The sequence below is a fragment of the Equus asinus genome, chromosome 19, assembly GCF_041296235.1.
Source record: "Equus asinus isolate D_3611 breed Donkey chromosome 19, EquAss-T2T_v2, whole genome shotgun sequence".
NCBI lineage: Eukaryota > Metazoa > Chordata > Mammalia > Perissodactyla > Equidae > Equus > Equus asinus.
The window spans coordinates 11,503,640-11,575,728 of record NC_091808.1 but is presented as its reverse complement, the minus strand read 5'-3'; the positions used below and the strand labels follow the sequence as shown (position 1 = coordinate 11,575,728).

At 38.3% G+C, this 72,089-nt stretch overlaps 1 long non-coding RNA gene across 1 annotated transcript; it reads left to right on the top strand.

The window, feature by feature from the left end:
* The first annotated feature begins 37,290 nt into the window (after positions 1-37,290).
* LOC106827897 (uncharacterized) lies at positions 37,291-49,799 on the top strand. The gene is made up of 4 exons (XR_006515887.2): positions 37,291-37,408; positions 48,021-48,124; positions 48,381-48,497; positions 48,589-49,799. It is a non-coding gene; the product is annotated as an uncharacterized lncRNA (long non-coding RNA).
* Positions 49,800-72,089: the final 22,290 nt, after the last annotated feature.

The window sequence follows — 72,089 nt, the reverse complement described above, 5'->3', positions numbered from 1 at the left end:
GAAGAAACACACTCATTTCCTCATAATGTTTGCACACAATACTTTCCACTTCTTACAGCCATCAAATAAAGGGCCCACTTTCAGAACTGAAATTGGCCACTACAAACATAGCTTCTAACTAGAGTCTGTGTTAGTGGACAGAGCTGGCCAGGTGATAATTGGGCATTATCTTTGAAGGTGGCTATTAATTTGAGATGATGAACATTGTACATCTCATTGTGTGAAGCGAATAAAATGATAAAATCCTCAGACCCTCTTAGCTGTAATACAGGTATAAAAGTATAACAACTCTGTCTCCTAAAAATTGATTTTATCATGGTTGACCAATAGGAATCTTTTTTTTCTTTATTAAATTTTTCTGTTTTTGGTGAGGAAGATTGGCCCTTAGCTAACATCTGTACCAATCTCCCTCTGTTTTATGAGGGATGCCACCACAGCATGGCTTGATTAGTGGTGCTAGGTCTGCACCTGGGATCCGAACCTGCGAACCCCAGGCCCCAGAAGCAGAGCATGCGACCTTAACCACTATACCACTGGACTGGCCTCAGTAGGAATCTTTTTATTGCTATTTATTTATTATGTAATTCTGTTAGAGAACGTGGGGAAGCAGGTTGTTGAAGAAGGAGGGGTGGATTCCATGTCAGACAAAAGGAAACGGTTTCTCTTTATTGAGGTTTAATTTAAAAACCTCAACACAAAAGAAAATGACTTTCTCTTAAGTGTTGAGTTAGATGGAGTTTTGACCATTAAATAAAAATATGTAACCACCAGCCAAAACAAGATAATGGACTTTCCATCAACCCAGAAAGTTCCCTTCTGCTCCCTCGCCGTTAATCCTTGGCTGGCCACAGGCTGTCACTGTACTGTTTTCTAGCACCAGACACCAGTTTGGTCTGTTTTTGGACTTCAAAAAATGGGCTCATGCACTGTTTACTCTTTCGTGCCTGGCTTCTTTGGCTTACCATGATGGTTTGTCATTCATCCCTGTTGCATATGTTGGTAATTCATTCCTTTTTATTACTGAATAGTATTCCATTCTATGAAAAGGCCACCATTTGTTTATCTAGTCTCTTTCTGGACCTTTGCATTGTTTCCAGTTTGAGGCTATTATTTTTTTTAAAAGACTGCTATGAACACTCTTGTACAATTTTTGTGTGTGTGTGGCTATGTATTTTCATACATAGAAATGGAATTTCTGAGTCATGTGGTAAGGACATGTTTAAATTTATAAGAAAATGCTATAAAGCTTGCCACGAGGATTCCAAGCCCAGATGAATTTTATCAATCATGTAGTAGGAGTTCTTTGCACATTCAGGATGCCAGTTCTTTCTCAGATATATGTATGACTAAGGATGTTCTGCAGGAAGTGTCTTGCCTATTCATTTTATTTGTGTCCTTTGATGAGTAAACATTTAAATTTTGCTGTAGTCAAATATATTTTTTTCTTTTATGGTTGATGTAAGATTGTTATTATTTCATACTGACATATTTGATAAAATTCATCGGTGAAGCTATCTGGGCTTGGAGACTTGGGGAGGAAGGTTTTTAATTATGGATCTAATTTCTTTAATAGATATTGGATTATTCAGATTTCCTATTTCCTCTTCTATCAGTTTTGGTAATTTTGTGTTTTTTTAAGGAATTTGGCCACTTCATCAAAGTTGTTGAGTTTATTGGCATCAAGTTTTAAGTAATTTTTTGTATCTTTTAAAGGCTTATAGGTTGTAATAATGCCTTCCATGTTATTGTTGATACTATAATTTCTGTTTCATATTTCTTAATCTAGCTAGTTAGGTATTGATCAGTTTTATTAATTTTTTTCGAAAAACAAATTTTTTTTTATTTTGTTGATTTTTTCCATTATTTTCTACTTCACTAAATCCCTCTCTCATTTGTATGTTTGCACTCTTCTCCTTACATTGAGTTTAATCTGCTCTTTTTTTCTAGCTTCTCAAGGGAAAAGCTTAGATCATTTATTTTAAGTGCTTATTTGTTTCTAATACAAACATATGACTAGAATTTTCCCTCTGATCACTTTGCCAGCGTATCCCACACAATTTTTGAGACATTGCATTTTTACTTTAACTCCTATCTTAATATTTTATTTTAATTTCTTTCTTTTCTTTGATCCTCAGGTTATTTAGAAATGTGTTATTTAATTTTCAAATATTTTAGAATTGTCACATGTGTTTCTGTTAAACTGCTACGTAACTTATTTGCTACCAAGAACATACTCTATTTGATTTTGATCCCTTGATATTTAATAAGGACTGTTCTAGGACCCAGCCTATAGAATATATTTGTGAAGTTTTACGTGCACTTCAAAAGAATTCTGCAATTGTGGGTATGGTGTTACATACTTGTCAATTAGATAAAGTTGTTCAGTAGTGTTCAAATATTTTATATCTCTACTAATTTCTTATAAATTTATTCTATTCAGTATTGATAAGGGGTAGTAAAATCTTCAACTAAATTTGTGGACTTGTACATTTATCTATTTATTTTTATCTATTTTTGCTTTATATATTTGGAAAGTTATGTTAGTAGTTGCATACACGATCATTGTCATTATGCCTTGCTGTTGAATTGACACTTCTATCACTATGAAATCCCCTCTTTTTCTCTAGTAATACTTCCTCTAGATATCCACTTTACTCATTCTAATATAGGCACACCAGCTTCACTATGCTGAGTGTTTCCACGGTATCTCTTTTAACTTTTTGCTTTTAGCCTGTTTGTGTTTTCGCATGTAAATGTGATTTTCTTGTAAAAACCTCACACTTGGAATCTTTTTCAATCTTGAAAAATCTTTTGTATTTGCCTGTGTTGTTTAGGCCATTTATGGTTGTATTTAAGTTATCTGTTTTTCATTTTCCTGTCCCAACTTTTATGCCTTCTGTTAGGTGTTTAGGGTAATTATTTTAGTCTTCTCTTTTATGTTTGCTACTCATGGTTTAGCTATATCTATTCATGTGATTTTCATGGTATTTTAGGGGTTGCAATATGTGTAAAATATGTAATTCATGAGTGAGGCAAACACCTGACAATAGCGTAATTCCATGTAACCATGTCCTTTGCTCTTATTGTCATATCCTTAACCTCTACATTTTCGAAATCCCAGGTTACATAAGTATATTTTGTTTAAAAACTTAAAACTCTATTAAATAAACCAGATAGATTGGATTAGATAGATACAGATGGGATTAATTTAGAATTTTCCTTTCCTGTGCTGCATCTTTGTCATGTTTAGACATCAGTGTTTTATTCTCTGTACAAAAAGTGGATTTTGCCTCTCTTTTCCTAAGCTCTGAAATAGTTTGTTGTACGGGAGTTACCTGCTCTTTGAAGCTTTGATAGAATGCTGCTATGTAACCATCTGGATTTTTAAAGAATAAGGCATCTAGAAGAACTGAGAACGTTCCGCCATGTCCCTCACATGAACTTGGCCTCTACAGCTGCTCCTCCCTATTCTCTCTTGCACTTGAACTGAACCCCTACATTGTTCCTCCCCACCCCCACCCATCTTAGTTCAGGCTGCTATAACAGAATCCTGTAGACTGGGTGACTTATAAACCACAAAAGTTTATTTCTCGCATTCTGGAGGATGTGAAGTCTAGGATCAAGGCACTAGAAGATTTGGTAACCAGGTCCCACTTCCTAGTTCATAAATGGCCATCTACTTACTGTGTGTTCACCGGGCAGAAGGGGCGAGGAAGCTCTCTGGGGTGTCTTTTCTGTGGCACTAATTTCATTCATGAGAGTCCCACCCTCATGATCCACGCACCTTCCAAAGGCCCCACCTCCTGATACCATCCCATTGGAGGTTAGGTTTCAACATATGAATTTAGAGGGGAACAAACATTTCGTCTATAGCACTACCCTTCTTGGTAAAGCCCAAACTATGGCTGCTAATCCATAAGCACAATTTGTCCCTCTTCCAAGATGTTTTGACACTCTTTCTAAAACTAGCAGAACTTTACCTGAATCTAATTCCCACACCTAATTCTGCCCTTCTTCCGCAAGATAGAACACTTCTTCAGACTTCTCTCATGGCTGGTATTCCAAATAAAAGGCTTGTGCCGAACAGTGCACTGGTTCATTTTATTCCACAGATTTGTTGTCCTGAGTGGATTTGGACTGGATCTGCTGTTGCTCAGCTCGGGCCAGGCTGATAAGGATAGAGTACACAAGAAGAAGTCCCTTGATGACCCTCCTCCTTGGAACACCAGCGATACAGAATTTGCTTATATCTTACTCTTGATGGACAAGTGCTCTATTTTCTTTGTGTTGAAATGTCAACTCAGGTTTTATTTTTCTCTCTTAATTGTTCTTGGTGACAAATTTTTATTTTGATTTCTTTCACTACTTAGGGCTCTCACTATTCCTCATAAGCAGGCCCCCCCAGAAAGACAGTAAGAGGCCCAGGACCATGCACTCTAAGGCTTTTCTACCCATATTTCATCCCAATGAACCTTACATGCAACTACACCATGGCACCATGGGTGTACAAGTCCACGCCCATTTGTACCACTCTGAGTCTCACCACTTGCATGTATGCCCCACTACAATCTGTTCTCCACATAGAAATCAGAATTATTATTTTAGAATATAAGATATTTCATTCCTTTGGTCAAACCATCCAAAGGCTGCTTGTCTTAGAGTAAAATTCGAAGACTTTACCATATCAACCAGGTCCTTTGTGATCCAATCCTCAACTCCCACTCCAGCTACATCTCTGGTCTCAACTAGTCACCCTCCACCATGGTCACTCTACTCCAGGCCTCCTAGCAATACATCATATACACAAGGGACACACCTCTCTACATATGCTCTTCCTTTGGATTTCTCTGTGTCTCGCTCCCTCACTTCCTTCTCAGCTCTAAGGTCTCATCCTCTCTGGATGCCTTCTCTGACCCCATTCATAAGATAGTGCTGCTTCTTCCATGACTATTCTCTTGGCCTTTAAACATTTTATAGCACATATTACCAACTTTCATTCATGTTATATATTTACTAATTTATTGTATATCTCCCCTACTATAATATAAGCCCCATGAAAGCAGAGACACTATTTTGCTGAATATTATCAATGTATAATGCGTAGCAGTAGCTCAATCAATAAGAATTATATTAAATGAATGAATGAATGTTCTCTAAAACCACTTTCCTTTAACTAAGGTGTTCTCTTTGCATAGAAAACCAGCACCCCTCCCTTTCCAGTTCTAATTTTCTAGACAAAAACCTGTTAAACAGTTCTGTAAATGGGCCAAATTCAATATATAGTAAATATACTCTGATTTTCTGGGGCAACATTTTTGAAAATACACTGTTCTTTTGTCTCCAGACATAAAATAGTACTTGACAAATTACATGTCCTGATTCTTTGTTTTAAAAAATGCAATGACCATATTTCTAAAGCCTCTTCTAGCCTGTGGTCTTTATTGTGAATATTGAAAATTTCTTCTATTCCTGTGGACGCCCATCCCAGTGTGGGAGGATAAGACCCCCTCCTAAAGGCTCCCATATTGAGTACCCTGTGATTTAAGTATCCTGTGATTCACTCTAGAAGAGAACTTACATTACATTTTAATTATCTGTTTACCTTTCTGACTTCCTCACTAAACTATGAATTTAATGTGGAAAGGTCCATGCTTTATTCATCTTTTCATTTTCAGTGCCTAACCCTATATATGGCACATAACAAAAGCTCAATAGGGTCAGCCCCATGGCCAAGCGGTGAAGCTTGTGCGTTCTACTTCAGAGGACCAGGGTTTCGGTGGTTCGCATTTTGGGAGCAGCCCTAGTACCACTCATCAGGCCATGCTGAGAAAGCATCCCACACAGCACAACTAGAGGGACCTACAACTAGAATACACAACTGTGTACTGGGGGGCTTTGGGAAGAAAGTAAAGAAAAAAGAAGATTGGCAACAGATGTTAGCTCAAGTGACAATCTTTTAAAAACATTTTTTTAATTAAAAAAATAAATTTTTGTTAGTAAGTGAATAAATTTCACTTTAATATAATACTACTCTTTCAGTTTTATCACAACGTCCTTCTTATAAAAATGGAGGTAAATTACCCAAGATTTGAGTTAGGTAATATATGAATGGCATAATCCATGGTAGTTATTTCCCCAACCAGTGATATAGAGTCTGAGCATTTAGGTTTAAGATTAAGTCACACTAACTGAAATAACACATATTTAATGATTTTTGACATTACCAGCTACCTTCTGGACTTTTAACTCTTGCAAAATATCCTTTCTAACCTCAAATTTCTGAGAATTTCCTGTAGTGTGTCACTTGCAAACCAGTCCTCCAAGCCAGTAGGTGGTGACTAGAATGTGCATAAGAGTTCTGGGGGTCTTGTTAAAATGCAGGCTCTGGTTTACTGGCCAGAGGTGGGACCTTACCATCTGCATTTCTAACAAGCTCCCAGTTGATGCTAATGTTATCAAACCTTGGACCACACTTTGAGTAGTAAGGCTGTTAGCCACAACACATAGGTGTCCACTCAAGGTTCTTCATCACTGCTTGAGTTAGAAGAGAGTCAACTTCTTCCATGACAATGAAGAGTGGCACGTTCACCCAGTCCTCCTACCATATAGAAGGTGGTTTCAAAGCTGAAATACGTCGTTACAAGGCCATTTAAAAGAAAATATCCTGTAGCCTTAGCATTGGAATCTGAACTTTTAGTTGGGTAATTGACATTTTGATAGAAGAAAACACTGGATTCTGACATTTTCATCATTTAAAAGAAATATAATTTGTTAAAGTCCAGAATTATGGGATGCATTGGAAAAAACATACCATTTGGATACCAACGTCACAAGATCTCTCAGAATATCTTGATCTTTTATGGCATTTCTTCTACATTCTATAATTTTTTAAAAAAGGAATCAAATATTGCCACTATATTACTTTATAAGGTGGTATAAAAAATGTGTGTCCTGGAAAGATCATAATGTCAGAGCTGCTAATTAGGACAACTGCTTCAATTAGGAAAGCAATTTGAGACATTCTGCTAGCTGGGTGAAAAAGATGAGGCAGGTGATAACACCACAGTGCTGTTTTGACCTCATTGGCCTGTAAGCTAAATTTACAAGTGTGGCAAGTGCTATTTGAAATGCTTGTGAAGACAAAACCAAATCCCAAATGTGTGTTTCAGAAGAAGGATGGGGGAGGGGCTGGCAGAAATTTGGGTGAAAGCAAAAGAGCTGAATGTCTTATCTTTGGTCTTGGTCAATGAACTATCCATAGCTGACTTTCCCAGAGTCCCCAGTCAAGGCACAAACACTGTGACGACCTCGATGGAAAGGACTTTAAGAGGGAGGTCACAGTCTGAGAAAAGCTGAAACCGACGGAAGAAAAAGAGCTTTACTTTAAGAGGGAGGTCACAGTCTGAGAAAAGATGAAACCGACGGAAGAAAAAGAGCTTTCTTGCATAGAGATTAATTTAGGGAAAAATTAGCACAGCAAAAGCGAATCTTTTATGAGATTTTGGCTTTGAGTCCTCATTATCATCTAACTAAAAACATATACTGTGTGGGATTAACATAATTTTGAAAATTATTTGTTTCCCTTAGCTAGCATTTGTGTGACATTACAGTACAGTTTACCAATCAACTCATCAAACGCTTTCATTTTAGGGACGACAAAAACGAAATGTAAGAAGATGATGACTTGACAGACAGGGATGACAACACTACTATTATTTTGATATCTCCAAAATCCACATCTTTTTAATGAATCACTCTGCTTTACATAGATTTCCACATACAGTGTGTTATTTTCTTATGGAAAATTCCAACTTTTGAGATCAGAAGCATGTAACTTATGAGCTTCCTTTTAAAGTATTTAATACATCATCCATAGTAATCACATTAAGAATCCCAGCTCCACAGGGATGAAATATTAAGATTCTTGTTTACACAGCTAGTGGATGGGGATTTGGGCCAGCACACCGTTTATGTATTGGCAAACTAGAGACTTGAATAAATCCTAGTGTCTCTGCCTCCGTGAAGGAGTTCAGCTCCATTTCTAATCTGGCAGCCAGCCTTCCCCAAAGTATTTGAAACTTGCTGCAGCCTCCAAACACCTGCGGAGCTTTTCCACAGGAGCGCATCCAGACACTAGCGGGATGCACGCCTTCCTTTTCCTGTCTCCCTGCATTCCACCAGCAGCTGGACCAACGATGACTCATTTATGCCAACTATCAAAACATGACATTTTGATTATTCAGAAATCATAAGGCTCTTCAAAGATCAGGACATATTTTAAAAGACTATTTTCCAAATAAGAGAGTGCTTATTGCAAGTATTCAGGATGTTTTTTGAAAAGAAACTTTTATATCACCACAAAACATCTTATTCAATTACTGGACCAATTTGTCACATCATTTCCTGTAAAATAACATTTTCCAGGTTAAGAAAAAATGTTTGCGTGCCTACATATCAGAAGAAAGTATAAGCTGGAGAAAAATTTTATCACAACAATTTGTTTCTTCTCCGTTTACAAAACTAACATGGAACCAGAGAGAGAGATGTAGTTTTTTTTCTAGCCACACCTAGAAACGATGGTTGTGATATTTCTTTGAAAGTGTATATATATCTGCAAAAAGTAAGATGAGCATAAGAGAATCAAAAAGATACCATGGATACTTGAAATCCCAAAAAGTTGAAGTTCTGAAGTCTCTAGAACATACTGGCCTAAAATCTTCTACATGGTCATACCTTTATTTACTTTTCTAGATTAAAAATATACAAACATGACATTCAAATTGAGAAGAAATTGGAAATAAATAAGAAAAAATTAAAGCACGAAAATAAGAATAGAAATTAAGAAAAAGAATTGAGATAATCAACATAACATATTTTTCTTTAAAAAGTTAAATTCTCTGACTAGATTAGTCAAGAAGAAACACAAAATTAAGCAACATTAAAAGTAAATATGAGAAAGTTTCTAAGGTACTGTAGAAAATTGAAAAAATATAAGTGAAAAGTGTAAAATATTTACGAATCATTTGCAACATAGATAAAAGTGAAAGTTCTGGAAAAATATAAATTATCAAATTTAATCTCAGAAGAACTAGAAGTCAGATCAGATAATTCACCATTAAATTATTTATAAAATATTCTGTCACTCTCTAAAAGTTGTCAGCCAAGATCATTTTATGGATAAGGTATATCAATTTTTTTTCAAATAAAAGATAAGAAATATTTTATACACACTGTTGAAGATCCATTTCACCTTATTAAATAATCTTAATACAAAAACTGGGAAAATGTATACAAATAAAAGGACATAATAGACCAAAGTTTCTTAAGATAATGCTGGTAACTAACATTTATTTAGAGTTTATTGAGATGTAATTCACCCATTTAAAGTATACAATTCAACTTTTTTTTTAGTTTATTCACAGGGTTGTGCTAACATTACCACAAACTAATTTTACAATATTTCCATCACCCCAGTAAGATCCCCACACTAATTAGCAATCTTATCGATCCATATCCCCCACCCCATCCCTAGGCAACCACTAATTTACATCCTGTCTCTAGAGATTTATTGAATCTGGCCAATTCATACGGAAGGAATCATACAACATCTTACCTGTTGGGACTAGCCTCTTTGACTTAGTGTAATATTATCATAGCTCATCCATGTTGTAGCATGTATTAGAAATTCATTTAACTGCTGAAAATTATTCCATTGTATTAATACAACATATTATATTTATCTATTGAATAAATTGATAGACATTTAAATTTTTCCAAATTTTGGAAATTCTGTAAATTTCTGCTATGAACATGCATGTAGGAGTTTTTGTGTGGACATATTTTCATTTCTTTTGCATATATAGTTAGGACAGAATTGCTGGGTCATATAGAAACTATATGTTTAACTTTTTGAGGAACTGCCAAGTTGTTTGCCAAAGGGGCTGTGCCATTTTACATTCCCATGAGGAAGATATGGACTTTCCATTTCCCCACATCCCTGCCAATGCTTGTATTGTCTGTCATGATTTTGATTACCCTAGAGAGTGTGCAGCCATATCTCACTGTGGTTTTGACTTGCATTTCTCTGATGACAAATGATATTGAGCCACTTTTTATGTGACCTTTGGTCATTTGCGTATCTTCTTTGGAGAAATGTCTATTCCAATAATTGACTTCTTTTTAACTGCTTATTTATCTCTTATTGATTTATAAGGGCTGTTCAGATACTCTGAATGTAAGTCCCTTGTAAGATACATAATTTGCAAATATTTCCTCCTTTTTTATGGGTTGTCTTTTCACTTCACTGATGGTGTTATTTGCAGCACAAAAGTTTTTAATTTTGATGAGGTCCAATTTATCTATTTCTTCTTTTGTTGCTTGTACTTTTAGTGTCTAAGATAGCACTGTCTAACTCAAGGTCACAGTCTATTCCTACGTTTTCTTCTAAGATTTTTGTATTTTTTCTCTCTTATATTTAGGTCTATGGTGCACATTGAGTTAATTTGTATGTATGGTGTGAGGAAGCGATCCAAATACATGTTTTATTATGTGGATATCCAGTTGTTCCAGCACCATTTGTTGAAAAGACTAATTTTTCCCTGTTGAATTGTCTTGGCACTCTTGTCAAAATCAATTGACCATAGATTTAAGGGTTTATTTCTAGTCAATCAACTGTATTCCATTGATTTCTATGTCTATTCTTATGCCAGTATCACATAGTCATGGTTGCCATTGCCCTAGACTGGGAGCTGGGGGTAAAGGAGCCCTGAGTTCTTAGCCACACACTCCCAAAGTAGAGCTTCTGTTACACTTGAGAGTAGGGGCAAGTCATGGCTCAAATGCTGTAGATTCTTGCTATTCTTATCAATATTTAGTAGATTTTCTTGAATGAATGCTTTCCCATTTTCTGTATGCCCTTTGGACAATTTCTAGAGACATTAAATAGGTGGTTTATTTTTTTAATATACTTTTCACCAGTTATGATTATTTCTTTCGAATGAAGGTCCATGGAGCTCCTCACAACACCATTTCAGAAGTTCATTCATTTTTTTTTCAGTTATTTTATGCTCTGCTTTTCAGTTTGAATAATTGCTGTTGCTGTGTGTTAAAGTTCACCGATCTTTTATCCTGTATTGCTTAATTTTCTGTTAAATATCTAGTGAAATTTTCATTTCATATATATTTTTCATCTCTAGAAGTTCTGTTTAGTTCCTTTTGTATCTTCCATGTCTCTCATCACTATATTTATGCTTTCCTTGAATCCTCGTTTATATTTAGTGTATTTATTCTAACTATTTGAAAATCTTTGACTGCTAATGCTATCATCTCTCTCATTTTTGGTCCAGTTTTATTGACTGATTTTTCTCCTGGTTATGATTCACATTTTTCTGTTGTTTGGTATGTCTTGTAATTTTTTATTACAAGTTGGGCATTCCAAATATTATATGTTTGAATATTTGAACTTTTTGTCAAAACAGAACATTAGACTTTTTCCCTGGATGATAATTAAGGAGATTAATAGCTTCAACATTCCTTTGTTTTGTTTTGTTTTGTTTTGTTTAAGGAAGATTCACCCTGAGCTAACATCTGTGCCAATCTTCCTCTATTTTGTATGTGGGTTGCTGCCACAGCATGGCTGCTGACAAGTGGTGTAGGTCTGTGCCCAGGAACAGACCCCAGGCCAGAGCACGTGGAACTCAACCACTAGGCCATGGGACCAGCTGTTAATAGCCTGAAAATTTTGAGGCTGATGTTTAAGCTTGACTAAGTTAGGTCTAGAATAGCTTTTATTTTAAGGATAATTTAGCCCTACTACTAAGATGTGATTTTTCTAGAGTCTCTACTGAATGCCCCAGAGATTAGCAATTTCTGTCCATTTTGGCTAGTCTGATCTGAAATATATGTCTGCCCTATGTGAAATCAGAATTGTTCAAGTTATAACATCCTGGTCCTTCTTTGCCTGGGCTCATGGAGTTTCACCTCATGCATGTGTGGTTCAGTAATCAGCCACAGACTCAAGGGGAACTCTGGACATTTCCGAGACTGTTTTTCTGTCTAGTTCCCTCTTATCCTAAACTCTGGCCCACAATTTCTAGTCACTTCAACTTCACTGAAGTATGAGCTCTACTCAACTCAGCAAGACAGATACTCTGCTTGGAGTCATTCCTGTGCACCACAGCTGTGAGAATGTGTGTATAGGCAGAAAGCCATGACTATGACAAGGCTTGCCTCATTTGTTCTCTTTCCCATGGGGCATAGTTCTATGATGCCTGTTATCCAAAATCTAGAAACAGTTATTGTATATATTTTGTCCTGCTTTCTAGTTGTTTACTGCAGAGCATAAGTCTGGTCTGTTTTACTGCATCATGGCCTGAAATTAAACCATCATGATAAGCTTTTAAGGAGAGGAGTCATATTGTGAAAGAATAGTTTAAGAAAATGAATTTGAAAATGACGGGCAAAATATAAAGAAGTAAAAAATAACCCCAGACCTCAAGGAATGTACAATTTAATATGAACGTTTCAAGAGCGTCTTATTAAAACGTATCAGGAAAATATGATCTCCCATTTTAAAGACGTTCTTGTATATTCCTATGTCCTATCTCAGAGATCCCCATGCCTGGCTATAAAACAGAAACAGTGGAGAACATTAAAAACATTTACAGACAATAAGGCCACACTCCAGACAGCTCTGATTCAGTTAGTCTGGACGGGACCCAGAAATCTGTGTTTTTAAATGGTCTTCTCAGGTAACTTTTCCACAGCTAAACTGGCACATTCTGAATGCAGGTTTAACTGCTTTAGATTGTCTTCTGGGAACCATGAAAATCTCAAAATTGTTCCTGGTTAAGTAGATACCCATCTGGGGTCTTTTGCCTCCCCCTTCTCTCCTGTGGCTATCTTATTACTCAGCTTCTAGAGGAGCTGTAATATTTCTTGGAAAGCCTCGGTGGCCCCCAAGTTTTCCAATCTTTTTAACATAACCCACTGTCCCACATCAAGTCACATAAGGAGATTTGCAGATCTGACTCATTCCACGGCCACTGCTATTTGGAAAAGCATCTAGTGAGTTCCACTCAACACTTCTCCAAAATGTGTGTTTACCCAGATGAGAGCCCTTTGCTTTCACACCTGGCCTTTCTGCCTGAATGGCTCTGATGCTCTGGGGCCCAGACAGAATTCCAGAACACCATTCCATGACTACAAAGATCACCAGGATGCCTGCTCCCTCAGGGACCAGTCTTTTCTTCAATATGTCTTGATTTACCCCTCTTTAAGATCTAATTGTTTAGATTCCTTTTTCTACTTAGCACCGTTTTCTAAGGAAACATCAAATCTGCTTCAGGAAACTTTAATGAGGGAAAACTATTGGCCTTTTTCTAGGTCCTCTGGACGAGCCAGCTGGCCTGCATTCCCTTTTCTCCACAGCTGTGTGTAAGCTCCATCTGCATTTTCACCTTCGCACCACACAGAAAGTCAGTTCTGATCTGTGTGGTCGGCCAGCGTCCCTTGGCAGTGAGTCACGTCATCTCATCCTTCATGTCTGATCTAGGAAATTATTTACGTTTAATTGGGTAACAAGAAAGGCCAAATAGTTTCTAAGGTTGTAGTTACAAACACGTCGCAATGTAGACCTAAGTCTGGGATTTTGGAATGGGGCAATGTCAGACTAGATTTGGCTGATCCATGTCTTCAGAGCTTCCTTTTAGCTCATTCTGAAAAAAACCCCCAAAACCCCACAGATACGGGCAGTGTTGTAAGAGTAAGAGAAGGTCATGTGCTAAATTCCAGAGGGAATTTCTACTAATTGAAATATTGATGGAGTGGGATGAGAAAGATGTTCTGGAACAATGTGCCACCAAACTCTGAAGCAAAGAAGACAATTCCAAAAAAGTAGGTAAAAAGGGTTGCTTCAGTACTGCCCTCCCCATGCCTGTGCTATCTGCAGCATGCCTTGACCATAAGAATGGTAGCTCTCATATAAATGTAGTTAAGTTTATTCTGAAGCCATGCACTTACCTCCATTATCTCCATTCATATCCCTATCAGTTTCTATCCCGATACACCCATTCAGAGGCCAAAGTGACTAACACTAAAATCAATAAACTAACATGCTAAACAATTATAGAAAATAGAAATAGGCATAGTGCAACCAAGGCTTGCTGGTGCAGGGGAGGAAGACATTTCCTCTACCCACTCTAGGTCCTTCTGGCAGGCTATGAATAAAATTGACATGAGACAGAATAACAGGAGAAAATCAAACAAAGCTTTATAACATGTATACATGGGAGACACTCAGGAAAACTTAGTAATTTGCCAAAATGGTGGGAGCTCTTACCCTAGATACCATCTCCAGCTAAAGTTGAAGGAGGATGTTGGGGGTAGGGGAAGTCATTTATGGGAGATTACCACAAAGCATGGTGAACAAGAGTGAGGTTATTATGCCGATTTAAATCCCTGCCTTCCACATTGATAAGATAAGGTCATCCTCCCTTCTTCCCGGTACAGAGAGGGAGATACGTTTACAGATAGAGATTTCTCTTACAAATGGAAATGTCTCTTACAAAGCGTTAAATTCTACTTTCCAGAGCTTCTCCCATGTCTGCAGTTTCTTGAAAGTAACCAGCCAAAATAATCTCATGCAGAAGAGACATATTTTGGGGTAGCCAATTCCAATCCCCCACGTTGGTTACACAAGGAAAAGTTTCTAGAAAAGTTAGAATGGTGGGAGAAATGGGTGCTGGGCATGCATCATTCATTCATCCATGCATTCATTTATTTATTTTGCAAGGCACTGGGTACACAAGAGTAAACAAAAGAGATCCTGCCCTCATAGTAGAGAGACAAAATTTAAAAATAAATAAAAATGATAAACAGAAGTATCTTTTAATATCAAATCTATTCTATTCATGAGTTTTTTAGTGAGAGATATTATTTTACCTGAATATAATTGGTTTCTATCAAAAGGATGGAAGGGATACATCTAAAAATTTATTCAAATCTATTTGGGTCTTGAGTTTGGATATCAAGAATTAGAATAGCAAGAGATCAGGTACTACAGGATACCTGTGCTTGCAAATTGTGATAGCTAACATAAAGGAAAAAAAAACAGGTGTTGCGGTTAATAACAAGATGGAAGGTCTAATTTAGATCGGGTGTTCAGAGGACTCCTCTCTACTAAGGTGATGTTTCAGAGGAAATCTTAAGAATGAGAAGGAATTAGCTGAGTGAGAAGTGGGAAGAATGTTTTCTCTCTGACAGTCTTTGGAGTTCAAGATAATTAAAATGCCATGTGCAAAGGGTATAAGGTAGAAAAGGACTGAGAGAAAACTAGTGTGGTTACAGTCAGGTAGGGGTATGTTTTGAGATGGAGATACAGGGAGACATCTGACCTGGCAGTACCCTGTAGTGTTGGGCCAATGTCTGGATTCATTGTAAGGGAAATAGCTAGCCACCGCAGGGCTCTCCATTACAATGCTCTTGAGAAAGGAACAGCATGGACTCCCTAGGTCCATCAGAGAACCCAAGGTCAGCCCAGGAGAATATCTATGAGGGTACCAGCCTTCCCTAGAGGAAATGAAGTCCTCCTTTACATTCAAATTTGAGCTAAGGGCTGTTATCAATGTGACCCTTCAGATTTAGATCCTAGTAAATGGAACTTCTAGCATGAAAGGGAACTATGGGATTGATAAGAAAACAAAGTGACAAATGCTACTTGGATGTATCTCTCCCATTCTCAGCTGAGTAAGAGGATGGAAAAAATAAACAATAACCACAACCAGAAAAGTGACTAACTCTTATGAAGAGATATTGCAGCATAAGGCAAAGAAAAGCCCAAAGGATGAGCAAAGAAGTCAGTGCAATTACCAGGGATGGAAGTCACAGAGGACTATGGAAGTAAAAGATGTCATTTCAGTTGGAGCCCTCGATGGTCAAAATTTAACAGCTTGCAGAAGCATCTGTGAGAAGGCTGAAAGCAGTTGTGCATAAACCAAACCTCATCCCTGGGCTGTGGATATTTACCTGGATTCAACTTCTCACTAATTTAGAGGCTTTATATCCATTACGACACATTCATTTCTTAGACTTAATGGGGCTTCCCTATTTGGTTAAGACACTCTCACAATGTTGCTGGTAGCAACATCAGAAGGGAGACGAGATACAGCCAAACTAATATTTGGAGAAGATTTTGGACCCGAATAAAAGTCCAAATCTGCGAAAACTAGCCTCTTACACAGGTGTTTCTGCATGGAAGTGAATTTCCTCCTTTCAATACTTATTAGAAGGCATAAGCAATGGATTAGTAATATTAATCTGCATCATCTGGTTCTTTAATTTATGTTGTAAGAAGATGAGTCAACAGAATTGTCAATTTAAAAAGCAAATTTGCCTGTTATTTTATCTCAAAATGAGTTTATTTGGGAATAACCAAAAGAATTGCAATCTGGGATGTGCCTGCTATGGCAAACCTTACACAATTCTAACAAACAAAGAAGGGGAACTGCCTTTATAGAGAAAAAAGGGGAGTAGGAAGGGGCTGTTCTAAAGGAAAGTCCATTGAGGGACAGTAATAGTTCAGGGTGGCAGTGGCTTCTCACTGGCTGAGCCGCGGTGTTTCTCATTGGCTGGGCTATTGCCAGGTGTGGAGAGAAATCTCCCTTCAGTAGTAAAGTAGTTTTACTTCTTGTGGAAGATGCAGGCCTCCATCACTTCCTGGTTGGTGTAATTGAAGATATGTGACAGGCATGAGAGCTCCCCCTACAGGCCTTCTTGACTCCAATTTAGTTGAGGGCTTTTATTAATTTCCACAACATCTACAAAGCAATGGCAGGATCATACTATCTTCTGGCCAAATAGCAGGCAAAGATAGAGCTGACTTTATTTGGGGATAAACACCAACAACAATAAAAGAGAACTTGAAAATATTCTGCAACATAAAAGGAGAGGAACTTAGCATGAGAAAAAACAGAGGAAGACATATGAATTACTACGTGACAGCAAAAACACTTTTAGTTAGCATTTCTTGGCATCTCAAGGAAGTGAAATCAGAGTGGTTTCTATCAATCAAGACATAAAAATGAAATAAGACAGCAAACAGAAGAAAGAGGAATTGAGAAAAGAAAGAAAACAACTTGAGGATACAAATAGTAGCATAGCATCTTTGTAAACAGTATTCGATGCTTGAAAGACAGGGAACAACTGCAGAAAGTCTAAACAAAGAGGTGAAGGCAAGGTCAAAAGGCGTTTGATAAAATGGAGGAAAAAAGAAAAAAAATGAAAACCAAAAAATGAAAAAAAATAGACTATGGTCAGGCAACAGAGATCCAACATACATGAGGCTGGCCTGGTGGCGCAGCGGTTAAGTTTGCACGTTCGGCTTCTCGGCGGTCTGGTGTTCGCCGGTTCAGATCCCGGGTGTGGACATGGCACCGCTTGGCACGCCATGCTGTGGTAGGCATCCCACATATAAAGTAGAGGAAGATGGGAACAGATGTTAGCTCAGGGCCAGGCTTCCTCAGCAAAAAGAGGAGGACTGGCAGTAGTTAGCTCAGGGCTAATCTTCTTCAAAAAAAATAAAGAAATAAAAAGAGATCCAACATACAGATAACTAATATTTCCAAAGAAGGAACAAGAAAAAAAAAAGGACCTCATTAGGCATATCAATCAAATCCACTATCTCCCCTCATTTCTGGCTACATGATAACTAAAGACTGAGTGGGGCTCATTTAACACTCACACTGTGGTTGAGGTTTTGGTCCTTTTTTGTTTGCATTTCTGGCTGCTTTGGCTTTATAGATTTTACTGTCATTATTTTGTGTACTATATTTTATATATAAAGAGCACCTACGAGGCAATAAGAAAGAAGAATATACTCATAGAAAAATGGACAAGGAAAGTCAATGAAAACACACAGTGAATAGATAAAAACAATAAACGTTGCCGGTGATCAAATGTAGGACTGTGAAAATGGTAATGAGAACAATTTTCATCAATTAAGTTGGTAAGGTTTTAAAAATTATAATAACCTGTTGAATCTAACGTGGGGAGAAATGGACACTTATAACCAATGTAACCTTGCCAGAAGGAAATTTGGCAACATATTTATAAGAACCCCAAAATATTCATATTATTTGATGCTCCAATTAAAGGATATTGAAAAACTTGAGGAAAAAGTTCACAGAACACTGTAAAGGATAAATATAGGTTATAAAATGTCATTATGTCTGCCATATATTAACACATGTATATGTATATACTCATGGATATTAGAGGATGAAAGGAGACACACAAACTTCTAAGAGGCTGACTTCTTTTTGTATTACAGGTAATTTATTTATTCTTTTGTTTCTCTGTGTTTTCCAGGTTCCAAAATGAGTATTGATTGCTTTTGTAATATATGAAAGTAAATGAGTAAAAATGGAATAGTGAAGAGAAAATAATTCCCAAGTAACAGTCCTTATAAACTCAAAGATAAACAAGGACCTAGAATATATTGTTGATCAAAGATAAACAAGGGCTTGGAACATATGTACAATATAGACTATAAAGTTGATTCAATAGGAACCAACTTTTGAATTCTGTGGATCGAATAAAAACCTCCCATCAGGCACTATTTTTTAAAAATTTTCAAGGGGTTCATAGATAACATTAGGCAATAAATAAGTCCTCACAAGTTCTAAATTGTAAAATTTTTATACCACATACTTTGACTACAGTGTGATTGAAGTGGAAATTTTTATCATAGTGAATACATACAAAGAAAGAAAACTCTATGAATCATAGATTTTTAAAAAAACTCCAAATATCGACTTGGCTGATTCTCACGTGTATTGCTCACCTAAAAATTCCAAATCTATGGCCAAAGCTGAACTCACAGGTACATCATTGCAATTATGCTGTCTTCTTTTGAAAAAAGCAAAGTATTCATCCTTCAAAACATGAAAATAATCTAAAACACTAATAAAATTAAGATACAAGTTTAAATTGATGAATTAGTAAATACGAAAGAAGTAGTGTTGACAAGTAACATTAAGAGCTGGTTTGGGAGGAAAAACAACAAACCTCTGTTAAATCTAAAGGAAATAAAAGAGAAAATATTAACAAAATTGGATACAAGATACAGAATGAAACAAGATGTGGACAGTTTTTTAGAAGGCACTAATTCTCTGATCTATCCTAATTCGCCTGCCTTCCAGACAAGCTCTTGACATTTTTGACATCTTAAAACAAGGGAGGTAACCAAATTACACCAAGGTCACATGTAGCTTGTTTCGTTTTGTGATTCCCAGTTTTTTTATTGCTGGGATGGACTGAGTGCGTAGTACCTGATTTAAAACACTAGAGGGAAGAAAAACAAAGAAAATGGGAAGGCGTGCAGCGTCCACTAGCAAGCGCTACCGATTCAAGAAACATGGAAGCCAGTTTAGCATTGTGTAGACACGCCTCACGGTTCAGCCCCAAGCACAGCACTAGACGTTTCCAGATAACAGCAAAAATAGTAGTTCTGCCTTATTGGGCAGTCTATTACCAGGAGCCTCCCTTCTCCCCACGTGTCAATTCTGGGTAAAGGCAGGTGTTAGGAATTCACTATAGACATTAACCTGTGACCTGCTGGTTTTGTATGATTTTTGTGGAGTTGACTATTCTGTCACTCCTCCCTTCAGACAGGGCCAAAGCCAGCATTATCTCATGTTCTGTTCTCCTTCTAGCCTCTCTTGCAGGAGTCACTTACCAAAAACAATGCTTTTTCTTCTTTAGAAACCTGCTCGGGGCTTTGTTGGGACACTTGGGGCCATACAATGGGGTGAATGTGATCAATAGAGAAGATGGGTGGTGTGGGATTTGTGTGTCTTTAGGGGTTGAAAGGGTAGCGGCTCCATTGAAATAGCCCAACTGTGTGGATTGGGAGTTTCCGCAGAAACAGAGACTCCAGTCTTGGACCAACTCTGCCCGCTGAAGTGAAAGGACCAGGGAGGGGAAAGTCAGTGTGGCCCAGGCCTGGCAACCAGGTCCAGTGACCTTGGGAGCCAGTGTGAAGGACCTGCCAGGTCCTCTTAGTGCAGGGGCTCCTGGGAAGGTATCCTGACTCCATGGCAGAGCAGTGGTGTCTGGCAGCAGCCTGGTGTGACAGACAGAGCACTCCATCCATTTTCCAAACCTAGTCAGCCCACAGCTTCTTGTCTAGAGAAAATAGGAAAAACTCTGACCTTGCGCTTTGGCTAAACTTGGTGCCTGGATTTCAAAACTGGAGTCTATTTTATTTAAATCTAAGCAGAGGACCAAGAGTAAGAAAGGAAATAGTCAAGAGAAAATTTAGCTTTATCCTAACTTCATAACTTATACCATGGTTTACGAAACCAACTTAAATTTATTATTATTTATTTATTTATTTGTTTGTTTTGGGTGAGGAAGATTGTCACTGAGCTAACATCTGTGCCCAGCTTCCTCTATTTTTTCGTATGTGGGACACGGCCACAGCATGGCTTGATGAGTGGTGTGTAGGTCCTCTGCTTGGGGGAGTGGAACCTGTGAACCCAGGCAGCCAAAGCAGCGTGTGTGAACTTAACCACTATGCCACCAACCAGCCCCTTAATATATTTTTTTAAAAAAATGAAAAATCACTGTGAAATGAACTGAGTGTCCCGAAATAATTCATACCTGATAAACATCTTTATCTCATATAATCCTCGGGACATGAGAGAATGATTCTGATCTTCATTTTTACACATGATAAAAGTGGGGCCTATGGGGTCACACAGTATGTAAGTGAAAAGCCTGCCCTTTTTTCTCTTCTGTCTGTCCATTTGTTAACTCTGCACAGACAAGTTTTCAGATCTTCTCAGGAAACACAAAATCACATGCAGTTACCCACTAGAATTTCCCAGCATACAAACTGAAAGACCTATTTAACGTTTGGCGTTTAACGCCTGTCCTTCATGTAAAGAGCGGTAAGTTTTTTCCCCATCTTGTGAAATAGGAGGATAGGACTCCAAGGAGGGTAGGTCCCCAGAATTATCATTTAAGTCTCCTTTAAGATCAGAGCAAACTCCTAAATTCCTGGGCAATCTCACGTGGTCATATAATTTTTAACAAGGAGATGTATATATGAGCAGAAAGGAAGTACTGGCAGAAAAAATTCAAAACCAGTTTGAGCTTCCCGCGATACCTTTCATGGAGGTGCACACAGAGGACACTCAAATATCTACTGAAAGATGGTCGCTTCAGGACTCCAAGTCAAGTGCCTGTTTCTGCAACTGGCATGATAGAACAGCTGGAGTGCTGTTGAAGAACAGAGTCTCAGGTCCCCTCCCTGCAGATTGGGACTCGGCAGATCTGGGGCAGAGCCTGAGAATCTGTATTTTAAAAATAGGCGAATCTTGTGGTTACATCTGGGAAACACTGAGAGGATTTCCTGGTGAGCATGTTCCATATTTACCTATGAGGGGCAGAGTCAGATATCTGCTTCTCAAGAGAACCAGTCAATTTGAGCAGTGGAAGAGGATTCATTGGTCCCACGGTCCAACCTTCTCTTTTTACAGTTGGGGAAACTGATGCTCAGAAAACTGATTTTAGTAGTGTATTACTAGGAATATATATATTATTATACTATATATATTACAGCAAGAAAATGTATACATGTATATATAACGTATTTGGGGATCTTTGTTTTGTTTTCATTGGTTTATTTGTTTAATTAAGCATCTGAGTTCTAAGTAATGATGAAATATGACCAAAGGTCAAAAATAAAGAAAGATTTAAAAGAAACAGGCAGCAAAGCCAGAGAAATGCTTGACAATTATATACCATCTCAGAAATTTTAAAACTTTTATTTAAAAAAATTTTCCTATGTCCATATAGGTCCTCACTACCACTTTGGGAGGATGGCTCATTCCGGCCATTTTCCAGACAAGGAAAGTGAGGATCCAGAGGTTCGATGAGCTGCTGGAGGGCATCGAGTGGTGAAGGACAGAAGCAGAACACGACCGGCCTGGCAGAGCACCCCATCTTTTCATTACTCTGAGGTGTGGCGGAAGCACCAGTCCAACATCAATATCCAGGATGAACAACGTGGTGGGAAAAAATGATATGAAACATAATGACTGTAATGAAAAAACCTCAAGCCTTCTTGCGGTGACATTTATCAGTCTGTCCAGAAGTGAATGCATGAGCTGGATCTGGAATCTATAACAACCACACTTGCAAAGAGCCCCATTTTCTGTGTGTCTGCAACTCGTTTGGTTGCGGTAAGTTTTTCTGCGGCAGCTCAGACCAGAACCCCTAGATCCACGAGCAGTTCGCAGGTCTTGGATGATCAGGTTTCCAAGGGAGGGAGAAAAAGAAAGCTCAGAAACCAATCCAAACCAATGCGCTCCTCTTGAGGCATCTGCTGGTGGTTACTGGTGGGGATTGGAACAATTTGGGAGTTGAATCAATTGGACTTGTGAGGCTGTGGGTGAGGTGTGGGTAGGGCAAGAATTCCAGGTCCCCAGAGCCAGCTGCACTACTTGAAAATGGCCAGGCATGCAGCCATATTTGAAAGCTTCTGTAAAGACAGAGGAAGGGCCAGCACAGAGGGCTCCTTTAACGCTGCTGCCTAGAAATGCTAACTGGGAACCTTGGGCTGGATTATCTGCCTCATCTTGCGTTAACAAAATGCTCCTTTTAGCTTCAACCAAGTCCGCTTCCAATTTACAGAGCCTCCCCTTGTGCCAGACATGATGCTGGGCACTCGGCATTCAGGGGTGAAGACAGCAGAGTCTCTGCCCTTGAGAACCTGAGGTCTAAACATGTTTCTATGAGGTTAGCTGTTTTCCTGGTCCAGTGTGCTACAGAGTGATGGTGGTTCCTTGCTTCCCGCTTGTGAAGCCACCCACACTCTGAGTCCCCACAGGCAATGCATTCATTGATCCAGAAGGTACTTCCACAAGGATTCAGTGCCCAGAGTCACAGAAATCCAGAGAAATAAATGACCTTATTAGAAACAAGCAAACAAACAAATATCCTCCCCTCGCAAATGCTCTCATGCTCTTGTTATGACCTAACAGTAACCACAAGAATCCCTCTTTGCTGTCAGCTTGGCCTGCCAAGGGATCTGCTGGCATCCTCCCCCTGATTTCATGGGCATCATGGAAATAGCAATGGTGTGGGTGTTAGGAGACCCAAATAAGCTTTTCTGTATCTGAGCGAGCCCTGTACCAGCCACACTGGCCTCTGTGCTGCTCCCTGAACAAGCCAAGTACACTCCCAACTTTGGGCATTTGTCCCTGTCTTTCCTTCCCTCTGGATTGTTCTTCCTCTAAGTATTCTCATGGGAAGCTCTCGAAGAAAAGAAAGAAGAAAGGAAGGAAGGAAGGAGTTTCCCCAAAGACGGGCAATCACAGTTCACTTTCTGTAAAAGCTGTTTTGGTAGAAAGAGCATGGGCTGAGATTCAGACACTCCAGTCATCATCTTGGGCTCTGGGCATTTGTTAAACAAACTGACTTCATCAGTGTCATCTCAAATGCCTCACCATCTCTAGCAAATCTATCCATTTCGTCTGGGGTCTCTCGGATGAAGCTTTTATCTCTGTATCCACTTATACTGCGAACTTCTTCACTGAGCAGCTCCTCCTCATCTTACAGATCTCCCCTCAAATCCTCCTGTCTCCTCCCAGAAGACCTTACTGACCGCCTGCCCCTGATGGGTTCCCTGGGCTCCCCCAGCCTCCTGGGTCTACCTGTCGCAGTTTGAGCACTCCCAGCTGTTGGCATCTGGTATGTGCCTGGTTCCCTTTTTGATTGACTTTAAGAGGAATGTGCTTTGTCCCCAGGACCTTGGGCAAAATCTTGCAAGATGGGCGAGTTATTTAAATGTGCATGAGCTTCAATAACTGCATCCCAGTGTCTTTGGGAACACAGAGGAGGTTTACCTAATTCAACTGGGAGAGGCAAGGTCAGAGATGAGGAGACTCAAACTCAGTCTTAAACCAATGAGTAGATATTGGTCAGAAACCAGGGAGTTGGGAAAGAGAAGGTTGGAGGCTTACCTAGCACTGTGAGTATTCTATGACCATATTCTGATACTATTTTCATGTATTCTAGGGGCTCTCCAGAGACTCTGGCCTGGGGTGGGGCCGGAGAGTGTCTTGGTAGGTGAGCAAGAACAATGGTTCCCTCCCCCGGCACTTCCCCCTTGCTGCCACTAGAGGGAGGCCTGAGCCCATTTATCATGCCCGTCCCTGCCTCCTCCCCACGTCTGCTACTAACAGATCACCATCATCCATGGGGGAAGCTTCTGCTTTATGGCCACATTGTTGTCAAATCACAGAACTGTCCAACAGCCCAGCTTCTCTGAATGAGTGGTTTGCATATATTCATAGCATTAGAATAATATTAACCATATTTTAAATAATTAATTGCCACTTTGCCTAGATCTTAGAATATACTATGGTGGGTATTCTCTTTGCATGATCTCTCGGAAGCTTCACAAAAGCCCCATGACATGGACAGTCTCATTTCCCCTTTTGTCAGATGGAGTGGCCAGCCCGGTAGGGCAGCAGTTAAGTTCACACATTCTGCTTTGGTGGCCTGGGGTTCACCGGTTCCGATCCCAGGTGTGGACATGGCGCTGCTGGTCAAGCCATGCTGTGGCAGGCGTCCCACATATAAAGTAGAGGAAGATGGGCACAGATGTTAGCTCAGGGCCAGCCTTCCTCAGCAAAAAGAAGAGGATTGGGGGCAGATGTTAGCTCAGGGCTAATCTTCTTCTGCTTCAAAAAACAAATTAAGTGTTTCACCCAAGTTCACCCACACTCTTAGCCATGGAACTGACTGGAGATATGAAGTCTGCATCTCTGCCCTCCACTCCCTGCAGTGGGGGACAAGCGGGAGCTGTTGTCTGGGGGGAGTGGGAGAGCAGGACTCCCTTAGAAATGAAAGGAAGGAGGGATGGAGAGTAGAGACCCTGAGATCAAAGAATGAGAGGAGGGAAGAGGCACGGGTGCTCGCTCAAGTATCATACACTTGATTTCACTGAAGCAGAAAATCGAAAAGGCAGTGTTGAGAGCTGAGGCCAGACATATAGCAGAGACCTGATAATGCGGAGCCCACAGGCGAGAATGAAGAGTGCCGTTTTATTTCAAGGGAAAGAGGAGCTCTGGAAGTGTTCAGCCGAGTCATTTGTTTGTCAGCTGTATCCGCCTAAGACATTTTGTGTTCTCGATCTTGAATACTTTGTATAACTGTTGGTTCTACTGCATTCTCTTTAATGAATTTGCATTGTTGCTTCCTATTGTTAATTTCCATCCTTCTCTATTCAAGTACATTTCCAATGCCTACTTTATTTTATCCGCCCCCCCCCCAAAGCCCCAGTACATAGTTGTATATCCTAGTTGTCAGTCCTTCTAGTTCCTCTATGTGGGATGACACCACAGCGTGGCTTGATGGGTGGTGTGTACGTCCACACCCAGGATCTGAGCCTGCAAACCCTGGGCCACTGGAGCGGAGCATGTGAACTTAACCACTACACCACAGGGCCAGCCCAGCCAATGCCTATTTTAAAATCCTGGAATGCGTGTTCTATAATCCCTTGGCAGTGGTACCAGAGTGTCCTGCAGGTGTTGGCATTCCTGCCGTGGTGACTGTACTACTTGGCTCGGGAATTATTTTGCCCTGTGAGCTCAGGTTTCTAGAAGAGGACCAGCTACTCTGGCTGATACAGTGTGGTGGGGACAGAAAGAAACCCAAGCCGTAGTGAGGGGAACTCAGAGCAGGAGTCCACAGCAGGACGGAGTTGCTGTGCCTCGCTCCTGGTTATGGAAGACTGTTTAGGCCCATTCCACTGTGAGGCTTTCCCTCTCAACAGTTAGAAATAGGCAGCACTTGGAGGCAAACAGTCCCCTGGTTGTAATCCATCATTCCAGAGGGTTTGAGGGAAGATGGAGAGGAGTAACTGAGGGAGATGGAACAGACTGCACGAGTGCTCAGTAACTTCTCATCTCATCTCTGCCCTGCCACAGTTTTCTGAGAATGGACTTTGGTTAGGGAGCAAATTCACCATTTTGGCAGGAAACCGAAGTATCTCTGTTCCAAATATTGGCTAAGTTTCTACTAAGCGCCACACATTTTTCTAGGATATAGGGAAAAAAGAAGAAACGCAAAGCAACAATAACAAAATGAAGATCCTACCCCTCCTGAAACTTCCATCACAGCCACTGGGGGAGTGGAGGATGGGGGGTCGAGGGAGGGCAACGCAAATGCCCAATTAAATCTGAATTTCAGATAATCAAGAAATAATGGTTTTAGTATAATTGTCTCATACGGGTCATTCAAAAAATAGTTGTTGCTCAGTATATGTCAAATATTGAATGGAACATACTTATGCTAAACAATTTTCTTAGTATATCTCAAATATTGCATGGAACATACTTGCACTAAAAAGTTATTTATTGGGGCAGCCTGGTGGCACAGCGGTTCGGCAGCCTGAGGTTCGCCAGTTCGGATCCCGGGTGGGGAAAATCCCAGGCTTGGGAAGCCATGCTGTGGTAGGCATCCCACATATAAAGTAGGGGAAGATGGATGTTAGCTCAGGGCCAGTCTTCCTCAGGAAAAAGAGGAGGATTGGTGGTGATGTTAGCTCAGGGCTAATCTTCCTCAAAAAAAAGTTATTTATTAATTATCTTGAATTCAAAGTTAATTGGGGATATGTATTTTATCTGGCAACTTAGCAGGTGAGTGAAGAGAAAGATAATAAAAAAAATTAACTTATAAGACATATAGTAGGTCACATGGTAATACATGCTGTTGAGAAAAATACAGCCCTTCCATTTAGAGAAAGGAAAGGAAGAGACATCCTCACATTGAGGATCTAAATACTAGCCACATGTAGGTCTCTCTTGATCCCCAACCTTGTGTCCTCTCTCCTGATTCCAAGGGCAGATGATTATGTCATGGGAAAGAGGAGGATGTTCTGAAATTAGCAGAAGCTGGGGAAAGATGCCAAGGGGAAAGTGATTTCTCTTCAGCTGGAAAAAATATCAAAAATTATAGTTTTGATCTAGTTGAGAGAGTTTGAAATCCTGGCATCCCACGGATGTGAAGTAAACATAAAGAGGTAAATTAGATCTCCAAGGCGTTCTCCCAGCTTGGATAGTCACGTCTTGTATATTTTCATTTGAGATTAACATCCATAAAGGTCAAGGATTCTGTCAACAGGGCCTGGGTACCACTAAAGTAACTTCTCTGCTCTCTCCTAAAGATGCATCATAAAATTAGAACTGTTCATTAAGGGCTCAGGGTCACTGAGTATTGAGAATAAAGTCTTCTCTGTCGCATCAGAAACTTAGAAGAAGCTTTGACAAAGTAGACTTCCCACGAATTTTCCACTGAATTGAATGTTCACTCAACTGACCATTCATTGTTCCCATCATGTGGGTGTGGTCTGACCACGTGAGACTCCCCACAACATTATTACAACTATTGCAGGGACTGCTTCAAGTTTATTTCTACCAAAAGAACTATCTTCAAACTCGTGTAATAAACAGAAAAGTCTTTCGAAAACTATAAGCACTAAATAGCTATAAGCCATTATTATTACTACTAGATACAGATAGAGATTCAGCATGGATCAATCTGAATGATGTTAAGAGCTGCTCAATATTCATAGGCTTAGGAGAGTTTTTGCTTAAGGAAACTAAACTATCTCTCTAAATAATGATGTGATTTAGATGTTTAGGGTCACCATCAATGGCAACTTGATACAACCCATGACTGGATCCTATATTCTAAAAGGATCTGGTAGAGAAGCTAAATGTATCATTCGGGGTCCAGTCAGAGGGACTTCAGAAACCACACAGGAATTTGAACAAGAAAATGTTACTGTGAAGCATTAGTAAGTATAACAGGGGAGTGGAGTAATGAAGGATTGGCTTACTGGAAGAAGTCAAGAGAACTCTGAAGAATGCAGAAGCAGCAGGTGGTAGGAGCCGCTACTGCCCCCTAGGTCTGAGACAGAGCACCCAGCAGAGAGCTACCCACCCCTTCCCCTCACCCCACACTCCTCTGGGCTGAATTCTGGTCCTTACTGAAGAGGATGTGTCATGGCTTCCTGGATGGCAGAGAAGTTCCGAGTTTCTGTGCAGGTGCCACTGGCTGGAAGTCTGCCCTCAGGGTTGCTGGGAGTAATCTGTCCACAGGAAGGTGCTGCACCTGGACACTTAGTGCAAAACTGCCTGAGGAAGTGCTAGAGGGATGGTGGTTCCTGGGGAGGTAGTGTACCCATGCAGTCTGCTGCCACGGTGCCCAGGGGGGTGTCGGGGAAGCTGCTGGCTGTGGACACCGCTGGCCAATCTGCACTGCAGTAGCACTGACGAAGCTGCATATTGGAGCAGCCTAGGGAGAGGAGCCCCCCAGATCCAGGAAGAGAAACCCCTTCCTCCTACGACGTGGTGCCAGCTGACAAAGGAGAGCTATTTACAGGGCCTGTCTCTGTTATTGCAGAAGAGGACAATGAAGGGGATTTGGGAGCTGCGAGGCGATACACTGATAATGCCCACAGCAGGTGTTAACCACGAGGTTTTGCTCCTTAGGAATAAAGTATCTGAAGACACAAAGGAACAAGGTGTATTGTGAGACTGGATCATTGCTTCTAAAACTTTGGCATGCAATGAATTACCGAAGGGCATGTTTGAACGTGGATTTCTGGGTCCCAACCTGGGAGTTTCTGATTCAGGAGGTTTACAATGGGGGCTGGTCATTTCCCTTTCTTACCAGTTCCCAGAGAATGCTGATAATGTCCATCCCAAGAGAAGCTTTCTTCTCCCTTGACGTGATTTATTTCTACTGAAGAGCGTCTTATTTTTCATTTTATGATCAGGACCACACTTTGAATAGTTTTGTTTTGGTCCATTTATTCTCTTCTAATTTGGTTATCAAATACAAGAAGCAAGGAAGCTTTATCTTTCTAAAAGCACATATTTGGAATTTTACTTTATTTGGAATTTTTGGAATAAGATCTTCCCCATCCAATTGTACATTTGATTATTTTAAAAAATGTATCTTTTTAAATTGAGATTTCTGAACAGCTAAGCAAAGAAAACTAACTTCAGCAATATTTTCTCAATTATTTGAGTAAAATGACTACCCAGATCATTCTTTGAATATGACTTGAAATTGTCAGTTTCACACACGACTTAGCATTAGAAAATAATTCTTAAAAACCTGAAGAAACTGTAACAGACAGGATTTTATATTGAGAAATTGTGATGAAATGGATACAAAGATTTAGAGAAGAAAAGTCAAAACCATTCTCGGCAGTCTCTTTGCTTTTCTTTCAATTTAAGATCAGGTGTTAAGATGAAAGGTAATCCAGCCCAGCTCTGTTTTTCCTATATAATTCCTAGGTTTATAGAGTATTTTTCTTTCACATAACTAAAAATTATAGCAACTATGATGTCTATCTTTTATCTTAATCCTAATATTTTTTATATGACAGTAATGAGCTTCCCTTTGAAATGAGGCATGCTCCTGAGCTTATGTCCCCCAAGAACTTATTTTGCTTTCCAGGCAGCAAGCCTCACTTTGTACACATTGCATTGTATCACAGGGTCTTTAATTTTAGTCCATAAAATGATGATTGCGCTTCTCTCTTCCTAATTATTTCCATGACTTCCTGACGTGCTCTCCAATAAATTAGTGAGATCATCTTGTTAATGAATAAAGCCAAATTACAGGAAAATACCTAGCTGTGAGTCACAATACCTGGGGTTTTAATCTGGATTTACCAAATAGCTCTGAGGCCTTCCACAAACGCTTATAATATGTTTTCCTCTCTGGCCCTAAGTTTTCTCATACGGAGAATGACAAATTTAAAGAAATTATTTCTAGCGAATTTTCTACTTCTATGATTCTATAAATTTTTAATCAAAGTATCTTAAAAATTTAATAGTGTTTGGTTTAGTAAACAGATAATGCAACAAGGTCAATAAAATTATTGGGATTTTCTCTTTTATTGTGATTTTTAAAAATAACTTTATGAGTCTTTTGTCAAGATAGACGAACAGTGCTGGATAATGGTGGGCATGTGCTAATGTCTGGATTGTCCTTGCTCTGATTTTTTTTTTTTAAATAATAATACCTACAATGGCAAATAGATTGTTCTAGCTGCACTACCAGAATAAGATAAGCCACTAGGTGGCAGTACAATGCAGAAAATGGTAGGAATCACGTCTCCCTAATGAGATGTGCATTGTCGCGTCGTCTTTAACGTGAATTACTTACTCAACATAAACTACAGCAAGCTGGTGAAATACAAGATATTAATATCACTCTCTGACTGTTTTTAAATATGGTCAACATTTTACATTTTATGGTGAAGTTCATTCCAAGAAATAATTCTGTAAGGTCGGGATTTCTCAATATTTCAAGAATTTTACAAGATTATTGAAAAAGTATAAGGATCAAATAAAGTGATTATTTAAAAACATAGGTGCTATAAATTATTAATTGTGAGAAAAGGATATGGCAAGAGAAAAAGGCTTATTAAATTGCTCATTTTTTTATGTATGTCTAAGGTTGAGCTGCTGAAGGGTTTTTGGTGTCATTGCCATGCATGGTGTGAAGCAAGATGTTTGTAGTGCTCCAGACTGAGGCGATGCCCTAAAGGAGAGGACACCACATTCTTGAATCGCGGAATCATCATCACTGGGGTTCATCCACCTTCCCACAGAACTCTTGAAAGAAGATTCCAGTTCAGACTCTAACACCAACCGCCACCCGCCCTTTTCTCCTCCATCACCATACACATTAGGAGGGGACTGGGACAAAGTGGTGAGTTCAGTGATCATGGGGAGATTGTTCCTTCCTCTCCCAATGGGAACACGGCATGGGCTTCCCACCAGAACGGGGAGACCCAAAAAGACTCACTTGTGAAGACTTGGGAGAGCCGAACACAGTCAAGGTGGGAACTCAATTGCTGCTCGGACCTCCGCAGCAGAGGGAGCAAAGACTGTGGAGGATTGCAGCCTGATGAGTTTGAGTACAGCACAGTTGGGGGGAGTTATCGGGGAAATACACGACAGTGTCACGTGCATACCCCAACCAGACGAGTTGAGATTTCTGACATACCTTTATCACAAAGCTACTTCCTCTGCATTACAGCTAAATTTCAGCCGCCAGTCTAATTTTCTACTAAAACAGCACATTAGTATGTTTGGATTTGGCACTAACTATTTAAAGATGCATCTTGAAATTCTTAGTTTTTGTGTCTCAGTTCTGGCACAGAAAAGTCACTCAAAAACTATAGAAGTAAAACAGACCTAGCTCATGTGTGTGGGGTTTTTTCCTCCAGATCATCCTGTTTCCAATACTCAATGTTCTACATGCTATTTCTGAGGCAGCTTTTGCTACAATAAACTCACATTAGAATCATTCACAGAACTTTCAGAAATTACCGATGCCCAGATCCTTTCTTCAGAGATTTTAATCTAATTCATGTGTTTCTAGCCTGGATGCTGGGATTTTAAAAATTTCCGGGAGATTGTAACATGCAGCCAAGATTGAGAACTATTGGGTGGGTGAATATTCCTTCTTAACAATTCTTTCTCGAGCTGTATCTAATTTGTAGTTTTACGTATTCATTAATTTTAATGACTATGCTTTTAATTTCTAAGACATCTATTATTATAATTGACCTGCTCTTTGCTATAGTGCTATTTTCTTAGGTTCTAAACACCTTTAATCATTCTAAATCTATTTGTTTATCACTTCTATTTGATGATTATTTTACTGGGAATTCTCAGGATTCCACCCCTACTTTTTTGCATGTGCCATCTCTTGCTTACAGAGGCTTGTTTACTTGCACTATTTATAATTTTGGATTGGGAACCTAAATTAAGAAGAATTCTATCTGGGAATCCTGATGGCATAGATCTAAGGCAGTTTTGTCTTTTCTTTTGCCAAGTGCCCAGTAGTATCTCGACAGGCCTAGGAAACCTGTTTGTTTTTAATGTGAAATTCTGGTATTCTGTGTTCCTGGATCACAAATATTTGTACTTTCCTATTCCAAACCACCTTAGTGGACAGGGATGGAGTTTAGAAGCATTTTTTCCTCTAGAGCCAACAAAGGGTAGACAAGGTTGCTTCTTGTCTTCTCATGTGGGTGAATGAATTTCTTAGGTGCGTTATTTTCCTCAAGGGTGCAGATGCCTTCCTAATCATCACTTGCTTCATGCAGGCTAAAGGCCTTTATTCTTGGTTCTACTAAGAAATGACAGCCCAGTCCCCTACTCTGGTCACTGTCCCTCTGTTACACCTCCTAGGAAAGCTGTACATCTACTCACATTGTTTCCCCTGTGGTTTATTTCTGCCACATGTGGTGATTTTCCTTCTTTCTTGGCACCTGAGCTATGCATTGAAAATAATGCTTCTATCCTGTTACCAGGAATTTCTGTGAGTTTTTCTCAAGAGACTTTCCTGATTAGTCGGTCTTCTTGTGTTAAGTAAGCCCCATCCTACCCCCACCCCACCTCAACATATTGTGTTTAACAGATGCTCAACAATATTTTCTGATTTCAATGTCCACCCAGGCTCACTTATTCTATCAACCCCTTCTGTCCTGCTGGGGCTCTCATTTACCCTGAGAAACACTCAAGATCCCTCTACCTCCCCTGTGGTTTATTAACTCAATTTCTTTCACATAGATTCGCAGCACTCAGAGCGTTAGCATTTTTGGGCTACTAAGCTTGTTCCTTTTTCTGGGTGAAAGAATTTTTTGAAATCCTACGTGTCTCAGGATGTTCACAGGCCACAGAGTGATCATTTAAAAATAGACATGGATTTTTAAAGTTGTTAATAATTTTGAAAAAAAAAATAAACATTTCACTACTTCTACTCCCCAAACAGTCTTGCATGGATGCATATTCTTAGTTAAATAAGTTCCACAAAATATATGAGTTTGCTAGCTTTTCCAATGCATTTTTAAGTAAGTGTGGTCCAGACCATGTACTTTACCTTGTAAACTGAAATAGAAGCCTGTGTAATTTGCTATATATTGAAATTTGGTGAGTTTGTTGATGATGAAACTGGTGTATTACGCTGAGACTCTTTTCTTGATTGATTGTGCTTATCTTTATGGGTAGGAAGTGGCTTACAAAAGACATTTTAAAAGACTTCCAGCAAGGTAATAATAAAAATAAGCAAGAAAAAGAGATGGTCTCTCCTATTTAATATTGAGGGAAAACACAATAATAAAAATAACAGTTATGTAATTGGAAATTAGTTTTTAAATTGCTTTGGTTCACTTAGATTTTCAAGGGACAAAGGAAATAAAAGATAATGAAAGTAACGTTCATCATCAGATTTCTCAGATTGCATGAAAATGTCCCCGCCCTGAATTACAAAAAAAAAAAAAAAATCAGTGCCTCTTGCATATAATTAGCCAGACTTGGTTTTGATTGTCTCTATTATCATCTTCTTGTTAGAGTGTAATGAGATTCAGTCCTGCACATATGAATACCCACCGCCTGTCACTGAGCCATCTGTCCACGACTTAGAGGCATGAGCATGCTGTCTGCAGTGAATAGAGAAAAATGGAAATTTATATTAGAATTGTTTCTCTTTGTTCTTTGTTCATGACTTAAAGCCACTCGGCATTATTCTCCGGGACTTAGATATTTAGCAGGCAGCCTATCTAACAACTTTAAAGTATGTCCTAAAACAGGCGTATATTTTGACATCTGGACATTGACCAATCTTCCTCTTGTATCATCTATTTTTTTAAAGTTCTCTTTTTTAAAAAAAATAATAGATTTTATTTTCTAGAGCAATTTTAGTTTTACAGAAAAGTGGAGCAGAAAGTATAGCGCTCGTATATCCTCCCTCCATCTCCCCTGTTATTAACATTTTGTATTGGTATGGTACATTTGTTACAACTGATGAACCAATATTGGTGCATCATTGTTAACTGAAGCCTGTACTTGCATTAGGGTTCACTCTTTGTGTTCTGCAGCTCTATGCGTCTTGCCAAATGCATAATGTCCTGTATTCCCCATTACAGTATCATACAGAATATTCACTGCCCTAAAAGCCCTGTATTCTACCTATCATCCTCCTGCCCCAATCCCTGGCAACCACTGGTTATTTTTACTGTCTAGACACTTTTCATTTTTCCAGAATGTCATAGAGTTGGAACCATGCAGCATGCAGCGTTTTCAGACTGATTTCTTTCATTTAGCAATATGCATGGACCAGCTTTTAATTACTTTGAGTACATCCTTCATTTCATACCAATTCATTCCTCTTTTCTTCTATTTTTATCTCCTTTAATTTTGATTTTTTTGCTACTCACCAGTCATATCGCTAATGGCCATGGTCAGTTAAAACAAAAAGAACTATGTTAGGATAATATTTAAATAAATTGTCCGAGGGAGACTTTAAAATTTACTTAGTAGTTCTATTTTTATAACTGGAGAGAAATAGGAAAGGCACATAAAACAGAGGATGATGTAGTGAAAACAAATGTGGGTATACCTCTCTGACTTTCTGAGCCTCGTGTCTTCATCCCTCAAAGGAGGATACTATTATTGAATTCCAAGTTCTCCAAGAGAATTAAACATTTCATGTGGTGTATATAGAAGACGCTCAGTGACAGTGAAAGAAACAGACAAGAAGTAGAAGATGAGAAAGCAGAACTAGAAGAAGGTGAGGAAAGGTACAGGCGTAGGAGGAGGGAGAAGATTTTATTGTGACCCAAACCAACAGGCAGTTGTTTCTAAGAACAGAGTTCCATCATCAAGATATGAAATCTTTTTGAAGGGTGTGGAATAGAAAAATGTTTACCTTTCAGAAAGTCCCCATGACTGTTGGAACCTAGATGATTTTTTGTGGTCGTTTCTCAAAGTCAATAGAACAGGCATGATATTCAATGCCTATTTCTCTTGTCTAATAATTCCAAAAATAAATATAAAGGGGAAGAATTTGCCTAGCCATTGTGGAAAGAAAATAGTGATAAAATATAATATTTTAGCTATTTCAACCCCAAACACCCCGTTTTCTGATTTTCCATCAGTCCCGTCTTCAGAGATGACATTTCAAAGGGATCTTATTAGTCTTCATACATATTGTTGTATATTATGGATCAATGGTGCATGTACTCTTTTGACCTTGCATTCTTATCGTTGCACTTTTGTAGTAATCATAGAACTAAATGAGAATTTGTTTAAACACAGGAGATAACAAAAGGAAATAATCGTCAGGCATTCTGCACACCTGGATTAATGTGTTTTTCCAAGGAGAGAATTGCTTCTCTGAGTTTACGCAACAGAGTCCATCATCCTGGCCCTAGGGTCTCCTGGCGGTGATCGTTCCTGGAATATTACCTGAGAAGTACGGGAACTCTTTTAGTATTGCGGGCTGGGATCCTTGTCTCCCCCAGAGCCACCAGAGCTCCATGTCTTCCAGAGACAACATTACATTTGCAGCCTCCACTACTGAGAAGAGGCACCGAGAAGATTATTCACAAAGTGGGTGAGAGTGAGTCCTACACATTTTATAACCATAAGCCCCTGGTCCCTAGAATCCTATGCCTTAATCCACAAAGCCCAGCTACACTCAGGGTGAAGAATTAGCCTGTCCTTTCCTGCTCAGACTTGGGGATGCTGAGTGATGGTCCTTAGGCACATCCACCTTCTCAGTGGTGGTGAACCAGTGTTCTATCTGTGAAGAACTTCCAGAATCTTCTAGTTCATGTTCATTTATGATTCCTGGGGACAAGTCATAGTCTCCTTTGGTGTCCGGGGTGAACAGTCGAAGTCAGCCCTGTGGTAGCCTACTCTCTCTCATCAGGCTCTGTAGAAGCTGATGCAGACTGTCCTTGTTCGTGTTCTGGGATGACGCATTCACAGAGATATGCCTCTCAGATCCCCCTTCAAGATTGCATCTTTGTGAGGACCAAGGTTAACTGATGACTTCCAATTGTTTGTTCCTTCAGGATCCACGCAAGTCATGCCCAGGGCTCCCTCCAGACCCTAAGTGAGCAAGGCCCTAACTGTTTCTATCCAAGGCAGGTCACATCTACTGGGAAAGCTTTGCCCCAGAGCACCCCCTTTGGGCTGGCAGAGGCTTTGGCAGTCTGCATGGGTGTAGTATGGCTCCTCCTGCCCAAACCTGTTCCAGTTCCTTTTCTTTCACTAGTGTTTCTCCTCAACAAGCCTTTGCCCTCCTAACTGTACCTCTGTGTCCATGTCCTGTGTCAGATATTATCTGCCTAAGTGATTAAACAACACCTTAACTGAAGAGGGTGTGACCTATGTTGGGGCCCCAACATCACGATTAAATGATAAATGACTAGAAGGCCGGACCACGTCTTCTTGATCACCCACAGCGATTGCATATGGTAACCTTCCAATAAAGGCTTGTTGAATTCAGTTTTCCAGAATTCTTCTTTGGCTCCATTTTTGTTCTTTATTAACACAGACTTTACCCTTCCCCCCCAAAGCGTGTATATGTATATCCCAGCCTGAAGGTCTACACTTTATTGCTTAGGCATAATGGTGCTGATTAAAAATCCCCAGGTAAACTCAGGTTAACTAAGTGACTGCCAAAACCCTCCCGCCTCACACAGGACTCTCAAGACGGCCCTCCTGTTCTTCAGCCCTGCTTCCTTGGCGTGACTTAGTATTTCTGCCGCTCTCTTGGCAGGCTGTGCTGAGGTGTCATTTTCCAAGAAAGGGATTCACTTATAATTCAGCTGACTGCCTCCTTTCTATGTTGAAATATGTTTTGGCAGCTATGGCAAACAGAGATTAGTCGTGGGCTGCTCTGCCTTTGAACACAACTTGCTGAAGCAGTGAGGGACACGTCCCCCCTATTCCGAGACATGTGCAGTCTAATGAGTCACATATGAGTCCCTGAGATTTCCATTCACAAAAGGATTGCTTTGGGTAGACTGAGTACTATACGGTGCCCTGGGTACGATATTTATAAATAGGAGACTTCTTCGTAATGACAGGGGATTATTTTCCTTGTAAAAGCTGTGTTCCCTCACTATTCATTAGGAGGTTTTTGGGTGATAGAGTTAGAGATTTTGGTGATTAGCCTAGCCTTCTTTTTGAGACAGACTTCCATGCAATCAACATCTGCCTCCCCCACGTGTCCACCAACTCTGGTCTGAATGAGTCTTGCTACAAATCCAGATGTTGAAATCCTAACCCTTAAAGGTGATGGTATTGGAAGGTGGGGCCTTTGAGAGGTGCTTAAGTCATGAAGGTGGAGTCCTCATGAATGAGATGATTGGCTACAGGAAAGGCTCCAGGAAGATCCCTGGCCCCTTCCACCATGTGAGGACACAGCGAGAAGGCACCAGCTATGAACCAGGAAGAGAGCCCTCATCTGACCGTGCTGGCAACTTGAATTTGAACTTCCTGCCTCCAGAAGGGTGAGAATTAAATTTCCCTGTTTATAAGTTTCTGCATCTGTGATATATTGTTATAGCAGCTCAAACGGACTATGACACTACCAGTCACCTTTTTTTTACTCCCTCCTTTCTGGTGCCAACTACAAGCCATTGAGGACCACTTAGTCACCTGATCCAGCAATATTTTGTTTTATCCTTTTTGTATTGATCTCTCAATATTTATTGTAAATCTCTACCTTTTCTAGTGTGATATTCTGCTGTTTCTTTCTCCTTGCTCTTGAATCCTTTCACACCTTCCACCACCTGATGATAAGCCTTCCATCAGGCTTAATTTGGGGATAATTATTCTGTCACAAGAATTTATTCTCCTGGCTTCCCAATCCATGTAGCATTCACTGAATATCTGAATGTAAATATTACATTGCACGAATGTCTGTTTGATTTTATTCAAGATTTCCTACCATCTATTCAAAATTAATGGTTAACTTGGGGTGGACACAGGCCACTCAGGAATGCAACATGAAGCCAATCGTTTAAAAACTTGGTTTCCTTAAGAGGATAAGCTCCCTTTCAATAACCAGAAGCCTTCAGTGTTTTTCTGGAAACCTGTTCCTCCCTCCTGCTATTTCCTTTGATGTAGAGAAAGATGAAATTGAGCAATCTCCTGGCATCTTTTCACCCCCTTGCAGGAGAGGAGGAGCATCTGACCTTAGTTTAAAAAACAGTGAACATGCGACTCAGCTCCCGCCTTCTCTTTTCGTTTAGGAGATGCCTGGCTGTCTCTCAGTCATATGGTCAACTCTGCCCAGGAAGAAGCCCCCGGTGGTCCCAAGAAGCTTGATTGGTTGAAGTAGTCTCTAGATCTGGATTTACTATCAGCGATTCCACTTGGCGAACACGCTCAAGTCTTGTTCTCCAACATTGATATCAGCTGATTTATTAGTATTCTTTTTTTTTTTAAAGATTGGCACCTGAGCTAACATCTGCTGCCAATCTTTTTTTTTTTCCCCTTTCTCCCCCAAGCCCCCCAGCACATAGCTGTAGATTCTAGTTGTAGATCCTTCTAGCTGTGCTATGTGGGCTGCCTCAGCATGGCCTGATGAGTGGTGCCATGTCCGTGCCCAGGATCTGAACTGGTGAAACACTGGGCCGCCGAAGCGGAGCTCAAGAACTTAACCACTTGGGCATAGGGCCCACCCCTATTATCATTCTTAATTTTGTATTTCAGGTATCGTTCTTGTTTCTAATTTTACTTGTATTTTATTTCTTTTTCAACATTTTACTAGGAAAAATTTCAAACCCAGCAAAGTTAAAAAAATTTTCTAGCAAATACCCATATACCATTAATATTTAACTAAACATGTTTTGGCACACACTATCCATTTACTCATCTCTCTATCCACCGATTGACCCCTCGTGGTTTTTGAGGCACTCCAACGCAATATCTCAAAAGAAGACAACACGTAACTTTCCCCTAAGTTCTTCTCAGCATGCACATCATCACAGTTCATTTTTGTTTTGAAATAAACTAAACATTCTGTGAAATGCACAAATTTTAAGTACACATAGGTTGAGTTTTGACAAATGTGTACACCCAGCTAGCCCAAACTCCTGTTAAGGTGTAAAACATTAGCATCACCCCAGAAAGTCATCTCACGCCAGTTCCCAGTAAATTCTTACCCTTGTGCCTCAAAGGCAACTTCTGTTCTGATTGTTTTCCCGCTGTAGATTAGTACTGCCCATTCTGGAACTTTATATAAATGGAATCATGCATACAGTACAGACTGCTTTATGTAAAGTTTCTTTCACTCAGAATAATGTTTTTGAGACTGATCTGTTAGCTCCATATATTAGTAGTTCATTCTTGTGCTATGGCTGAGGAGTATTTCTTTGTATGAATATACCACATTTTACCCATCCTCCCACTGACAGACACCTAGGCAGTTTCCAATTCAGGGCTATTAAGATAAATATGCTATGACCAATCTTGCAAAAATCTTTTGGTGAACATACATTTTCATTTCTTTTGAGTAACTGTAGAGGATTAGAACTGCTGAGTGAGTGCATGCTTATTTTTATAAGAAAATACCAGACCTTTATCCCAACTAGTTGTACCATTTTACTTTCCCACCAAAAATATATGAAAATTCCAGTTACTCCATACTCTCAGCAGCAATTAATATTATCCATCTTTGTATTTTTAGCTATTCTGTTGACTAGTATAAGGTCATTGTGGTTTTAATTTGAATATATCTAATGACTAATTGTGTTGAACATTTTTTATGGGTTTATTGGCCATTTGTATACTTCATTTGTGAATGGCTGTTCAAACTTTTGCCCATATTTTATGGGATTGTTTGTATTTTTGTTACTAGGTCAAGGAGTTGTATACATTGGATACAAGTATTTTGTCAGAGATGTTTTGTGAATGTTCTCTCCAGATCTATATCTGGCCTATTAATTTTCTTAATGAGTTCTTTGATAAGAAGTTTTTTTTTATTTAATGAAACCTAAGTCATCGATGTTTCTCATTGCTTTTTGTGATCCAAGAAATATTTGCCTACCCTGACGTCATGAAGATATTCTGCTATGTTTTCTTCTAAAATCTTTAGTTTCAACTTTTACATTTAGGTCACTATTCCATCTCTAATTACTTTTATATGTGGTAGAAAGTAGGCGGTCAAAGTTCATTTTTCTCCACATTTATATCCAATTATTCCGGCATCACTTGTTAAAAAGTTACTTTATAGATGCCTTGGGAGTCATCTGCCTATAGAGACAATTTGCCTTCTTCCTTTACGATATTTACACACTTTGCTTTGTTCTTTGTTTCTTTCCTTTCCTTATTTTACTGGCTAGATTCCATTACAATGTTAAAGAGAGAGTGGGAGTGTGCATCCTTGCTTTGTCCCCAAATTTAAGAGGAAACATTCAATATTTCGTCATTAAGCATGATGCTAGCTGTAGCTTTTTCATAGCAGCTTTTTTCAGATGGAGAAAATTCCCTTGTATTCTTCGCTGAGAGTATTTAGCATGACTGAGTGTTGAATTTTGTCACATGATTTTTCTGCATCGATTGACATAACTGTATTGCTTTAATTTTCTGTTCCATTGGCATGGCATCTTACATTGATTGATGCCACCTTGTGTTATTGAGAAAATGTTCTTTTGTCATGAGGTCTAATCCTTTTTACATACAAGTTCTATACATCTACGTTTATGAGGGATATTTTAATGGATATCTGTAATGTCTGTTGGGTTTTGGTGTGAGTATTACACTAACTTCATAAAATGATTTGGAAAACATTCCCTCTGCCTCTATTTTCTGCATAAGATTAATTTCTTTCTCAAATATTTGATCGAATTCACTAGTGAAACCATCTCAGCCTGAAATTTTATTTGCGTAAAGGTTTATGATAATGACTTCAATTTATTTAATAGATGCAAAGATATTCAGACTTTTTTTATCATATGTCAGTTTTAATAAATGGTATTCTTTGAGAAATTTGTTCATTTCTTCTAAGTTGTCAAATTTTTTGGCATGAAGTTGTTTATGATGTTGTCTTATCATTTTGATCCCTATAGGAGCTGTGGTTAACAACTCCTCTTTCATTTTTAATATTATTAGTTTGTGTTCTTTCCCTTTTTTTCCTTAGTCGGTCTGGTTAGGGGGTGATCAATTTTCTAGATTCTTTTTTTATAGAAACAAGCATTTGCTTTGATTATATTCTCAATTTTTGTCTCTTTTCTATTTCACTGGTTTTTTGCTATCATCGTTATGGTTATTATTATTTCCTTACTTTTTCTTACCTTTACTTTACTTGTAATTCTTTTGTTGGCCAGTTAAGGTCGATTCTTTGGTCAATGATAGTCTTTTCTTTCTTTTTCTTTTCTTTTTTCCAAATATAAGCATATAAAGCTCTCTGTCTCCCTCTATCCAGCTAGCAGCATTCCAGAATTGTTGAAATGTATGTGCATTTTCTTTAATTAGAAACATTTTCTACTTTCCTTTGTGATTTCTTCTATGACCCATTTATATTGTTTAACTTACAAATATTCTGTTTTCCCAAATAGTTTATTATTGTGTATTTCTAATTTAATTCTATCTTGGTAAGGGATTGTGTGAGAATGCGTGACCAGTTATTTTAAATTAATGAAGCCTGTTTTATCGTTCAGCATATGGTCTATCGTCATAAACTTATGCACACTTAAAAAAGAATGCATATCCTGCAATTGTTGGTGTGATGTTTTATAAATACCAAAGGTAAGGCAGTTGATAGCATTGTCTAGATTATCTATGTTTTTTTCTGATATTGTCTATTGGTTCTATCAATTGTTGAGACGGGAGTTAAAATCTCTTATGAAATTTTCTATTTCTCTGTAGAATTCTGTCAAATTCTGTGTCATATTCTTTTGGAGCTCTGTTACTAAATTCACACATATTTATGATTATTATATGTTCCTGAAGAATTAAGCATTTTTATTATTATGAAGTGTCCCTTTTTATCTCTGGGAATATTTTTTGAAGTCTGTTTTGTCTGATATTAATATGGCCACTTCAGCCTTCTTAGGCTGTTTGCATGCTACATTTTTTGCCATCCATTTACTTTTCAACTGTCTGTGTTTAAAGTGCATTTTTATAGGGAGCATATACTTATGACAATTTCTGTCTTTTAATTGTAGTGCTTTGGCCATTGCAATTAATGTAATTTTTGCATGGTTGGCTATAGGTCCACCGTTTTATTAGTTGTTTTCTGTTTCTCTATTGCTTGGAATCCTGTTCTTTTACTGATTTTACTTTTTAAATTATTTGAATATTTTTAGAATCCTACATTAATCTATCTATTTGCTCTTCAGTTATACTCCTTTGCATTATCTTTTGAAGTTTAATCCTTTGTTTTCCAGAGTCTACTTAGACTTAACATTATGCCACTTCAGGTTAAATCTAGAAATCTTGCAACAGTATAAGCCCAGTATCCCCATATCTTTTATGATATACTTGTCATATGTATTAAAATATGTACTATGTAAGCTTCACATAACAATGTTATAATTGTTGCTTCTGAAGAGGCATTTAAAGAAATGCTTTAAAGAAAAGTGCTTTAAAGAAATTAAAAGAAAAATATACTCTTTTATATTTATCCATAATTTTACCATTTTGGTTGGTATTCATTTTGGTATCATTTCCTTTCAGCCCAAAGAATTTCCTTCGCATATTTTCCATGTGAAAATTTCACTTAGTTTTATTTTATCTAAAAATGTTTTACTGTCAACTTTATTAGTGAAAGATACATTTGCTTAATATAGAATTTTGAGTTGATAAGTTTCTTCTTTCAGCACTATAAAGATATACTCCACACTATGTCAGTATTGTAGTTTTTGTGCAAAGTCAATGTTCTTTTGAAAAGCTCTTTGTATGTATTGTGTCATTTTTCTCTGGCTTCTTTCAAGATATTTTATCATTGTTTTTTAGCAATTTAATATGATGTGACTAGGCATAGTTTATCTTTATCTTGCTTGGTGTTTACTGAACTCCTTAAATCTCTAGATGTTTTACTTTCACCAAATATGGGAAACTTTGGGCTTCTACATTTTTAAATAATTTCTGCACCATTCTCTCTCTTCTCTCCTTCACGAACTCCAATTAGACATGTATGTTAGATCCTTATATTTTCCCAAAGGTCTGTCAGGATCTGTCAACTTTTTTTTCAATCTCTTTTCTCTGCCATCTTCAGATTTGATAGTTTCAATGAACTCAACCTCCAGCTCACTTTATCTTTCCTCTTTGACTCCGTTCTGCCTATCCTATGAAGTTCTAATGACTGAGAGATGATTTTTAAGATCTAGATTTTCCACTTGCTTCTTTTTATAGTTCTGTTTCTTTACTGATTCTTTCTCTTTTTATTCACTGTAACGCTATTTTTCTTTTAGCTCATTGAGCATAATTTTAATAGCTGCTGTAAAACGTTTGAACGCTCATTCCAGCATCTGGATCATTTGGGAGTTATTTCTGTTAATTGTCTTTTCCTTTGAGAATGGCTTTCCATTTGCCCGGTTTTTAGTATGTCAAATAATTTTGGATCATATCTGGGTATTGAGTTCTATTATGATTTTCAAGAGTGTTGAGTTCGTTTGCTTTGTTCAAGCCAGGAATTCTCTTTGTTAAATTCAAATGCAAATGACGTGGCATTTAGTTAAGGAGCAGTTCAAATCTCATTTCAGTTCTTTTACCTGAGCTGGGCTGCTTTGAGACTTCTTCATGTATGCCTCATTCAGAGTTCACCCACAAATGTTGCTAGAGTTTATAAACCAAATGTGAGGCTCCCTGTCTCTGATTTGCTCCTTACTGATATTCCTACCTCACTCATAGTAATTGTTGAGACCTGAACTCTATCTTCTGGTTTTTCAGATTAAAAAGATTGAAACTGAGGGGCCCATCCGGTGGCTTAGTGGTTAAGTTCGCATGTTCTGCAGTGGCAGCCCAGGGTTCGCATGTTCAGATCCCGGGCACTGGCTTAGCACTACTCGTCAAGCCAGGCTGTGGCAGCATCCCACATAACATGGAGAAAGATTGGTACAGATACTAGCTCAGCAATGGTCTTCCTCAAGCAAAAAGAGGAAGATTAGCAACGGATGTTAGCTGAGGGCTAATCTTCCTCACAAAACAAAAAAAGAAAGCAAAAAGAAAAAATCGAAGCTTGTCTAGAAAAGTTTTTCACTCCATACATATCACTGATTGTAGCCTGCTTCCATGCTAATAATAAAGCCTTAAATAGGAAATGCATTGCATGCTGTTCCTTTCTTTCAAATGTTGATTCTTTTCTGGAAATTTCCTCCTCTTGTGTACCTTCTAATGCCTTCACTAGTGGGTCTTTTTTTTTTTTCTCCATATTTTCTCTCGTTTGTGGTTGCTATCTGTGGTAGGGTCAGTCTGATAAGAATTTACTTGGCCATACTAAAAGCAAATTCCTTGTAGTAATTGATATTTTGATCTCTTATCTTCTTGTCTCCTCTATTTCTCTACATTTTCAAGTACCACAAAATTGGAACCAGATATTAAGATGTGGCAATAATCGTGATGAAACAGAAGGGATCAAACTGGAATAATTTCAAAAGGAATACAAAGAAGGGATGGATTTGCAATACCATAAAAAGACAGAATCAATTGGACACAGGTTGATATGTTAAATTAGTAACAATTTAGTTCTGAAGTTGAGTGATGAGTTCATAGATATTCATTATATTATTATGATTTAAAAATATTCTTTTAACATGAACATAAATATTTTAAAATAGAGAAATACATAAAAATAACTACACAAATAAAACATCAAAATCTAAAATGTCTCATGTTACATTATATTCTATATACCACAAAGTCCCTTAATACACCATAATTTTGTAAATAGTGTGTTAAATTCCATAAAAATGTCTTCAGACTTTAAAAAAAATCCTGAAAGTACAAAGAGAAAGAAAAAGTTTTAAAAAGTTTTATTGTATGGCACATCTAAGTTCTCATAGAGGAGAAAATTATGACAGATACTTCATTTCTGGATAAAAATATGTTAGTGAGGAACAGAACAAAGGGGTCTAACTAGGGAAGCCTTCTCAGGAGCAATGGAACAGCTGGTGTCACAGAAATTTTCCTGTTTTTCCTCGAGGGAGATGAGACACTGACCATATATGTTTTTCTAGACTAAAAATAAATATTAGCCTTATGCTTCAATGGAATATTAGTCCAGCATGTCCTGAGGGAAATCCAACTGCAGAACGAGGAGAGTCAGTGAGCCTTAGAGAAAGAGATCACCCTTTATTCAGCTTCCTTCTGATTTTGTTTTTACAAGGGGGTGTATTTGTAACATTTAAAAAATAAATAGGAAAAGTAAAAACTGAATGAAAGAGACAAAGATACGTCAAATTCAGAACAGGAGAATGGGTGGATGGGTAGGTATGCACAAGAAACTTTGATCAGTAATGTTTGTTTTCTAAGCTGGAGAGTATGTTGAAGAGTATGCACTGTACCATTTCATGTTTTCCACGTGTCTAAAATATTTCATAAAAAATTTAAACAAGAAACCCCAAAGCCCATTAAATAATGATTTACTCTGCAAAAATTTATTATGCACCCACTGTGTGGTCAAAGGTCTGCAACAGACATTTCTTTTCTGTGGGAAATGAAGATACAAGATTTGAACTTAAACACTACAAAAGAAATGTAATTAAGAACCCAAATAACTCTGACACGTGCCATGTGTCTTATGTGCCTGAAAAGCAGTGTAAACACAGAGCCGCAGATATTCCACAGGAAGTGGCTCTTCCGGTGAGAAAGGACTGCACGGAGCAGTTGTCAATTCACCTGGGACTTGGGGATGAGAATACTCGGCGTGGAAATGATTGAGTGTGGGAATGATTCTAAAAGAGGTTCATGATAGCATTGGCTTTTAGTAGGGAGTATATTTGGAAGAATATTTGTAGGTGGATATTGAGGAGCAAGACTGCAGCTTAGAAAATCTCTAGAAAGCATCACTTTACATTGTAAAAAGAAGGATATTTGTCATTAGATGACCTGAGCCTTCCTCCTAGCCATGTCACTTACTAGAGGTGTGGCAATTGGCAAGTTACGTAAACTTTCCGAAACACATTTGGTAATTGAGAATAGTGAAAACATCACTCTCTTTTTAAAAAATATATAAATCAAGTAATGTATGCACTCTGACATTAGAATACTTGAGATAAATGTTGGCTTTATCTTTAAGCAGTAGAAAAGAAGGCTGGAAAAGTTGATTTGGTCATTTGATGAATGACCATGTGGAGACAGATTTTACAGATTTTTATGATTTATTGAAAGTGGAAGAAAAAATTATAGATGAATGAAAGCTATTAAGCCAGGTTAATCAAGAGATTAATGAATTGTGGCATTAATAGACCTTAATATTAATAGACATAGAGAAATAGAGAAAGGGAAAGAATTTATCTGAAGGTCAAGATAATACACTTTGTTTTAAGCATGCAGAGTTGTAGATATCAACAGGACACACAAGTAGAGATGTACAGGGGGCATCTGGATGTGTAAGGAAAAGACCAGAGCTAGAGAAAGTCTCTTTTTCTCTTCTTGTCAACCTCCCTTTCACTGAAGGACTTCAATGGCTGAGAGATGTAAGCTTAAAACCAAAACAGCCATGCGGCTGGCCCTGTGGCTGAGTGGTTAAGTTTGTGCGCTCCGCTGTAGGCAGCCCAGTGTTTTATTGGTTCGAATCCTGGGCATGGACATGGCACTGCTCATCAAACCATGCTGAGGCAGCGTCCCACATACCACAACTAGAAGGACCCACGACAAAGAATATACAACTATGTACCAGGGGCTTTGGGGAGAAAAAGGAAAAAAATAAAATCTTTAAAAAAAAAAAAGGCTCCACTAAAGTGAATTTAAAAAAAAAAAAACACCAAAATGGCCATGGTTGTTGAAACCACAGATTAGATATGAAGGGTAGATTGTAAAGAGAGGGAAAATGAGAACAGCGAAGTCACCACACATGGAATGTTCCAGAAGGAAGAAGAAAAACAGAAAAGGAAAAAAGTGAAAGCGTAAAGAATAGAATTGGAACAGTGCTGGGAGCATGGAAAACAGAATTGAGGAGTAAGGAATGTGAGGAGATAAAGTAGGGGTTAGAAATTGTGCAAAACACGACAGACAGATTAATACTAAAGATGAAGGATTTATGAAATGTCATTAAATTTGGTGATTTCCATGGATTGATTTCAGTTTGGTAATGTCAGTAGAATAATTTGGATGGCAAGATCCTACAATGCAAGGAGATATCTGGGGGAAAAGAGTGTTTGGATCATTATTTCAGGAACTTCGAGGAAAAGCGAACGGAATGGTGGCAGTGTCAATGGAAGAGGAAAGAGGCATGTTAGGAAGCTGTCAAATAATCCCGAAGTTACCATATTTTCTTATCCTAGCAGCATGGAGAGCAGCATGGAAAATGCTTGCCCAGGAAGGAAGCTGGTGGATTTGTTGCTCAAATGCTCATGTTCATGGTGATTTTAGCAGTCGTCCATTATCAGGCCCACTGACTCTCTGGGCCTGCGTGTTCTTCACATGGACACATTGCAGATCATCTTGAACAAAATCAAAATAAGCAGCATTAATCAGTCTCCTGGTAGACACACTGTTGTTTTCCCACTTCATGTCTGCTCAGGCTGTGTCAGCATTTAACCAAAAGTGCAAGAAGCCTCGTCTGCCACTTTTGTCCTGAGCGGAGAAACTAGCCTCTCAGGAGACGTGATCTGTGGAAAACAAAACAAGAGAAAGAGAAAACAAATGAAGAAACAATCAAACGTATTTGAAACACACTGGATCCAGTTACTTTTGCTTTTTGCCCAGGTGAAAATTTTAAAAGATGATGTCAACATGATTAAGATTTTCCTTGTGGTGAACCCAGCAAAGATGAACAGAACTTGGCTTAAAGGAAATGTGACCACTCATGGCCGGTTCGCAGGTCTGGCTCAGTAGCCACCTCCTCTGGAAAATCCAGGCAGAATTAATTACCACTTTCTCTGTTCTCCCATCACAGCTGATTCATTCAAAAATACAAAATCCATCATCTTACATGTTTGTTTCCTCTTCCAGGCAAGGAACTCCTTCTAACAAGGACAACATGGAGTACATCATTTTATTGTTAGCTTAGAATTTTGGAGACAGACAAGCAAAACATCCAGAAAAAAATTGAAAGGGTATGTACTGAGACAAAATCAAAGTGAATGTAAAATGAGTTATATCTATAAGGATTTAAGAGTTGCAGAGAGTTAAGAAATGTTCATAGCTCACCAACCTTTATGGGGATAAATTACAGTCCTCTTTAAGCTCCATTTTTTGAGCATGCAGAGTTTGTGTGTGTGTGTGTTTGTGTGAGTTCATATTTATGTTTCTTATTTAACCCTCAGAACACCACATCCCATGTGTTTTGGCATTCTTATCTCTGTTTTGCAGATAAGGAGACTGAAAATTGAAGAGACAAGTATATTGGGCTGAATGGTGGCTCCTAAACAATGAGATCCTAATCCCAGGAAGGTGTCAATGTTACCTTACATGGTAAAGTCTTTGCAGGTGTGTTTAAGTCAAGGTTCTTAACTCAAGATGCAGAGAGTATCCTGGTTATCCAGGTGGGCCCTAAACACAGTCACATGTATCCTTATAGGAGAAAGGCAGAGCAAGATTTGACCACATGCAAGAGGGACCAGAGGGAGATTTGAAGATGCTGACCTTGACATGATCAGCCACAAGCCAAGGAGTGCTGGCAGCCACCAGAAGCTGGAAGAGTAAAGGAATAGATTCTCCCTGAGAGCCTTCAGAGGGAGCCTGGCCCTGCTGAGATCTTGATGTTGGACTTGTGGCCTCCAGAACTGTGAGAAAATAAATGTCTGTTGTTTGAAGTCTCCCAATTTGTGGTAATTTGTTACAACAGCCAAAGGAAACTAATGCACTGAGTAACTTGCCGTGAGTCTCAAAATTACTAACAGAGCCAGAACTGGAACTCAGGTCTTTCAGATCCCCAAACCCAGGCCCTGTATGAGTATGATTTAGTCTTTCCAAGGTCAATGGAGGAGACAGACAGGGCGGATGGACCATGAAAAGAGAACAGATAACTGGTTAATCTTTCATTCACTCAACCACTATTGAGCATCTACTCCCCACTTCTTTTCCTTAGAAAATGATGTGTTGAATGGCCCTTTTCCTTCCTCTCCTCCACTCCATTTCTTTCTTCTTTGGAAGAAATATAAGGAAAGTTTAATATATAGACCTAATTCCTCTGTCCGTGACTTCTATATTAATCTTTGAAATTAGGGATTGTAAAGCCGCAGAGAAGCAAACCACATCTAATCATTGCGTTGGTTTGAAATGACAGCACTGAGAGAATACAGAAAGAGGTGGGACTGCTTTAGAAAGGCAGCTGCAATGTAGAGATGTTTACCGAATTGAAAACAAGATAGTTACTTTGTAACATACTGGCATCGGTTGTTTCCAATTTCAAGCCCGCCAACCATCAGGTGCGCTGAGTTCTCAGCGCTAGGAAAGCTCCTTTGGGGAATTGTTTTTGCTTTAGTTCAGGTGCACAAAATCCTTGATTCAGGACATTTTCATTACATGGATTTTAAAGGTAACGCTTCTCGAGTTTCCCCAATTAAGATGCTGCTTCTGGTAGGTAATTTGTAGATAACCTTTATCAAATGAAATTCCCTTTTATTCATTTACAAAGAGTTCTTGTCGTGTTTTTATGTTGACCTTTATCAAATGCTTTTTCTGTAGTGATTGACGTGTAAACAGAGATTTTATCTTGTGATTTATAAATGCAGTGAATGGAATTTTTATATTTTCTAAAATTAAACTGTTCTTGCTTTTCTGAATCATATCTAATTTGGTTGTGAGTGCCATATTTTTTATACATTGATTTGATTTGCTAATATTTTGTTTAGGAATTTTATATCCGTATCCAAGAGTTATATGGGTTGGTAATTTCCTCTTCCCAAACTGCCTTTTCTGGCTTTAGAATCAAAGTTATCCTGAAGAGATGGGGAAGGAATGACCTAAAACTACAGCTTTTATTAGAAAATACCTGTAGATTTATCTGGGCCTGGTATTTATTGCAAAAGACCGTACTATTGTTTTAATTACTTTAATATTTATAAAATTATTTAAGCTTTCTATTTCTTACTGGACTAGCTTTGGAAAGAAGTGTTTTCTGGAACTTTGTGTTTTGATATCTGTTGGTTAAAAAATTGTTGATATTCTCTTATAGTTTATACGTCAACTTTATCCATAGTTCTCTCCTGGGTTCCTTTTATATTATATATGTGTAACTTCTTTCTTTTCTCTTGATCAGTTTTGCCAGAAGTTTCGTTATTGTTAGTCTATTAAAAGGATCATCTTTTGGTTTTAGCGATCTGACTAGATCTTCATTTTCTAATTTATTGATTTCACTTTTTTATTATATACTTTCTTTCCATTTCTTTAAATATACTCTGTTCTTTTTCCAACTACTTAAGTTGAACACTTAGCTCATTTGTTTTCAGGGTTTTTTTCTTTTCTGATCTGTTTAGGGCAACACATTAAAAATACTGGGGGCTGCTTTTTGTGCATCCGTCAGGGTTTGCTATGTGTTCATTTTCATTTTGAGTCAGTTCTTGGTGTTGTTATGATTTCTTCTTTGATCCATGAGTCTGGCTTATATCTGTCCTTACAAATGTATTGAATTTTGCTTTGTGGCCCAGTAAGTGGGAAATATTAAAATATCACCTACTAGGCCCTCAGAGTGTATGGGATCATGCCTGCCCTCAGTTCCGCATCCTGCAGGAGTTCCCTGTTTTACTCAGCGTAAAAGCCAGTGTCCTCAAAGTTGCTTACCTGACTCTAGGAGGTCCTCTTCACCACCCACGCCCACCTCTCTGACCTACTCTTTGTCTTGCTCCCTCTACTTTGGCCACGCAGGCCTCCTTGCTGTTCCTAAAAGGCACACGTGTGCTCCTGCCTGAGGGTCTTTGCCCTGTTGGCTCTGCCTGCATTGCTTGACCCCATCACCCCAGGATAACCGCCTCATTTCCAAGTCTCTGCTCAAATCTTGTCTTCGCAGTGAATCTTTTCTATTAAATACTACCACCTACCACTCCTCCCTCAGCTTATTTCTTTCCATAGCTCTTATTAACTCCTAATGCACGGTTTAATACCCTTAATATACCTTTTAGCCTTGATTGGATTACTGTCTCCTCAAGCTTCTGTTTCTAGGTGAGTAAAATTACAGGGCTAGTCTCTCTCTCTCTCTCTCTCTCTATATATATATATCTCCCCTCCTTTGCAAGTAGAAAATTCTGTGATTTGCTCATTTGAATTTTAATTATTAACTCCCAAATATTTCACAATGCATGGTTCTCAATTAGGACAATGCAGAATGCATGAGTGTGATCAGAATTATTAGAAAAGAACAAAAAACCAAAGCATTTACAAGAGGATCAGTGAGGGTGAAGATGGGGCCCATCTGGGGGAAACCCCAGCATGATCATGCAGCAGACAAGGAGTGATGTGATCTGAAGGAGTTAATCCTCATCTTTTCTGGGTACCACGGTGTCCAGTGGGTGCTACAAGTAGTTACTACACTAATTATAACTTGTGGACTCTTTATCCTGGATAAAAATATACCAGTCACCTCTTTCTGTGCTAGTGATGAGAAATAACTTAGGAAGTACAAAAAGGATATTCCTTTAAAATAAAACTTCTCAGATTACTCTAGGTTAGAACCTGTATCCCGAAGTAGCTATGAAAGGAAATCTGAAAGACCACAAGATTGTCAGAAGCAGGCTTTGGTTAAACAAAACAAATTTTATTGTTCAAGAAGAATATAGTAGTTGAGAACAACTATCTCCAGACAGACTCCTGGGTGGCCATGAGGACTTGACCTTGAAAATATTGCTTAATTTCTCTGAACTTTTGTTTTCTTCATCTCAACTGTGTTTCGTAGTATTCCCTGCCTCATTCAATAATACAGGTAAGTCCAGTCTCTGTTCCAGGACCCAAGGATACAGCAGAGAACAATATATAACATGCTGCTCGCCATGGAGTTTGTTTTATTCACTGAACAGCCAAAGGGGCTTAACTGGCAGGCAGGAAGCAGCTTCGTATACTCAGCCGTTCTGACTCACACTTAGATGCACAAGGTATTTGCGTCAATAGTTTTAATTTTAGTGAGGTGTTTAAGCGATGTCTGCAATTCGAGAAGGAAAAGAGTGAGGGAAAATTATTTCTAGTTAATATATTCTGGTGGAAATACTTGTAATTCCCAAACTACTTAAAATGCTTAGCAGCATTAAACTACATGCAATAAAAGCAATGAGTGAATTAAAGTGAATTTGGCCTTGAAGTTATTGAGGGACTCCTGATTTTATAGTAAATTGTAGCAGGATGTTCTCGATGACTCCCAAGCAGGAAAGCAATCTAAAAAGGTTATTCTATTTAAAAACTGTCACAATCTTTTTGGGGGTCTATTTGTCACTTTCTCACCCAGTGTGGCTGTTAAAAAGTAGGTGATGAATTTCACTTTATCCTTACCATTTCAGACATCTGGCAAAAGCAGTTTCAAAAGAAAATGGATTCAGCTGGAGTAGGGTCATCTTTAACATTTTTGCTGAGCGTGCATCTCAAAAGGACCTCTGATCAAATTAGGCTAAGTTCTAAAATTTACAGCAAGTTTTAAGTAGTTCCATGTCTTTCACAGCTAAACATTTCCCAAATTATATTTGTGGCAATAAGTCAAATAGTCATAGATCATAGTCGTTAGAAAGCTGTCTCAAACATATTAAAAGATGACAGCCCCGGGGAGGGAAAAAGATTTAAAAGCCTCTGAAGTTAGAATAAACCATTTTATGAGTAACCTTGTACCTACATACGGTGGATATGCATTGTGACTTGTAGCACACTGATCCCATTTATCATATTGGAATATATAGTTGTTTTCATTCTTTTTATTCTACCAATTGTTCATTCATTCAACAAACCATTGCTACAGACCTATCATGTGTCTGGTTCTCGGGAATACAAACCATGTGGATCCTGTCCTCCAGTATCACAGCATTTGGAGGAAGACAAATCTGAAAATAAAGACGGTAAGGACACTCTGCTGGAGGAAATGCCTAATGCTTCCTAAGATAGTTACGGGAAAACTTCATAGATGAAGATATGATTAGGTTGAATCTTGAAAGAAGAGTAAGAATAAATGTGGCAGAAAAATGGAAAAGAGGGTTTGTTTAAGACAGATGGAGCATTCGCAGAAGCTCAAGGAGGTGGACGACACTGTATATGATACAAGCTCAAGTAGCTGATGCTGTCTGCCCCTTAGGATGTTCAGTATGGCGGGAAAGTGTCACTTGATGAGGGCTGCCTGTGGTGTTCATGTTGACATCCTCAGTGGTTAGAATTGTACTTGGCCTGAATAGATTCTTGATAACTTGGCTGGATAGAATTGGGAAAGCCCTGGGTAAGGTATAAGAGATACAGTTTCTATACCTGGCTGCCACTGACTGTCTAGCTATCCTTGTGAAAATAATTTGTTTATTAAGTATCTCCTTGTGTAAGGTGAAGGTGTTTGGTTTTTATGAGTCAACATCAAATATTTTGTTGCCTTCAAAACCTTTCAAACTGTATTCCTTTGAAGTTAAAAATGTACATCTATCTTCAGTATAAAGGTATAAAGAACACAAATTTTACAAATCAGTAAGTATAAGACAACCAATCCCATAGAAAATGGGAAAAATGGAATCAGGCAATTCAGAGAAGGTAAACCTAAATGGCTAATAATTACATGAAAAGATTCTCAAACCTCACTAGTAATCAGGGAAATTTGAATTAAAACGACGAGAGGATTCTGTTTCACATCCATCCAATTGATAAGAAATAAAACTCGTAATATTATTAAATCTTTGAAAAGATTTGGAGTAAAGGAAATTCTTGATTATGCACTGCCAGTGGAACGAATGCATCAATACAGTGACTTTGTAAGACAGTTTGTTGTGATCTAGCGAATATGAAGATACTTGTGTAATGTGACTTCCTGCGATACACTAAAGCCACTCTTGCAGAACACCCCATGGAAACACACATGTGAAAGTTCCCAACAGTATTTTCTGCAATAACAAAAAGTGGATTAACCCAAACATCCATCAATATGAGAATGAATCAAGTGAGGTATCTTCATAAAATAGAATATTATAAAGAAACAAAATTGAACCCAAAAAGCTACACATATCACACAGATGAATCTTACAGATTGAATTTTGAAGGGGAAAAAATCTGCAGAAACATAGATTCACTATAATGCCATTTATATACATCCCAAACGATATGATATATTGCTTTGAAATATATGTGTGTGTGTGCACGTCTGTGTGTGTGGTATATGTGTGTATATAAACTAGAAGCAATGAATGGGAATGGAGACACCAAATTGAGGACAGGAGTTTTATCAGGATGGAGAGAGAGGAATGAGATCAGGGAGCATTATACAGGGGCTTCAGTTCTATTTTTAAGGTAGGCATTGAATATGTAGGCTTTTATTATTTTCTACCATTTGTAGATATAAATAATTCCATAATGTAACAAACGATGGATAGCTGCTACAGTTGAAGCAGGTAGCAGGAAGTGGAACCCGCCACAGAGTCTGCATTTCCCCTGCCTCACCCACTGTAGCCCCCGAGGCATAGATTTTACAAACACTTGACTCGAGCATATTTACATTTTCATTTTGCTTTAGCACCCTGTGTCTTCACTGTCTTAACATTTTTTCCTAAAGGCATAATCTGGAAGAATTTGGGTTATGCTTTTACAATGTTCCCGTCGTCCTTCAGCCCTCAGATGACACTTTGCATGACCAGCCACCGCTATGGAGATAGTCAGCTTCCCAGATAATAGAACACATAGACAGTGGGAGGGACTCCCTTGTACCTAAATAGAAGCTCTGGTTCTAGCTCTGAACCTGTCAGTTACTAACCATGTAGATTTCTTATGTATAAAATGAGAGGATTCGATAAAGTTTCTTCAAATTCAGAACTTCTATTCCTTTATACTTCTTTCTGACAAAATACATATCAATTTGTAGCATGGTATGTTGAAACTACAATGGAGACAAATGTTTCTGGATAAAACAGAAAGCTCCAGGGCCTTAGATGGAGGAGGGACCTGGCTATGGAGCAGGACTGTCAATAGTCAAATTCATTCCTCATGTGGTCATATACTCAAGTGTCGTCCAGATTTCTGTTGGTACCTGAAGGAATACAGAAGGAATGTTTCTGGGCAGTTGGATCCCTTCTCGTGAGTAAAGTAGAGGATTCTGGTTCCAGAATGTTGGATGGTCCTTATCAAAGGAACCTCATTAAGATTTCCAAGCAAATGGAGTTGATATTGGCTAATCGGTTTGGTAGGGCCCTAGGCCTCCATACAGGCTGAAATTCAGAGCAGAGCTTTGTGGGGGAAATGACAGGTAAGCATGAAACCTTAATCATATGGACTAAGCCCATGAATTAGAGTGTGGAATAAAAGAGTCTACTTAACATGCATGTTACAACATTCACCACAGGCAACCCACTGTTGCCTTACTCACTGGTAGAGATGAGAACATTAATATACAGCTGGGATGGCATCCCATGAGATCATCTAGGTCTAGATTCTAGGCCTGTGGTTCTCAAACTTCACTTTTCCTACAAACCAGGCAGGGGGCTTTCTTTTTAAAAATACATTTTCAGAAATAAGATTTTGGTTTGCTGCAGGTTAAGGGAATTGAGCTCAAGCATAAAGCAACCAATTTTACTTGGCTGTGAGAAATTGAAGACCAACATTCCTAGGGAAGAGAATTACAGAGAAGGTGGCCATCTCAAATTGTTGGCTGACTCCTAAGCTATGCATGTAAAAGGTCCAAAATGTATAGAAGGAAACAGCAGCTAGGAGGCTAAAATGATCAGAGATTTCAGTAGTCATCTATGCTGGGGAGACTGAGAATGGAGTTTTAAGATTTTCTAAGTTATAGAAACCTTTATAAACTCTAAGGGCTTTTCTCTAAGGCTCCAGAAGGCTCTTGCCATAGAAGGAAGGCCTACACCTAAGGAATAAGAACAAGGGTTTATGAGTAAAAGATATGACCTAGGAGTAAAAACAATTCTGAAATAGACCAGTCCTAATTACAACTAAAAGCCAGGCTGTAACAGAATGGCCAATGGCACTGCATCTGCCTGCCTCTTTTGAATGGAGATGATTTTTTTAATACCACATCCATTATTAAATAAAGAAAAATGAGTCTTGATTTAAAAGGCATTTGATCAGAACCAAGAGAAACAATAGACACTAGAAACAGGCACACAAGTGATTCAGATATTGGAGCTACCAAGTGGAAACTCTTAAAAAAAACAACCAAACTGTGATTAATATGTTCAAAATTATAGAGAAAAAGATTGAGAATTCTCAGCACCATGGCGGCCATGGAAGTGTAACACTCAGATCTCCTTTCAAGAGAAAACTTGCTGTGAGAGATGTAGTTACCAGACCACCTCCAGCAGCCACACACTTAGGATCTGCTGCAGTGTTTATCCCACTGCCATGGTCTCTCTAGGATGCTCTCAGCCAATGACTGAGCATGGCAGGAGTACTGGTTGGACATTCCTGTTCAACAGAGGACTGCTTTGCAGGTGATCTTTCCTCTGGTGCTGCCATTAGCCTGATAGAGACACTCTCAGAGCTACAAAGAACTCTGGCTCTTTCCACTCAGACCTCCTGATGATTTTTGATCAAGAGAATAGCCATCTTGACTCCTACCTCACATCCTATGTAAGTATTAGTTCTAGATGGATTGTAGACCTAAATGTGGAAGGTAAAACTATCCAACTTCTGGAGAAAAGCAGTGAAGGCTATATTCCTGATCTTGATGCAGGCAAACACATTTTATAGCCAGAACACCAACAGTACTAACCATGAAAGAAAAGATTGGTACATTAGACTTCACCAATTTTAAGAACTTCTCCTCATCAAAAACACCATTAAGAAAGTAAAAAGGCAAGCTACTTTCTAACAGATATTTGTTATACGTATATCTGACAAAGTGTTCATATCTGCACTACATAAATAACTGTTACAAATGAATGAGAAAAAAACAACCCACCTGATTAAAAGACATTGGCAAAACACTTGAACTGGCACTTCAAAGGACCCCTAATTGGCCAAAAAGCAAAGATGCTCAACATCATTAGTCACTAGGAAAGTGCAAATTAAAATTACTGTGAGATAACTTTTCACACTGACAGTAATGCCTAAGATGAAAAAGACTGACAATGTCAAGTTTTGGTGAGGATGTGAAACAACCAGAAATCATACGTTACAAGTAGGAGTATAAATTGAAAAACCAGTAGTATTTAGTAAAGACAAACATATGCCTAACCCATGACCCAACAATTCTTTCCAAAAAACATATGCACGAAACATTAATCCAGATATCTGTCAAAATACATGAACTTTACTTACAATAGACATCCTCATATCACTTTGGTGTTTTAAAAAACAATCATTCCATTCAAGGAAATAGTTCAGAATCCATGAGATTTCCCAGAAGTTGTACAAATTTTCATGAATCTATCTTCAGGTTTTCTCAACCTCAGTTTGTTGACTCTGACTCAGTTTCATATCCTATAAAATGAGGAGAAACATCACTGGAATTGTAAGATGGATGTAAAGATCGAATGAACTCATATATTTCAATAAAGTTTGAAAATGTACAAAGGAATTTTGTGAAAGGCCTAGCAGACCCCAACCACACAAGAGCCTGTCTGTACCTTACACAAGCAAGAGAAATGACACAAGAAACTATTTCAATTTTCCCATGACAATGGGGCAACTGTCCTTTATTCTTTTCTTTTTCAAGCTTTGTTGGGGTATGATTGACAAATTTTTATTGGTGCAATTGGTACAGGGTGATGATTTGATATGCATATTGTAAACTGGTTATTGCAGTCAAGCTAATGAACATATCCATCACCTCACAGAGTTACCATTTTTTTCCTTTGTGGTGAGAACGCTTAAGATCTAATCTTTTAGCCAATTTCATTTGCACAATACTGTATTATTAACTATAGTCACTATGCTGTACATTAGATCTCCCAAATTTATTATCCTGCATGACTGAAACTTTGTACCCTCCGACCAACATCTCCTTGTTTCCTCCCACCCCGAGCGCCCTTATTTCTTGACACACTTGGGCTGACCTGCAGGGCTCCAAGTGAGGGGAGGTACCTTCTCTTATGTAAACTGGAAGAGTTAACAAGGTATTGCTGTAGCTACACACTCCTATCCTGAGCCATACGGAGTACATCCGTCCATGTCACCACCACCAACACCCACTGTACCATTGGTGTCATCTTCCAATGCCATGAGTTACAACTCATTTGGGATTTCTGCACAGCCCAAGACTACTTCTTTCTCTAAGAACTGCATCCTTACCACTGGATTGATATCCTGGTAGCCAACTTGACTTTGGATGGGCATCTGACCCAAACTAGGCCAGTTCAATGAGTACTTGGAATTAGAACTGAGACCGAGTCTGGTCAGTCCAATAGGGACTCTTCAGAGAAAGGAGATGAGCTTCAGAAGCTATTGGTTGGCCATGCACTGCCTGCCATATATGGAGGAGGCAGCCAAAGTCTGTCTGCTTGATCTAGGAGGCAGAGATAAGAGACAGAGGTATGGCAATGACAGTTTTACAATTAGTTCCTGGTCCTAGTTCCCACGCAGCCTGTTGACATTCCTGACTTCTAAGAGATAACCCTGTTTCCTTTTAATGAGTTCCCATTTCATAGTCAGCTAGCTAGCTGGTTTCTGTTACTTGCACAGAAGGGTGTTGACTAAGATTCCCGGGATACATCTCCCAAATGTTAAAATATAAAATATGTACTCGTTATAGGATAGCGCCATTCCTTCTGCGAACCTTCACGCCATTTCGCATTCTTTCTGTGAGAAATACCAATTCGAGTTTCAAATCGTGGCTCATACATATTTTGAAGAACTTGCCTTGGAATACGGGGACTACCTGTTCGGCTTTGACTGTTCTCTCTGCTTCCCTTTTAAACAGGACAGACATATTTTTTCTTTATAAACGACATACGAGCTAGAGTGAATGCCTCTATCCCTAACCTGGCAGCCAACCTTGGGTTGAATCAGGCTGCCTCTGACTCAGCTGGTGTTTTCTGAAAGCCATTAACAATAGTAGTTAAAATTTTTCAAAAAGCAAAGAAGCAAAGTCAAATTCATTACGATTCTTGAAGGATCACTTCACCTTTTCCCCCTAGTCTCATGACTATAAAACTTTCAAAATAAAAAATGTTCAGGCTGGAGAATTTTTTTTTTAACTGCTAATTTCCTCACAGATTGACCAAGAGTTTCCAGCAGGATGGAGCTCCTGGGTGAGTAATTTCCAAATAGGTAATTTAGCTAGAGGGTTGCATTCTTTGCATGCTTCCCAGCATTTTTTGGTTATCCATCTGCAAAGGCTCTTGTTTTGAACTCCATGATGTCTCTCATTCCAGCAACTTTCCTGCCTGGTAGCCAGGAGGTCGGTAGAATCGTGTAACTTCTGGCGTGAGCTGCCAGTGCTCCGTGCTACCACACGCTGAGCACAGAGATGTGAACTCGTTTCAAATGTTTATTACATTTTATGATTTTAATTCATTTCCTGCTCCTGTCAGGTTACCAGACTATTTGCTGGAATATGAAAGTACACAAGGGCCTTCCAATGATGAAGTAATTTAATATTTTTGGTAAAAAATTCTCAAAAAGTTTGCCAATTATACACTAGTCAGAAAAGAACATTTACACTGGGTGTAGAGGACTCGTAGCTCTGGCTGACAGGCCTGGAGCAAAACACAGGGTTTCTGAAAGAGCTTTCAAAGGACTCAGGGGTAACAGACCCCTTGAGTAAAATTCCTTTAATGGAAACTGAAAATCAAAACAAAACAAGAAACCATTGATTTCATTCACTTAATGTCATATATATATATATATGTATATAAATCTATTTTACACATGTATCTATATCTTTAACATCCCACCACTGCAGCCCTAGCATTATAGACTGTCTAAACAGCGATGTCACTTAAAGATATTCCAGATCAGCTCTTCAGTCCCCTTCCTTTTATTATAAAATGTTAGTTTTTTATAGATATATATACAGAACGAAAGAAAATAATACTTTATAATTTCACTAAACAAGCATCTTTCTTTTTAGTACTTTTGCATATATGATTTCATTTAATCTTCATGGTCAACCAGGGAGGTGGATGATAGTCCTCAAAGCAATCCCAGAGGTGGGTTTTTTTTTGTTTTGGTGAGGAAGATTGGCCCTGAGCTAACATCTGTGGCAAACTTCCTCTATTCTATATGTGGGACATCACCACAGCATGGCTTGATGAGCGCTGTGTAGGTCCACACCCAGGATCAGAACTTGCAAACCCTGGGCCACTGAAGCAGAGTGTGTGAACTTAACCACTATGCAACCAGGCCAGCCCCACAAGCACCTTTCTTAATAGTAACAATGAAATAAGTAAACTATGTACGTGGTTAGAAAAATGCAAACCTTTAACAGTAAAGTGCAAAATAAGAAATAGAAACTCCCTATCCATGTCCATTCTTGCCTCCCAAAAGTAACTCTATAAGCAATTTTTTTATTATTAAAAAAACATAGTTAATACACATGTGGGTGTGCTTAGACTGGCAAAAACTACAACTTTTAAAAATAAAAGCATCAATACTTTAAAAAATTTAATAATATATCCGTGACATATTTCTATGTTATAAATTATGAAGTTTCAATTATTATTCCTTGAAAACATATATTAATATGTTAGACCTAGTCACCACTAATTTTTCTCTCTCTTCCCCTACTCCAAGGCTGACGTCTTCTGTCAATGCCCACTTTTTCTTTACCCTCAAGATAGATTTTGGTATTATTTTGTCAAGGCTGTATTTCCCACACACAAAATAATAATAATAATATGAATTGCATTTCATTTATGCTTATAAGTAATATTGGTGCTTCCAATTGTCATTGATAAATACTGGTGAATTTATTTTTTCTTATCTCATCTTTTAACATGTCATTGCTTTTTCTTTATTACTGTGCCAGGGGCCTTTAGGACAACATCAGATAGAAGAGCTAATGAGCATCTTCAACTTGGTTGCAAGTTCAAGGGGAATGGGTTTAGTGTTTCCACACTGAACGCAGTATTAGCTGAAGGTGTTTGGTAGACACAATTTACCTGATTAAGGAAGTTCCCTTCTATTTCAAGTTTGCTGATTTTTAACATGAATCTCTTCTGAGAACCATGTGGTATTTTTCTTTAGTGTGTTAATGTAGTGACCAACATTTATTGAGTTTTGAATATTAAACTCATCTTTGCAACGTTTTCTGATAGAAACCAAATTGATTATGATATGCTACCCCCATGTATAGTATTAAATTTGATTTAGTATAATTTTGTTTAGAATTTTTCCTATGTTCATGAGAAATACTAGCCTACAATTTTTCTTACAATGTCCTTGTCAATTTTACTATCAAGTTCATGTGAACCTCAGAAATGGACTGGGCAGTCTTATGCCTTATTCTATTTTCTGGAAGAGTTTATATAACTTTGTGTTATTCCTTCCTTAAATGTTTGAAAAAATTTGCCAGTGAAGCCATCCTTACCAGGAACTGTTTTGTGAAAAAAATTATTAATTTCGCATTCAATTTCTTTAATAGTATAGGGATATTCGTATTTATTATTTCTTCTCATTTCAGTTTTATCGTGTTTCTCAAGTGAATTGTCTACTTCTTGTATATCCTAAAATTCATTGGCATAAAGTTGTAGACAATTGTGGTAGATTGAATTGTGTCCCCACTTCTTCCTTCCTCTGCTCCTCTGTACCTATGCTTGTCCTGGCCTTCAAGCTGGGCATAGAGCAATCAGCTGAAATCCAGCAGACCCCCAGCCATATGAGACACTGGGGAAGGGTTATGAGAAAGGATTATGGTTTTAAGCCACTGAGTTTTAGGATGTTTTATTTTACGATAGTCAACCAATAAAATAAAATAAAGTCATAATTTGCTCTGGAAATGTATGTGGTATGGTTAATTTGTGTTTTCTTTTTCTTGATCAGTCTTGTTAGAGATTTTACAAATTTACCAATCTTTCAAAAACCTTTTGTTTTGCTACTGTGTGCTGCTTTGTACTCCTTAGATTTTTGCTCTTGTATTTTATTGTTTTCTTCCTACTTTCTATGGGCTTGATTTGCTGTTTTTCCTAATTCAAATATTACTTCTTTTCATCCTCTCATAGTAGAACTCTTAATACAAATATGTTAGACATTTTTTTTTTGTCCCAGATGTCTCATTTTCTTTTACTGCATGCATAAATCTGTATCCTTTCTAAGACATGTCATCTAGTCCATTAGTCCTTTGCCCTGCTGTTTATGATCTTTTATTAAAGCCATCTAATAAATTGTTTGCTTCAGTCTTGTATTTATCAGTTTTCAAATTTATATTTGATAATTTTGATGAATTTGGAGTCTCTCATGCAATTCTCCATCTTTTTCTCTATTTTCTTGACATGTTAACCCTAATTATTTTAAATATTCTGTCTGAAAACTGCAATATCTGAATCATCTATGGATCTGTTTCTATTACTTCTATTTTCTTTTATCTCCAGCTTTTTGTTCTGTATTTTAGCATCTTTCATATTTTTGATTAGATCCTGAACACTAATAATGGATAACAATATAGTGGTTCCTTCAAAAATGCTTAGTTTTCTGTTGAAGGATAGATAGAGGTCTAGTGGATCAGCTTGGTCCTGGTGAAGGGTCGTTTTAGGTTTTGGTAGGCATGGACTATCTCAGTGTTGGCGTTTTCCTAGGGCATGACCCTTTTGAATTCTCAAGAGAAAACTTTAGTTGTTTACCAAGCCTATTGTGGTAGGTAGAATAATTCCTACCAAATATATCCATGTTCTAATCCCCAGGAATGTGAATGCATTAGGTTACATTACAAAGGAAAATTAGGTTTGCAGGTGGAATTAAGGATGCCAATCAGCTGACCTTGAGATGAGGAGAGTGTTCTGGATTATCTGGGTGGGTCCAGTGAAATCACAGGGGTTCTTCTTAGTGGCAGAGAGATGTAGAAGAGAGAAATGGGAGCATGAGAAAGACTTGAACAGCCACTGATGACTTTGAAGATGGAAGGGGGTCATAAGCCAAGGAACACAGGCAGCTTCTGGAAGCTGAAAAATACAAGATGATGAATTCTCCCCTAGAACCTTTGGGAAAGAATGCTACCCTTCCGACTACTTGGTTTTAGCTCAGTGAGACCCATTTTAGACTTCCAACCCCCAGAACTGTAAGACAATGAATTTGTGTTGTTTAAAGCCTCTGCATTTGTAGTAATGTATTGCAATAGCAATAGGAAACTAATACCCATTGCTATGGACTGGAGTGTGCTCTCTCCAAATTCATATATTGAAGCCCTAACCCCCAATGTGATGGTGGAGACAAGACCTTTAGGAAATAATTAGATTTAGGAAGGTCATGGGAGTGGGGCCCTCATGATAGGATAGTGCCCTTGTAAGAAGAGACACCAGGGAGCGTGCTCCCTCTCTGTCTGCCACGCGAGAACATAGGGAGAAGGCAGCTGTCTGCAAGCCAGGAGGACAAGCCTCACCACAAATGGATCCTACTAGCACCCTGATCGTGGACTTCCAGCCTCCAGATCTGTGAGAAAATAAATTTGTGGTTGAAGCCATTCAGTCGATGGTATTATGTTATGGTAGCCTGAGCAGACTAAGAAATGCAGCAAGTTAGACGAACTCAATTTCTCACTCCCAAGCACCAGGCAGCTGTCAAAAATCTCTGCTCAGCTGTTTATCCTTCCAAATCTGTTTTCCAGTGGGTTTCTTGGATTCTCCCTCTGCATATATGCACATCTTAAGAGTCTGCCCTTAGCTTGAAGGGAATTTCTTTGCAGATATATTTGGGCTCCCACCAAACCAGTCTGTCCTTTCCATTGTCCCTCAATACCCAGCCACTCTGACCAGTCCCACCTCTAACTTATGTCTCCTTGGTCCAATCAGACTGCCATTTTCAGCTTGGATCCCATTTCCTTCTGCTACATTGAGCTGGAAAATACCTTTCGGGAAAAGATGCATAAATGTGGAGCTTATATCTTGTGCCTCCCTACCTTTAAGGGCCTGTAGTCCATCCAGTTCTTGTGTGTCATAATAGTTCACTAGGGCCTACAACAGGTGTTTTTTCTTTTTTGTCCCTTTTTTACAATAACATCATTGGGGGGTTTAGTTCAATTCAAGCTACTTTGACACGACTAGAACTGTAACTGTGATCTAACTGAATTTAATGCAAAACATTAATTTTGTATTTTAAGTAAGTTGTAAATCCCAAAGTCTTAGTAGATTATCCAGGAAGAGAAGTTGCACAAAGGAAGAATTCATCTTGTCCTTCTGGGTGAGTCTATTTCATTGCTTTCAATTTTTTAGTGTTTTTTTTTTTCCCCAGAAAGTCAAATTTCTTGCACAGTCATTGTATCAGTTAGGAATACTTTCAACAACAAGCAACAGACAACTCTGTCAATAGCTGTTTAAAGAAATACAAATTTGTTCTCATGTAAGAAGTCTGGATGGAGCTCTTTAATGTCTTCAAAGACACAGGGTTAAGCATGTTTCTGCTTTACCATTCTCATCTTCATGCTTTTAGGGTTCCTGGTAACAGGAAAGCTGCTACAGTTCCAGCACCACATCCATTTCCAAGTCAAGTAAAGGAGGGAGAAAGGAAAGTATCAACTTAGTCTATCCCCATTTTATACTTTGAAAACATTTTATTGTCGAAAATTTCAAACATTCACCAAAGTAGAAAATTACGTGTAAGTAACTCCATATACCCATCAAATAACTCCAATAATGATCAATTAATAGCTGACCTTGTTCATCTATATTCTCACCCATTTCTCCCACTCCAGAGATATTTCAAAGCCAGTCCCAGTCATCATTATTTCATTTGCGGACATTTCAGTATGTTTCTCTAAATGAAAAGATTACTTTATTTGGACATAAACACAACACTGTTACATGTCTGAAAAATTTAACACTATCATCAAATATCTGATATTCTCTATCCTTAGTTGCAAAAGAGGATGGAAATCCAACATCCAGCAAAGTGAGCAGGATTGGGGCTGGATCAATAACCATTCCAAACTAAGTCAGGGTTCTCTTGCAAAAGAGAAGAGCAACAGGTATTGTGTGGACAGCGAACACTGTTTGCCACAAAATCCATGATTAATGCAAGTAATAAATATTCTTTATAAAACGTTATAAATAACATTTATAGATGACTATTAAAGGTTAACAAGGAGAGAGTGATTAAGGTTAATGATAACTTGTCATAAAACTCTGTTATGTTCTAAACGATGAACCTACATTGACATATCATAATCGCACAAAGTCCATAGTTTACACTAGGGTTCTCTCTTAGTGTAAACTTTCTTCTCCTCACCCTCAACTCCTGGCAACTACTGGTCTTTTTACCATCTCCATAATTTTGCCTTTTCCAGAATCTCATATAGTTAGAATCATACAATATGTATCCTTTTCAGATTGGCTTCTTTCACTTAATAATATGCATTTAAGTTTCCTACATATATTTTCATAGCTCGATGGCTCATTTATTTTTAATGTTGAATAATATTCCATTGTCTGGATGTACCCTCCTTGGGTTTGATAGATCAGGTAGAACATTTGCTAGAATGGCTCACAGAACTCAAACACTTACTTACACACTGCTTCATTATATAACAGAGGAGATGACACATAGGGTGAGGTCAAGAGGGTCCCAAGCACAGGAGCGTCTGTCCCTGTGGAGTTGGGATCTGCCACCCTCCTGGCACATGGATGTGCTCACTAACCCAGAAGTTCTCCAAACCCTGTAATTAAGGGATGTTTGTGGAGGCTTCATCACATAGGCATGATCAATTATTAACCCAATCTCCAGCCCTTCTCCCCGCCCTGGAGGATGGAGGGTGGGGCTGAAATTTCCAAGCTTCTAATCATGGCTTGGTCTTTCTGGTGATCAGGTCCTGTCTTGAAGCTATCCTGGAGCCCACCAAGAGATGTTCCTATCACACAGGAAATTCCAAGGGATTTGGGAGCTCTGTGCTAGGAACCAGGATCAAAGACCAAATATTAGAACAAAAGATGCTCCTAACAACTCTATCATTTAGGAAATTACTAAGGGTTTAGGAACTCTGACCAAGAGCCAAGGATAAAGACCAAAATATGCATTTTTTATTGTATCACAATATCACACTTACAGATGACAGATGTGAAAGTCTTGCTCTATTGGTTATAGAATTTGAGGATCCAACCCCAACACAACTTTTTTCTTATCCTACTAGAACTTGCAAAAGTGTCTTAGTCCACCTCCTGCCAGGTTTTATTTTAATTGAATGCATACATTTCCTAATGTATTTTGAAAGCATTCTGAATTGGTTGTAATTCTGTAAGCTACTGTAGTAAATTTTCATTCTTAAGTCACATTCTTGGTTTTGAATTGGTTATTTCTAAAGATTTAGCTGGTTTTATTTCAGTGGCCTTTTTGATTAAGATTTTGAAGTACTCTTTCCCATTCCATAAGACCTCAAGCTAACTGCTAAATTGAAATGAAATTTCTAGAACTAGAAGCTAATCTCTTTCAAAGCAGGCATGTACTTTCCCCATTCTAGGTGTTCAAGATAGGGAATATTTTTCCATACAACTGAGGCAGGTGGGGGCAAGATTGGTTTCTAACTAAAAGCTTTCAGGCCATTTTGTTATGGTTGGAGAGAGGTGGAGGAGATAGTGAGGTATGGTGGCAAAAAAAACAGTAGTGTTCAAAATGTTAAAGAAAACACCTTTAGCAGTTTTTTAACTACTTTTTCCCTAACATATACAAAAATGAAATTTCATTGGGCAATAAATAAAATGTCACTGTTGTGTACATAAATATGAACTATAAAAGAACACAAAAAGGGAGAAACAGCATATATATATAAGGCATCTGAGATCCATAAAACATATTAATATTTTTCCTTGAAAAAAATGAATTTTTGTCCATTGAAACATGATATTGATATTTATGCACGTATATCCTTTACCTTTAGTGAAAATTTAAAAATAAAAGCCCTAGCAATACACAATTTAATTTTAAATATTAAAGCATGTTTTAAATAGTCTTTTTATAATTTGAATATTATTTTTACTCTAGAATATTACATATATTACTGTCGAGGAAAAACACACCCTCATTATATCTATTTTGAAACACCAGAGAAGACAGTTCAATGTCTAACCTACGATTATTCACATAACATCAGGGCTTTGCGTGGCAGTGAATTTTTTGATCTAGTTGGAGAGAGAGTAATCGTCCTTGGCATAGGCAAGAAAAATATGATGTTCTAAAAGCATCAGAACAGCACCCTCATTCTCCATTTAGGGTTTAATACCATAATTATAAGGAATGTCTTTTACTTTAAGAAATCCATTTTTTCTTAGTAAAACAACTGTGTGACTATATTTACTTTGGATTAAGCCACTCTAAATCTCAATACATATTCTGACACTATCCATTACAACCAAGAAACTCATTTCCATTTCATTACGTATTCTTGGGTCTCTCTGTTTTTAAATCTTAATTCTTTCGAAGAGTCACTTTTATGTGGTTTGCAGCTCATACTGCTCTTTCTTCTTTTCAAATTCTTGCTGTTATAAGTTTGATATTTTAATTTTTTCCCTCCTAGTTTGCCACAAGTAGTGATAAAAGCATTCAGTGTAGGTCTCATTCTCTTCCTTTCTAGTAATTATTATGCATTATAACTAGTATCCAATGATTAATTTAATTAATTCATAAACAATCTTTTATAGATATACTACATGTCGAGCACTTTGCTTGGTGCTGAGTATAATTATTTTTTTTAAGGCATGGAGTTTGCAAGCAATTTGAAGCCTAAGAAAAAAATATAATTTTATATAGTATTTGATAAATTCATTTACATTATCCTTTGCATGATATAAGATATATAGTAACTAAAAATTCAAATATCATGATGTTTTTTCTTTGTCTATAAAAAGCTTTAAAATGGGAGCAGAGGGTTAAACTATTTTAACCTGAGATGACTAGTACTTTAAGGCATAACTTCTCATTTCCTATGAAGCCAGATTTTTACTGTGGCCAAATGTCTCTAATTCCATCATGTGGCTATGACGTCTTTTATATTTATTAATAACATGTCAGTAAATTTCATTTTTAAATCAACACACATCTTTGCCTAATGCCTCTGACTAGCATTTAAATTGGGAATTAAAATAATAACCTTCATATTAAATATCCAGCAAACCATCAACAATTCTGAGCATCGCTATGTAGAAGCCATGTCAGAAATAAGAACATAAAAACTACCATAATGTTGAGGAAGACTGCCCTGGAGTCAGACACACCGAGTACGGATTTTTCCTTCACTACTGAGAAACTTCTTGGTCTAGTTACTTCACACCTTAGTGACTCCATAATTTCATTTTTGAAATGTTGTATACAATAGTATATGCATTGGCAGATTGATGTGAGGATTCAATGAATATATATAAATCACAGTGCCTTGTGAATTATGTGAAATCTAAATAAACGTTAGCCGTTATTATTAACATTAGTGTTCCTAGTATTGATAGGTCAACCCTCTGATACATTTAACTTTCACTTTCTTCTTTCTTATTTTTATACTCTTGCTGGTTGGAAATATAGTTCCTGGGTCAGCTTTTTCAATGTTTCTAGGTTTATCACCAAGTCATAAATAGAAAGCTACTATGCGGAAGGGCCAACACATTTCAGCTTCTCCAACAATCACAGGGCAACAGATTTTTAAATGATATTGTTATAACAGCATGAAAAACAAATTTTTCTACTCAGAGAGACGTACATAAGGAGAAGGAACTCATCTTCGGAAATCCAGTAGAGGAATGTCCATCCAGTTCTGTTAAACACCTCTAAAGACCTGCTCTCCTAATTATCTACAGACAAGCATTACCTTCCTTCCACAGACCCCTCTCTTCCATAAATGTAGTAGCAAGGTCCCAGTACCAAGGGCCATCTGGGTGTTTCACCATCCCACCTGGTTCATGCCTCCCACAGCTGCCAACAAGTCTTTCAGGATCAGAGGAATCTCCTAGGCTCCCCATCTGAAATCACAGCACTCAGGGAAGCCCTGCTCCTACCAGGTAAGTTGAGTCAAAATGTGTTCCTAAAGTCTTTGAAATGTATTTCTCATAAAAACTATTACATATGACATTTTAGTTACTAAATCGCACTATCAACCTTACACTCCAGCATAATACCAGGTGTGTAGTTGTTTTAGACCAACCTGAGGATCCAATCCGTATTTATCACACGGTTTCTAAGGAAAGGTGAGATTTTCTGCCAGAGAAGTGCCTGAAAAATGGACTTTTTTAGAACACAGTCTCTTCTTACACCAGAGTCTACTTTTATTGTCTTCCATCACATGTCCCCAAATCAGATATTTTGAAGTATGTACACCTATTCTGAAGTTTAAACTTTTCCAGAAATCTGATCTAAAAAATGCGATAATATCATGAAGAACCATTATTTATTTTCCTCTAGGATTAGAAGTGAAGAGAGGTGCTTGTGTCCACTGAAGAAACTTTGTTTTCCTCCTTACCTCTACTTATGGAAGATTATAGTACATTTTCCATGCATTATATGTTGCAAACATTCTGAGAATCTTCTTTGTCCAAACTTTGGTACTTTACTGTTGCTTCTCTTTCAAGTAGAATTTTCCTTTATCTTCCAAATCTAGCAGCAGAGTTGGCTTCATGTGGGTGTTACCTGTGTAGCTGCAAAGGGCACTGTGTTCAGAAGGGCCCCATGCTTAGTTTAATGCTCTCTAGTTGTGGTCCTGAAATTCTTAGTAATTTTATCTTTGAACCTGTGCTTTGTTAAGTGAAGTCTGATGAGATAATGGGGCACACATGTGGTCAGAGGCTATGCACTCAATGGGCATGTTCGTGGATCCTAGATGCCCCATTCAAGTAGAACATTCGCAAGGTGCCGTGAGCACAGAATTCCAGTGGACCCAAAATGTGTGGGAGGTCAGCGTGACTCAGAGTACAAAGAACTTGTGTAATGTCTGTGACTGAGTAAGCAGAAACACTGACAACTGGGAGGGGCCATTCTTTCCATTCAAAGCAGAATTTATTTTGAATCCATAAAGAAGGCAATCCATTCTAAGAAACACAAAAGACCAAGGAATCCTAATGTATTCATTCTTTCGCACATTACTTCCCTGTATTAGCTAACTGCCTATGGATGGAGAAACCCACAGCTCCTTTTCCTTTAGGTCCCTCCTTACTCATCAGTAAACCAAAGGTAGAGAACATTGGTAGAATGTGTGCATGTCGAGAAGTGCTATAAAAACAGTTGAGTTAGTTTTGAGCCTCATTGTGGTAAGAATGCAATATAGATGCATGTACACGCTATGAAATAGGGATTGTGTCCTTTTGACAATTCCTCATACTCTTGCAGGACATTTATTTGGTCCTGTCCAAAACATCCATTACGGACATTCTGGATGAGATCACATGTTTGCTAATCCCACATACCAGTCAAGTGCTCTAAAATATGCATCTGAAGCTGGTCTTGCACAATATGAAGATGAACCAAAAAACTCATATTAATAATTTAAATTTTTAATTTTTCTATACTTTGAATGACATTAATTAGTAAATCAAAACACCATGACTAGTCAAGAGAGAAATCACAGAGGACAGGAAAAAGCATTATATATTAGTACCTTAATGGCACTTTGCTATTTTTGAACAAGGAACTCCCCATATTTTTATTTTGCACCGGGCACCACAAGTTATCCAGCCAGTCCTGTCTAATAATGTGTGTATCAAACACAATTATAGTGGGTACCTCTACTTCATTGCTTTCCAGAAAATTAATAATATAAAAGTTGTGAAAGTAGCTTCAATTCCATGTTAACTAAGTAATAAAAGGCCAAGATGGTAATTCATTTAAAAGACTGAAATTTGGCATTTTTCATTGTACTTACTTGGTCTTTTTAACCTCTGTGGTGCATTCATTGGATTCCCTCCCCATGCCACACCCACGGCTATGTGGTTTCAAAGCACGTTACAATAGTCATCAAAATATGCTACGTCTTATTTTCTTTGTTCTTGTTATTGAGCAAGGAAATTCTGTTGGATCCAGGAGACTGAATGACAGAGAGCTGCCTTCCTCCCTCCATCTCTACCTATTCTCTAGAAAATGCCCTCAGCAGGTTTGTTTAATACCAGAGCAGAAAGCAGACAGCTCACACCTAGCATCAACCATTATGCATCAGTGATGCATTTGTGTGCATATGCAATTTATTTGTTCCAGATCCCAAGATCTCATTCAGTCCCAGGCTTATCCCCTTCCCCTGCCTATTTCTTCCCACCTGAGGGACCCCAAGCCAAAACTGCCTGCATTCTTGAATCTGCAGACTCGAATCAGCAGATACTTGCTCCCAGCCCAGAACTCTGCGCTGCCCATCTCAATCTCTCTAAATGCCAAACCTGGCCCTTTGACTGGGCAGCTCAATCTTACTTGAAGCTTCTCCAGTTTTGTCTTAAAGCCTAGCTGAGGTCAGCTTTACCCTTGGGACTCAAGGAAATAATCCAACCCTACAGGCCAATCTGTGTCCCAGCAGTGGATTTGGGTATCACCAGTCTCTAATGTGAACCACGGACGGGGAAATGATGTTCTCAGCCAAGTGGTTGTGGAAATAATGTTGAGCAAGTAGGAAGATGGAAGCTATTAAGGGAATCTTTTAATAGTGTACTCTTTGTGTCATTCAGTCACTCAACAAGTATTTCACTGGGTAACTACAATGTTGTGGGTTCTAGAAACTAATGGTGACGAGGAAAAAAACCGAAAACGTGTTCCAGGACTTGAAGTTTAATACAATGAGATATTCAAACTGAAGATACCATATGCTGCGTATCTTCATTTTTAAAACTTTTATTTCTACCCTGTACATGAGGGAAAGAGAGACCATAAAAAATA